Here is a 72,089-nt window from a genome sequence, read left to right on the forward strand (position 1 = left end):
CATGCTTGATGAGTGTCATTTATGGCACTCATTTGTTCTCTGTTATGGTGATTTTAGATTGCTTTTATAGCTCTTTTCATTCCTTTTTCCTTTAGTTTTGCTCTTTATTTCTTTAGTCTACACTTTCCTTAGTTGATTTTCCATTTTCGTGTATTTCTTGGTTTATTTTGTCTATTTCCCTTTTATTTGTTCGTTTACTTTCATTTTCAGGTTAAGATCATTGTCCAAGGATTTTCGAGGTTTCTTCTCGGGTTTTGCATTGATTAGGATGCATAGTGTTTTCCATTTATAGCCTAAGTATGGAGATATGCAAGTTTCAATTTTCCTTAGGCCGCGCATTCAAGTTGTGGGGGAACAAATTTTTGTGTTAAACCGACCGTCAAGGTGTTTAGAATCTGCCATGTTTCATGCGCTTCAAGCACACCAAGTGGAGCACACGAGGAGCGTCAAGTAGAAGGGGAAGAAAGCTGCCTTGCTCCCAGGCGCGAACGTGTGAGACAATGGCACGACCGCGAAGTATGGTGACGCGGGCGCGCAGTGCTCTTGCGCGGCCCCGTCCACTGCACCCCCTGTTCCGTAACCTTTTTTGCACGGCCGCACATCTTCTTAACGAATGGCGCGCGTGTACGGGTCTATTTTGGACGATCTAAACCAAATTATATTTGTTAGTTTTACTATATATATATATATATATATATATATATATATATATATATATATGTATATATTATCTTTCTATTTCATGAGAAATAATTTGAGAGAAAAATTATTAGGATATTTTTAGAGAATTTTCAAATTAGAGATTTTTAGAGAGTGAACTTCATTAGAGAATTTTTCATAGAGACAGAAACTCATGGTTGATGATTGATGGTTCTAAGCACATTTCCTTTGATTTAATCAAAGTTTGTAAGGATTTATTTTACTTTAATGCAATCTTTAGCTTTTGATTTCAATTATTTTGTTGATTGTTCAAGTTTAATGATTAGTTGATTGAATTTGTTTGATTGAAATGATGATGATGAATTTATTGAATTTCTTAGTTTCGATCTTGATTTCTTCCATGGATTTTGAGTAGTTTACTTTCTAGGGATGTGGTGAAGCATGTTTTAGCGATGGATCATAGCTAATTGGGGGTTTTTGATTTATTAAGCATTGTGATTAAATTGGTTGATTGATTTTGGTGCATGTTTGTGATTAGTTAAAGAGTAGCTAACTTTAATTGTCATATTAGATTGCATTGTGTTCCTACATTGATATGGACCATTGAGTTGTAGCTCGCATTTGTCGATTGAGCTTGGTTTGTGATGTTCCTCGTAGAGTCTTTCGTAGTTGGCGCTAGTTAGACCTCTAGGAGATAACTTGTAGAGCTCTTTTGATTGCATTGTCTATCTTCCCTTGCAATACTCGAATTAATCAATCTCCAACCTGATTAGTGTGTGTCCATTGCAAGTACATGTGGATCCTAAATCCCTAGTGTCTTGGTATTTTGATTTACATTGTTGATTAGTTAAATTTAGATAACCTACACTACCTTTTACACTTTGAATTAGCTTAACATTGACCGTAGCAAACTTCCCCCCATTCCTTGTGGTTCAACTCAAAATTTCCCTATTGCTAGGTGTAGGTTTGGTTATAATTTTAGTTTGATTGGAGGAATTTTAGTTTTAACGACCAAGAATCCACCCTCCATCAAAATGGCGCCGTTGCTGGGGAATAGCGTAGTTGTTTGTTATTGTTGTTGATTCTATTTCATTTCATTTATAAAATACAAAAATATTTTTCTCTTTAAGGTTATAATTGTATCTGTGCTACTAATTGTTTCTTTGTGATTGTATGCATAGGATAATAGGAAGGAATTTAGTACTTTTTTATCAAGAAATTGAGAGAACAATCGCAAGGATCAAAGTTGCTAGACGAACCTTGAGTTCTTGCTCTTCAAGCGAAGAAAAATTTCAAGAAAAAGATTAAGGAAGCATGAAAGAGGTACCAAGGGTTGCTTTGACCAAAATGGAAACTCCCGGTGCCTATAGATTTGAGAGTGGTATTGCTCCGCCAACATCACTGGCTAATGATTTTGAGATAAGGCTGGCGATGATAACGATGATTGAAAAAGGCAATTTAGTGGTGCCAAGCACAAATCCCACTAAATAATCTCAAAGAGTTTGAAAAATATTGCAAAACAATCAAGGTCAACGGGGTTTCTAAAGAATCCATAAGGCTCTAGCTATTCTCAATCTCTCTAATCGGACGAGATTTGGAGTGGCTAGATAAAGAAGTGAAGCCTAATTCCTTGAGAACATAGGATGAGGTCACTAAAGAGTTTCTTTCTCGCTTTTACCCTTAAAAGAAGACCGCTGAGGCAAGAACTTTAATCCAAAGTTTCAAGCAAAAGCTTAGTAAGAATTTGTATAAGGCATGGGAAAGATACAAGGAATATCAAAGAAAGTGTCCTCACCATGGAATCCTGACCTACAAATCATACAATTTTTTTATGGGGGATTGAGTCCCCAAGGAAAGTTATATCTCGATGCCAGAGTCGGAGGCCCGATAATGAACAAGACTGAGGAAGAAGTTGTTGATATCTAAAGGATGTAGTTCGTCCTACATAGATTGGTAAGAGGGAGATTGAGAGTCTACAAGAAAAAGTGGCTCAACGGTCTACTCGGTTGACCATCTCAATGCCATTAACAACGTGTCCTCTCAAATCTCAAACTTAAGGAAGGAGATGACATCAATTAAGGCTAAGCTAGAGAGTGCTTCTTCGAATGCACTGAGTCTTCCTTCCCACATTCAGGGGAGAGGTACATCTTTTAACTCTACTCTTCCTTCTACTTCAAATTGTTGGGTTTCGGTGAGTCCGACCCACTACGGAAAGAAAAACAAGCCAAAACAAAACTAAAAATAATTATAACCATAAAACATAATTAACATAAACACAAGACTAAGTAAGAGATTATTACCTTTGTAGTGTGCTTTTCTCACTTAATTGAGCTCTTACTTCGAAAGCTCCTTAGCCCAGCTCACACGCGGACCTCCTATAAAATCCACCTGCAACGCGAGCATCGAACTCGGTCTATTGCATTGGAGTGAGCAAGGCCCGACCTAAACCTGAGTAATTGTGTTCAAAGGTTTTCACATCGTGATGCCTTTTTCAACACTTACTTAAGTGAACAATTCCAAGGCTTGCCTTGGGTATTTATAAGGAAAGCGTCTTTATGAATTCCACTCATCTTTCAATGTGGGACTTTTTCACAAAATGATCCCACATGGAAAGATTGTTGAATTCAATTCTTAGTTAAATAAACAAAGGAATAACTAAGTAACAAGTGTCACCTGGTTTGGTGAGGACCATTTCCTCACTTGCTCCCCAAGGCAACTCATATGCATTGTGAGCTAACCATGTGTCACCCAACCTTGAGCCCTAAATTGGGTTCGGTAGGGGCACTCACTTTTTGGCTGGTTTTCATGACCCTTCACCCGGGTCCATGACCCATACCACACGGCGAGCTGCCAACGTGGAACGCTGCCACGTAGCGCGCTGTCAACATGGCACGCTCCTATTTGGCAAGCTGCCACGTAGCGCGCTACCAACATGGCACTACCACATGTGCTGCCACATGGCGTGCTTCCATGTGCGCTGCCGCATGGAACTCTCCTATTTAGTGCGCTTCCCTAGCCTTTCCGTTGGCTAAGGTTTTAATTGCTACTTGAAGCATTTTCCTGTCTCGTCAAGTCCTACATTTTGGCTTGACTTTCGACAATCGTATTTGATGCTCCGAGCTCAATTTCTGACGTCTAGAATATTAATCACTCGGGTGACTCATTAATTCTTTCCGAATTAATTTGTCGCGTCGGTTCGTTAGTTGCTTGGGTGTGACCCGAAGAGTTTAGTCAAGATTAAGCTGTAATATTAATTACTCATTAATATTACTAATAGGAAGCGGCCTCCACCCAGACACTCCGATCACTTGACCTCACTAAATAATTAGCTTTCAAATAATTTTGAACTCTCTATCAGAATAACACACTAGTTCGAAGGACTCCATTCCTTTCACAAGTAATATGCCAAATGGATGTATATTTTGTGATGTTTGTGGGTAATATGACTATGATTCTTCTACTTGTCCACTAACAAGGGAAAAACTAGGTCATTTTCTAATCTTCCCTCAGTCAAACTAAATTTATAAACACTTAACAAACTAATACGAGTATAGAGGTAAGTCAAGGGTCGAACCCAAAAGAATGGTGAGGTTTAAATGCTTTCGATTTGGGTGCCTAAGCTAGGTCAAAGCCAAAGATAAAGAGAGAATAATAACAACTAACAAAACAAGTAACCGAGGAAATAAAACACTAGGAATAGGGATCAACAAGTAATCATGTCAATTGCAACAACTTGGGAAGATCATGCCTATCAAAGGTTGTGATGACTAATGACTAGAGCAATCAATTAGAATCAAAGAGCTATCTCCTAATTATTAAGCTAGGGTTCACTATGAATAACAATCTAAGAGAATCACAATAAAAACCAATCGATAATTGCAATTCCTAAATAAATTGTTTGTGTAATTAGCAATTAAAATGCAATCTTGCATAATTCTCAAGTCCTAATCGAATTACACACATGCAAAATTTCACTAATCATTTTAATCTCAACAATCAATCAACACAATTCCCAAATTAATCACAATTAGTGAATCATACAAGTTTCACTAAATACCTAGCCAAACAACTACTCAAATATCATCATCTATTAACAAACAGCTAAAGAAATCAAGAATCAACAATATATCAAGAATAACTACACTAATCAAGCATCAAACATCAAAATTAAACAAAAGAAACATGAAATTAAACAAAACAATAAGGTGAGATAGAGTTAACAATGCTCATTGATAATAGAGAAGACCTTCAACACAATTGTCACTATTGTTTCTTCAATCTCTCAATCACCATTGAAATCCCTCTCTTTCTAAAACTATTCCTAATCTAGAGAGAGAGACTCCTAAACTAACCTAATTCACCTTAGAGGAGAGAGAAAACTATTCTAATCTAAAGAATTTCATGTATCTAGAATAAAGAACTTCGTTTTATAATCTATAAACAAACGTAGAAAAGAAACTAAAACGCGAATAAAACCCAGATAGTCGTGCCAATGGAGAAATAGGTCGCGCCCGCGAAGGAGAACAGAGCACGAGGGAAACCGCGCCCGTGGCCAAAGATCGCCCCCGCGAGGCTAGGGCCTGCGCCAGAAGGGTGCTTGCAGCCTGCCCACAAAGAGTTCCTGCTCGGATTTAGCTTCTTTTGATGCACAGCAACCCGCGCCCGCGGCTGTTTGCGTTGCTGGGTGGTGTAGTGCATAGCTGCTGGTCGGGGCTTGGCGGCTGCTGCTTCGCTGCTTTGGCACGGTTGCTTAGGGCGTCTTCAAGGCACTAATGCTTGCGAAGCTTCCTTGGTTGGCTTGACTTGCATGTTTAGCACCGTTAAATTCCCTGAATGCACTTGAGCTCCCTCCTTGATTATTAAATCCTGGGGAACTCGACATACCTATAAAACAAGTCAAAGAAACGGAGAAGCTAGAGAAATAGCCGAGAAATGAATAAAATAAAAAGAAAACCATTAAAAGCAAGCATTTCTCTAAACTAACACACAAACACGCGAATTAACCTTTATTACCTAAAAACAACATAAAAGACTAAACACGAGCATAAAAATATGAAGAAAACCTAGCCTAAGAGTGAAATAAATGGCACGCATCAAATTCCCCCCAAGCTAAACTTTTGCTCGTCCTCGAGCAAAACAAAATTAAACTCAAGGAAAAATGATGACATTATTCAAGTAAAGAAAAAAACAAGAACACTAGACATGATGGGAATATATACTAACTCACTTTCGTAGGAATCACGGTCAATTTTATCAACTAAAGACAAGCACTTTAAACCCCTTGATCGCCCTAGAGTACGAGTGATGCTCTCGTAAAGGTTTCCTAAGAGATTAACCTATAACTCTCATAATAATACAAACAAGGCAAAGCATGAGAAGGAAATCCAAAGAAAAGAATAGCAAATGCATGTTCATGAAAGGACTTTTCTAAAGATGTGGCTTGAAAAGAAGGGGAAAGGCTCAAATGGTTAGCAAGAAGGCAAATGTAAACCCAAAAGAACTAAAAATAAATAAGATTAACCTATAAAAGAAAAATTACCACCCCGAAAAGTTTCCTTTGTCCGTCCTAGTTGGTTCGGTCTCGTGTTTGAAAATTATGAGTCAAGATTCAAGATTAGGTATGCAAAGGCCAAGGATCCATACCGCTCAGGAAAATATATGTTGAAGGCTTGAAAAATAATCAACCTCACATGGATGTAGCAAAAACTCACTATTGGTGTCAATTCGACTATAGGAAGCAACTACCAACATGCCACAAACAAGTAGAATCCGGTTTCATGGTCCCACTATTTCTAACCAACTACCTTAGCATGCTTTATCCTAGAATCAACCAAGGATACTATCAAACTGTGCACACCATTACCATTTAAGAAGAAAATCATTCAACTATACAAGTCGAAAAGTATTATGTCCAAAGCAAGAACAAAACAAAGATACATTGCAAATTTGCCTTGATAAAAACAAAAATCTTTTGGGAGTTTTTCGAAATATAGAACGTGGAAATGCGTATACAAATGTGCATGACATATGTGAATCAAAATCCCACCAAACATGTTAGAATACCCTCCCCCTAGCTTGAATAAGACAACATGCTCAAACATAAATCAAATATTCCACGTGAGGGGAAAAAAAGAGATCAATCCAACAATACCAACACATGTCCAACAAGGCATCAAATATTAGAGAAGGAGCAAAGAAAGATATTACCGAATGTTAGGTGGGTGTAAATACCCGCAAATGACCCAATTCAACCTTTCAAAGCCAATTTCCTCAAGAATTGAAACTTGTTTTCCATATGCTAGCAAAATAGGAGTCAATCTTCCTTGATTCTTGATTCAAACCAATGCACCAAAGTATACCAAGTAATTTACCTAGTAAAAGACACAAAACATTTCCATGAGAGAAAATCTATTCTAAAAAGAAAAGAAAATGAAAGCAATAAAACACGGGTTACTTCCCAAGAAAGGCTTGCTTAAGGTCCAAGCTTGACCGGTCTAGGAAATAATAATTCAACGCACGCAAGAGCTTGTCAAATGCACTACTACACATTTCGTAAGATTATTGAACGCAAGTGAGAACGGAGATGCCAAAAGAAAGAAGAAAAGGGATCAAAAGGAAAAAGAAAAATATAAGAAGAAGGGGGAATAAGAGAATGGAAAGAAAAATAAAAAGAAAAAGGCAAATCCTCCTCACTAAAATATTTTTGGGTGGCAACATCACCCTTTTCCTCAACAATAGACGAATGAGGGACTTTAATATCATCATAGACAAGGGGGTCCCCAATAAGCTCATTAACAAATGAAGGGAGGGATATAGGAGTGTAAGTGATATGGTCAAACTTCCTTGAAAAAGGGACATGAGAAAAGGGAATAGGGGCTATGGTCTCACAAATTAATTCTTCCTCACCACCATGCCTCAAATCACTAATAAGAGCATGAAAATAAATTATAGAATCCTCAAAAGAAGAACACTCATGATCATCATCTCCCTCAAACATCCAACTTCCAAGAGGAACTACATAAATCCCCTTCACTACAATCATGAACAACAACTCCCTCAACTTCCTTAAAGCCTAAAGTCTCAAAGCCATGCATGAATGGATGTAAATTCATTTTAAAATCATCTCTCACCCATGAAGCATTCTCTATGAACTCACTCAAAAGGCTATGGGTTTTCATTTGACACTCAATAAACAAATTGGACATAACCTCAAATGAATCCAAATACTCATGTATAAAAGGATCACAATCATTCACTTGAGACTCATCGAGATGGGAAAGAGAGTTAGGATTTTCAAAATTAACAATCTCTTCATTCTCAACTTTTTCACCATCACTCAAATGCTCACTAATAGGATCCTCACAATAATCATCATCCTCAACACACACATTCAATTGGCATTTATCACAAACAAGCATCAAGGATGAAAATTGGCTTTCTAACTCTTCTCCTCTTCTCTTTTCCTCCACAATACGCTCCTCATTCTTTTTCATTATCTCTAATTGACCTCTCATAGAATTAAGAATCATCTCGTTACTAGGCCCAAGCTCATTATCAAGCTCAATGCACCGAATTTGAGACTCAAATATATCAACAAGAGATTCAAAAGATGTAGAAGGTTGAGGCTCAACAAGAGAAGAAGAAGTAAAACCAAGATTTGAAGAATCAAAATTAAGATCATGAGCATATACATAACATTGGGGAGTGGGGGCACAACCAAGCATATGAGAATTCATCATTAAGGGAACGAAGCACAGCACAAGAAGGCATGATAAATAATGAAGAATATTGACGAGGGGAAAACTAGGTCGTTATCTAATCTTCCCTCGGTCAAACTAAATTTATAAACACTTAACAAACCTAAATACGAGTATAGAGGCAAGTCAAGGGTCGAACCCAAAGGAACGGTAATGTTCAAGCACTTTCAATTATGCGCCTAAGTTAGGTCGAAGACGAAGGTAAGAGAGAATACTAACAACTAGAAAAACAAGTAACCAAGGAAATAAAACGCTAGGAACGGGGATCAACAAGAAATCATGTCAATAGCAACAACTTGGGAAGAGCATGCCAATCAAAGGTTGTGAGGACTAAATGATAAGAGCAATCAATAGGAATCAAAGAGCTATCTCCTAATTGTTAAGCTAGGGTTCACTATGAATAACGAACTAAGAGAATCACAATCAAAACCAATTGATAATTGCAATTCCTAAATCAATTGTTCATGTCATTAGCAATTACAATGCAATCTAGCATAATTCTCAAGGCCTAATTGAATTACACACATGCAAACCTTCATTAATCACTTTAATCTCAACAATTAATCAACACAATTCCAAAATTAATCACAATTAATCAATCATACAAGTTTCACCCAATTCCTAGCCAACAACTACTCAAACAACATCATCAAATCAACTATCAACTATAGAGAACAAGAATCAACATAATATCAAGAACAATTACTCTAATCAAACATCAAATATCAAAATCAAACCAAACAAACATCAAATTAAACAAAGCAATTGAATGGGATAGAGTTTAGAAATGCTCATTAATAATTTAGAAGATCTCCAACACAATTTTCACACTTGCATCTTCAATCTCTCAATCACCATTGAAATTCCTCACTTTCTCTCTCTAAAACTAGTCCTAATCTAGAGAGAGAAGCTCTCAACCTAAGAGAGAGAAAACTATTCTAAAACTAAAGAATTACATGAATGAAGGATAAAGGAAACAAAAAACTATATAAACAAAAGGAGAAAAGAAGCTTAAAATCGTAAAAGACACAGAAACCCGCGCCGGCGGAAAAATCAGCCGCGCCCGCAAAGGGGAACGGACACCTAGATAGCCGCGCCCGCAGCCCAAGCCCGCGCCCGCGGGGCCAAGGCCTGCGCCCTCGGGGAGCCCTCGGGACAACCGCGGGTGCTTACTGCCCAAATACGGCAATTTTGGAGCTGCAGCAACCCCCTGTTACTTCTGATCTAAGAACCATATGAAGGCGTTCAACTTATCATTAAAAAGCTCTTCAAGTCTAGTTTCCAACCCAACTTTAATCACCCAAATCCGATCTGTAGAACTTGAGATATGACTAAAACAATGCACAAAGGTCCTATTTGATACTTTGCAATCCTTCGTTTTCCTTTGTTTCAAACTCAAATTCAATTCCGAAAAGTGCATATTGATCCTAGTGGGTGCTATTTTCAATTCCCATGCATATAGCCAGCGACGTACCTACAAAAAAAGACAAAGAAACGGAGAAGCAAGAGAAATAGCCGAGAAATGAATAAAATGATAAGAAAGCCATTAAAAGCATGCATTTCTCTAAACTAACACAAAAACACGCGAATCGAGCATTATTCTCTAAAAAAACGACATAAACGACTACGAAGGAGCATAGAAATATAAAGAAAACATAGCCTAAAGGTGCCATAAATGGCACGGATCAAATACTGAAACACGCCATTAGCATCAACTTGAGCATGCACTTCATCATCATGAACAAAAGGGGAAATATAGTTGAAATCATGTGTTCTAGGTTCACTTAAGGGATCATGTAACAAATCATGGGAATTCATGCTAATAAAGAATCAACACATTGCATATCAATATTAGAATCATGATTAACTCTATTATAAATATCCCTAGTAAACCAAACATAAAAATCCCAAGCATCATCAATTGACAATGCTCTAAATTCACCATTATGCATGCATTCAACTTCATTCCTAGTTTGCTCATTCAAACCAAAATAACAAATCTCACAAGCCTCCAAAGACTATAACAATTATAGTCTAAAAATCCCTCAAGTCTAATGAAATATTCACAAAAAGGCTCAATGTCATATTGAGGAAATGATAAACATGCTATTATTTTTGTTAACAAAACAAACAAAATTCAAATAAAAGATAAGGATATACAAAGACCTAGACTCAAGCTATCAAAAACACTCAAACATAAACACCGTTCCCCGGCAAGGACGCCATTTTGACGAGGAGAAAACTAGGTCGCTAACTAATCTTCCCTCGATCAAACTAAATTTATAAACACCTAACAAACCTAAATATGAGCATAGAAGCAAGCCAAGGGTCGAACCCAAATGAACTGTAATGTTCAAATGCTTTCGATTTGGGTGCCTTAGCTAGGTAGAAGCCAAATATAAAGAAAGAATACTAATAACTAACAAAACAAGTAACCAAGGAAATAAAACACTAGGAAGGGGGATCAACTAGTAATCATGTCAATTGCAACAACTTAGAAAGATCATGACAATCAAACGTTGTGAAGACTAATGATAAGAGCAATCAATTGGAATCAAAGAGCTATCTCCTAATTGTTAATCTAGGGTTCACTATGAATAAAAAACATAGAGAATCACAATAAAAACCAATGGAGAATTGCAATTCCTAAATCAATTGTTCGTGTCATTAGCAATTACAATGCAATCTAGCATAATTCTCAAGGCCTAATTGAATTACACACACGCAAACTTTCACTAATCACTTTAATCTCAATAATCAATGAACAAAACTCCCAAATTAATCACAGTTAATCAATCATACAAGTTTCACCCAATTCCTAGCCAAACAACCACTCAAATATCATCATCTATCAACAAACAACTAAAGAAATCAAGAATTAATAATATATCAAGAATAACTACACTTATCAAGCATTAAACATCAAAATCAAACTAAACAAACATGAAATTAAACAAAACAATAAGGTGAGATAGAGTTAAGAATGCTCATTGATAATACAGAATATCTTCAACACAATTGTCACTCTTGTATCTTCAATCTCTCAATCACCATTGAAATCCATCATGTTCTCTCTCTAAAGCTACTCCTAATCTAGAGAGAGAGACTCCTAAACTAACCTAATCCTCCTTTGAGGAGAGAGAAAACTATTCTAATCTATTGAATTTCATGTATCTAGAATAAAGAAAACCGTACAATCTATAAACAAACGGAGAAAAGAAACTAAAACGCGAATAAAACCAAGAAAGTCGCGCCCGTGGAGAAATCGCCCGCGCCCGCGAAGGAGAACAGAGCACGAGGGAAACCGCGCCCGCGGCCGAAGCTCGCCCCCGCGAGGCTAGGGCCCGCCCCCGCAGGGTGCCCGCAGCCTGCCCGCAGAGAGTTCTTGCTTGAACGTGGCTGCTTTTGATGCACAGCAACCCGCGCCCGAGGCTAGCCCGCGGCTGTTTGCTAGGCTGTTGGGTGGTGCGGTGCATGGATGCTGGTCTTGGCTTTTCTGCTGCTGCTTCGCTGATTTTGTGCGATAGCTCTAAGCGGCTTCAAGGCACTAATGCTAGCGAAGCTTCCTTGGTTGGCTTGACTTGCATTTTTGGCTCCGTTAAACACCTTGAATGCACTTGAGCTCCCTCCTTGATTATTAAATCCCGGGGAACTCGACATACCTATAAAATAAGTCAAAGAAACAGAGAAAAGAAATTAAATGCAAATAAAACCCAGAAAGTTGCGCCCGCGGAGAAATCGGCCGCGCCTGCGGAGAAGAACAGAGCACGAGGGTAACCACGCCCGCGGCCAAAGCCTGCTCCTGCGAGGCTAGGGCCCATGCCTGTGGAGAATTCCTGCTCGGATTTGGCTGTTTTTGATGCACATCCACACGCACCCACGACCATCCCGTGACTGCTTACTTGTCTGCTTGGTAATGCGGTGCATGGCTGCTGGTAGGGGCTTGGCGGCTGCAGCTTCGCTACTTTGGTGCAGTTGCTCGGGGCGGCTTCAAGGCACCAATGCTTGCGAAGCTTCCTTGGTTGCCTTGACTTACATGCTTGGCTTCCCTAACTTGGCTTCATTAAATTCCTTGAATGCACTTGAGCTCCCCCTTCATTATTAAATCCTGGGGTACTCGACATACCTACAAAATAAGTCAAAGAAACGAAGAAGCGAGAGAAATAGCCGAGAAAGGAATAAAATAATAGGAAAACCATTAAAAGCACACATTTCTGTAAACCAACACACAAACACGCAAATCAAGCATTATTACCTAAAAACACGACATAAAAGACTAAACACGAGCATAAAAATATGAAGAAAACCTAGCCTAAGAGTGTCATAAATGGTACGCATCATCCACATAAATTTGAAAATTGTGATGATATTGAAAACAATGATTGTGAACAAGTGAATTTTTTTTCGAACAACATCAATGGTCAAAGATTTGAAGGTCTAAGGAATTTTGGGACTAGGAATGCTCACCAACATGGGAGTTTTGATAAATACAACAATGGTTGTTATGGGAACCAAGGAAATCAAGGTTTCTGAGGTAACTATAATAATCAAGGTTATAGTAATCAAAACCAAAGCCAATGGTATGGAAATCAATGCCAATCTCAAGGCTTTAGTGGCCAATACCAAAATTATGGCAACAATTAAGGAAAGGTAATTGGAGCAACCAGAATAGGGGAAATTTTCCAAAAAACTGTACCACCCCCAAATCTCCCTCTACAAAAATACTAGTATAATACGTATAATTATACCCTAGGGATAGAATTAGGCGTATCACCACCGCGTGATTACGCAAGGCTACTCAAAATACTTAACTCAACAACAAAACTTGCAGCGAAAACTCAACTTTCTTTTATTAATACTTTTAAAATAGTAACCTTGTTATGAGTGCTCAAAAATAAAGACAAGACCAACATTCCTAAACTAGGTGAAGCAAATCCAGGGACTCCCATATGCTCATTCATGACTCCACCTGAATAATGGTAAACAAGGCGAACCAAAAACAAATAAGAAATATGAATTAGCAAATTATGCTAAGTATGACAAGTGCAAGATAGTGTAAACTAAATTTCTTTGCAAACATGCTTTTAAAACCAATTCCAACAGTAATCCAATCAATTCAAAACTCATTATTCCAATACCGATTCCAATGATTCAAATTCAAAATAATAGTTAATAAAACCAATTCCTTTATTAAGAACCAATTATTTTTAATCCAATTCCTCACCCAAGTGTGCACACCCACCAAGCTAGTCTCCTTATGTTACAAGGCTATTATTGAGAGTCCAAGGCCTTATCAATAAACCAAATCCGCATAATGGGATTACTAACATGCTTATAAAGCATTAATAATAATAATTCAATGGTTCAATAAATCCTTTTTATATCCAATAGTTCCAATATTATTTAAAATTCTTTAATTAATTTCACATGCTTTTAAAATCAAACCTTGTAAATAAATACTTGAGAATAATATCTCATATTAATAACTTTTCAAAATCAACAACTCTTCCGTAAAAAACCTCTATTTAATTCAGCAAACCTTTTAAAATCATTTCCTTTATTTAAACACGATAAGTAATCCAAACCATACAAAACATGATTTTAAAATCAATCATTTCAAATACTTTTATTAAAATCAATACCTTCAAACATAATTTATTTCAAAATCATAATTCAAATCAATTTAAGTCAATCACCAATCAAATCATGTAAAACATGTTATTCAAACCAACCACTTTCAAAGGTATCTAGCCACCTAAACGTACCTTGATCATTGATAGAAAAACCACACAAAAAGAACCTCAAGAACCTTGATCTACACTTCGCACTTTCAAAGTTCAATCACGAATACACCTTGAAAATAACATAACCATAAGGTTATCACAACATAAACTAAAATCTAATGTACATGGACTATAAAACACTTTTAAAATAATACTTTTATATAAAATTATAGCTTTGAAATAGGTATTTGTATTTTGGAAAACTAACCATGAAAAAGATAAAGGAATAGGTTTAAAGAGAATTGAATTATCGTTGGAAAGAATAGGAAGAACTTGCAGAGGCCATAACTCCTTTAACACAACTTTGAATTGGGTGACTCTTGAGCCTAAACTCAAGTATCTTTCGAGAGGAACAATCTATTGGAAACTTCAATAACCCAAAAACTAAATAGAAGTGCCCAAAAATTAGCTTCAAAGATAAACGGGATGATTTGTGTTAAATTGAGGAGAAGAAAAGAAGAGAATTGGTGTAAAAAATGTGAGAGGTATGAAGTGGTCTTTATATGATAGCTCATGCAAGAATTATGGAAAGATAATGTGGGAAGAGTTATGGCAAGTATAGTTTATGAGATTACTTGGAGAAGTGAGTAAAAGAATTAGGGAAATTTGGATATTAAGGTGATTGTGCATACTTGAATATGGAAGGTATATATGTCATGAAAAATAATAAGGAAATTATAATTACTTGGGAATAATTAAGAAGAGTGATTGGCAAGAAAAAATGATGATTAGATATTAAAAAGATGGAGAATTAGAATTGAGGAAAATAAGAGATTTTGGGAGATAATTAAAAATAAAATTTACCAAAATAATTTCCCCCAAAATAATAAAGAGGGCCAAAAATCTTGAGCTTTCCATATCTTAGATTTTTGGATTCCCTTAATAGTATTTAGGAAGATTTTTCTTGGTTTTTAAGGAATAAAAATTGTGTAAATAATATAGAATAATTAATTAACTAAATACCAATTATTCGCCAACAAAATAACTAAGAAAAATCAGATTTCCTACACATAGGAAATCCGAAATTCCTAGCTAATTAATGGGAATTTTCGGACATATTAATAATACAATATAGTTGTTGCCTTAAATAAAATATCCGAAATATATAAATAATTTGGTTTTTTTTTTTAAATTGGATAAATGGATAATAAATCTTATCCAAATAAATGATTAATTTTCAAAATACTTTTGGTGCCAAAATTCAAATATTATTTTGGCACCAAAAAATAATTTTACTAAAATACCCTTTTTATAAAATAATTCCTAATTAATTAATTAGGAAAATACGTATGAAAATACGGGGTATTACAAAAACAATCAAAGGGGACCCCTACCCGGATTTGCTCTAAGACCTTAAGGAAATGGTGATAATTCCTATGCTCAACCCTCATCTTTTATAACTAACTTGGAGGAGATAATTGAAAACCAAACAAAAATTTTGAACACTTACATGGCTATGAATTTTAGAGCCTTGCTCTTCGAGAGGCCTTGTAAACAACAAAGACATCTTCCCTATTATTAGTAGTGGGACATTCCCATTCTTGTAATGTAGCTTCTCTTTCTTAGAGGACCTAGCTGCCCGAGTGTTTCCATTATAATCCCCTTTTATGGAAGACGTTTGACAACATCAAAGCAAACTAGTACTCAAACAAGAGAAATCACAACAATACTCATGGTCGAGGAAATAGGTTCCGATAGCCATAATGAGAAGTATACTTATGACGATTTTTAATCTCTTAAAGTATTCTCATAGGTCGATCCAGTACAGTTCTAAACCAATACCTGTGCAAATAATTTAAGATAATCATGTCCTTGTAGCACAAGAAACGGTGTTATAAATCAAACTACACACTAGTATAAAGAGGTCATTAATCGTCCATCTTTTAAATGACCTCGATTAGGGATAATTTTTTATTATAATATTCAACGTTCACTTAATAGGTGTTTCCTTATCAAGACTGGTCTTGATACCCTATTTTGAATATTCTCGTAATCGAACGGGCTCATTATTTAACCCTAAACTATAATGAACACTAGTAGAAATAGAGCATTTAGCAGCGGTTCAAACCCGGTCTAAGGCATCGGTTTGAACCGCTTTCTATGTGGGGGGTGCCAAATACCCCTTTTTTTAGCACTGATTCAAAACCTGTGCCCTAAACGAGTTTTGGCAACGGTTAACTGGTGCCTTCAATTATTTTGGCCACCGGTTAACCAGTGCCTAAAATAGTCTCCCGCGATAATTTTTTTTTTGTGGCAGCTAGGTTTGGCACCGGTTAACCATTGCCTTTTCACTCAATATTTTTTTTTCATTTTTCGTGCAATAATATTTACAAAAAAAACACCCTGTTTCCAGCTATAATAGTAACTTGTAATTCCAGCAATAATATTAGATAAATTTTTTAATAATATTATTGTTATAGTTACTAATAATAATAATATTAATAAATATTATAATAATATACAAATAATATTAAAAACAAGAATCCATATATATATATATATATATATATATATATATATATATATTCCCAAACGCAATACAATAAAAAAAGTGTTTTATATATACACAAATGATAGTAAGTAAATAATGAATAATAATATAGTTCAAAAGTTAACATAAATTTACAATTAAAGTGCCATTTACATGTTGAAGGTGATAAAAGACGCCAACATGTCACGAACTTCATTAAGCTCCTTGATTGTCAACGGACCATCCTTTTGGACCATGCAAAACTTGAAATACAAAAAAATTATGTTAGAATTAATTACTTAGGTAAAACAATATGTATTTTATCAAATATGACCTATATGACTTCTATTTAGTTCATTTCCTACATTTCTTATAAAATTTACTATTTCTTTCTCATAACATGTCAATGTCACCTAGTTTTATGTGTCTTAGCCCTAAAATTGAATAAAAAAACATTTTATCAAGGTTTAAGACGCTTTTTACTCAAAATGGCCCAAATATGGCCTATATGACTTTACTTTGCCTATTTCCTACATTTCTTATTAAATGAACTTTATTTATCTCATAACATGTCAATATTATCTAGTTATATGTGTATAAGGAAAGAAATCACATCAAAAGAGCATATTAACATAACATGGCCCAAATATGGCCCATATGACTTCTATTAAGCCCATTTTTTACCTTTCTTGTCAAATGACCTTTTTATTTCTCATAACATGTCAATGTTGGGTAATATTAGGTGTATAAGGCTAGAAATCACATCAATATAGCATTTCTTTAAGTTTAACAATGCATTTTACTCAAAATGGCCCAAATATGGCCTATTTGACTTATATTTAGCCCATTTCCAACATTTCTTTTCAAATGAACTATTTCTTTTATATAACATGTAGTTGTCACCTATTTTTAAGTGTATAATCCCTAAAATTGAATCAAAAAAACATTTTATTAAGGGTTAAGACGATTTTTACTCAAAATGGTCCAAATATGGCCTATGTGACTTGACTTTGCTCATTTCTAACATTTCTTATTAAATGAGCTTTATTTATCTCATAACATGTCAATATTATCTAGTTATAGGTGTATAAGGAAAGAAGTCACATCAAAAGAGCATATGAACACAAAATGGCCCAAATATGGCTCATATGACTTCTATTCAGCCCATTTTCTACCTTTTTTTTGTCAAATGGCCTTTTTATATCTCATAACATGTCAATGTTGGGTAATATTAGGTTTCTAAGGCTAGAAATCACATCAATATAGCATTTCATTAAATTTAACAACGCATTTTACCCAAAATGGCCCAAATATGGCATATATGACTTATATGTAGCCCATTTCATACATTACTTATTAAATGAACTATTTGTTTCATTACTTATCAAATGAACTATTTTTTTCTCATAACATTTCAATGTCACCTAGGTTTATGTGTCTAAGCCCTAAAATTGAATCAAAAGAGCTTTTTATTAAGGTTTAAGACGCTTTTTACTCAAAATGACCCGAATATGGCCTATATGACTTTACTTTGCCCATTTCCTACATTTCTTATTAAATTTACTTTATTTATCACATAACATGTCAATATTATCTAGTTATAGGTGTGTAAGAAAAGAAATCACATCAAAATAGCATGTTAACACAAAGTGGCTCAAATATAGCCCATATGACTTCTATTCAGCCCATTTTCTACCTTTCTTATCAAATGACCTTTTTATTTCTCAAAACATGTCAATGTCGGGTAATATTAGGTGTCTAAAGTAGAAATCATATCAATATAGCATTTCATTAAGTTTTAGGACTTACCTCATCAAGCTGTTGAGTGTCCGTACAATGAATCACAATGTCAAGCATGAATCTCATCACATACAAAGCACAATCAAGTCCATTTTCTTGTTGTGCGCACTAGCATATGACAAACATATCACATCAGTGAAACATGCAAAGGAAATTAGCAAATATTTACTAACATAGATTTTGAAGATTATCACAATATCATGTAAATTACCAACGGGGACTTCCCTTTGGAATACGACAATGTAAATTCCTCATCCACATAAATCTCATTGCTTCTAACACGCACATCATTCCTATCAAGATCCCCACTGTACTCTCCACTTTCTCCGTGCCAAATCCACACATGGTATAAATGCCTAAACCCACGACATAATACATGATCTCTAATGATTTCAACACTATCGACCACAATCACATTATTACAATCAACACAAGGACAATAAAGGCCTTTGCCACCTAGTTTGCGTTGATAAGCTTATTCCCTCTCGCAAAACTCTTGAACCCCATTCCGAAATTCCAATCTATCGCGTCTACCATACATCCAACCACGATCCTTCTCCATTTAGTAAATTGTCTCTAAATATATATAGCAACATATAATGAATAATGCGTAATTGCTACATATTTTATGTAAATCAAATTCAAGTACAAAACGTGAATATACCATTCATATGGTGAAAAAATACATGTTTCCAAAGGGTCCTTATCAGTCCAACCTAACCCATCCTTGAATGTCTACTCTCACTAGTGAATGTATATCAACTTTCCAATTTTAAGGAAAATCCGGCAGCATTTCCCCATAGTTCTCCAAGTACACGATGTAGATAATTAATTATCCACATATGTACCTAGAGAACATAGTGAGGAAATGGTAAGCCAAGATGTTCCTTAAAATCGAAAAGAAAACATACATTCACCACCTAAGTGAGAGTTCACATTCAAGAACAGTCCCAACCGGGGACTATTCAAGACTTTCTCCTAATGAGAAAGCCTTGAACGGGTATCTAGGCATATGATGATGCAAGTATTCTAAATATTGTTGTATTTATTTGCAATTAAACAATACATAAGTTGCAATTTCATGAACAAAATTTTATTAAATGAATAAATAGAAATAAATATAGCTTAGTAAAGTTTATAAGTCATACCAATATAGAAACTACCCACTTGATCTCAATATGTAGTCCTCAAGCTAAACTCGTGCTTCAATTCACAAATCTATTTTAAAAAAAAACAATAAACAAAAATTAGGTTAAATATTATGTATGTAATATTTCTTTCTCATAGCATGTCAATTCACTAATTTATTTATAAGCTAAAACACATCATTCATCGAACAAACAATTGCTAAACTATGTATTCACTACTTTAATTCATCTAATTTACGAAATTGCTAAACTAACAAGGTTACTAATCACTAAGTTTTTCAAAATTACCCATCAAAACAACTTAAAAGTAACCATTAAAACATTCCAAAATTCATCTACTTTAGTAACAAGGTTACTAATCTCTAATTTATTCAAATATACCCATCAAAACAACTTAATATTAACCATTTAAACATTCCAAAATTCAACTAATTTAATAACAAGGTTTTAATCTCTAACTTATTCAAAATAACCCATCAAAACAACTTCAAATTAACCATTAAAAGTAACATACCAAATTTCAACTCTTTAAGTACCAAGGTTAATATATATTCTATAATTAATTCAAAATTATCCACCAAAACAAATTAAATTAACCATTAAAATATAAAAAAATCCAACTAATTGATAAAAATCACTAATATTTTCACAAATTCCAAATAAAACAACCTAAAATTGAGAAAAATTGGAGCATAATTATATTAAAACCTAAATTTTAATTTGCAAACAATGATTCAACATGCAAAACACATTAATATAAGTACATAATTGGAAATTAATTGTGAAATAAAAAAAAAAGGAAAAACCTTGAGAACATGGAGGGCAGCAGTAGCTCGGTGGTGGAGGATGGCAGCAGCAGCAGGTGGCGCGACGACCTTATGGGCAGTAGAAGCATGGTGGCACGGCGAGGCTTCAACACCTTCATGGTGAGTGATGGGAAGGGGAGAAAAGAAAGGGAGGGACAATTGACCTGCTTGTGTTGGCGGGGCAGGGGAGAAACAGAAGGTGGTGGCGGGGCTGGTGGCCGGCTTCGGTGGCGGCTCTAGTGGTGGGAAAATGGAGAGAGTGCAGTGAGGGTTTCGGCTCTCGAATGCAACAGTGAAGCAAGCTTGAATGAAAATGAAAGAGACAAGGAAGAAGAAAAAAGCAGTAGGGCGCTTCTTTTTTTTTTTTTTTAATACACCGGTTCAGTGGCACCGGTTCAAACTGGTGCCCTTTTGATTTTTGGCACTGGTTTAAGCTGAACCGCTGGCTTTTCTCTTTGTATAAAATGGCGCCCAATTTTAGGCCGGTTTATGACACCGGTTTTGCCTGAACCGGTGCCTTTAGGGGGATGCCTTTTTGTATTTTTCTACTAGTGTAAATAGCAAACGAAGTGATAAAATTGCATGAAATTATAAATTACTCCAAAACCTGAATGGTTCATCTTATTATAAATGGTTTTTCCGGATGTTTTAAGAGTAACACTCTTTATAAAACATTTATAGAAATCACACCCATATCTAATACGCTTGATTTCTTTTATGCAATTGTGAATGTTGTCGTTCACTTATTGCACAGGTTTAGTTATAATTACTTTGCTAATCTTAGCATCTTCATTACTGAACACTTTCATAATAAGATGATAAAATTTGAGAGTGTCGTGGATTATATGTGATTTAGGATTCATTGTCCAAGTGATGGCTCCCACTAATTTTCATGACTGAGATCTTTAACTTGACACCCTACAATCATTAATGTTCAACAACGAACTTTCCATGGAACATTTTCTTTATTATCTCCTTTAAGGATATAATATTCTCAACATATATTTTAGTAGACTTCCTTATGATTCTTTGCTTAGGTTTCACTCCAAACAGCTCACAATTATTTGGGATACCCTAATCACTTGTGATCATGGAAATTTACCTTAAATTCCCGCACATTACACATGAATGCACGTCCATGTTACTATTCTCAAGTTACGACTCATTGTTATCTCGTGCTTATAAACGAGTTCCTTGGTAAGGAACTAATCCTTGTTAATGTTTGTGCTTGCAACATCAATTCTCAAATTGCATTTGTTTCTACAAGTCAAGAACTCATCCTGTTACTTATTCAAGTACTTTGGATGTTCTTGGCCATAATCTAACAATCTATTACATAGATTCAGGTTGATTCGTACTATATACATACTACACATGCTCTAAGCAAGTAAGTCATGTGACGACTCCATATCGTAGCGTACATGATGGATTAAATTGTACAATGATTCTCAATCTTTTTCCACCCATGTTACATTTTAGCTCATCCAGTTTCACTAAGTCTTGCTAAACTGTTTGCTATGTGATATGGTTGAAAGTCTCTACTATAGTCTTTCTTGTTTGACTTAGTATTTATCCCAGCTCACACTTAGTTCAAACATTTACTTAGTTTTGTACATACGGGTTGAAAGTCTTTCAAAGTCCTTCAACTCATGTTTAACACGGTAAATTCCTTTACACGTTCAAACATTTTATTTAGTCTATACAATAGAACTTACTATCCAATATGTACTAAGTATCGTCTTTTGCGTGGTCCATTGTTGAAAATACTTTCAAATCATTTAGCATTTTATAGTTAATTTACAACAAAGTTTGTAAACTTCTTTTTTGACCTTACAAGATTGACTCTTGCTCCCACTAAACTTCTTATCCACAAGAATTTCACTGTTTCTCCATAAGTCAATCCTTTTATTAAATTTATGAGAAAACACGTTCCAATTCCTTTATGCAATGCTTCCTTTAATCCCATAATGGATTTCTTGAGCTTGTTTTCAAATCTAGCATTATTAGATTTTCAAAACCCTTTTACTATTTTCATAGTCACTTCCAAAATCCTATTTTAGGAAGGTGGTTTTGGTATCTATTTTTCCATATTTTATGTGTGCAATTTTTCTAGAATAACACCGAAAAGACTTGAGAATTTTGATTGGGGAATAGCTATGTATGCATATACATTTACACATTTGTTAGTTTTCTCCTTGAAAATGTATTTGCGATCGATAGGTCTTTCAACCCTCATGTAATTAATCAAGTTTTAAACATGATTTTTAAACATGGAATCTATTTTTGATCTTATTGCCTCTAACCATTATTTGGAATTTGGATTTGTCGTAGCTATCTTACAAGACATTATTCCCTTACTATCAAATACTTATTCCTCCGTTTCTTTTTAGTTGACACGTTTTTTTAGTCACGCTTGCCAATGCACAAGTTAAATTATTAACATATTTAAGTATCAATAAGAAAAATTTATGAAAATTTGATATTTTTAAAATATACATTGTGACGAATCTAACAAGATCCCACTTGACTATATTTTTCCATACATATAGATCACAAAACATGGTCAAAGGGAGGTGTGTGAATAGTGTTAAAGTCAAACGTGTTAACTAATAAAAAACGGAGGTAGTAGTAAATAGTATGCTTGTAAGTCTTATGTTTATTTCTAACTTAATTGAAATTTTATAGGATTCAATCCAAAACTTTGGTTAATTCTATACCTATACGGGGTTATTGCATTCTTGATCTTACTCCAACTTTTCAAAAGTTTTGTGAGTAATGAATTCTCTTTTAAGACACTTGTAAAGTCCTTTAAAGCATTCTTGATCAAGTATTCTTACGAAGCACTTTTAAGGTCTTTCAAGATTCTCAGTTCTAGTTTGTTGCTAATCTCGATGGTCATTGAGTTCATTTTCCCCCCCACTTGTCGTTTTTGAAAGTGTTATTTTTTCCAGAAAGACACCACTTAGAGCAACACACATTATGTTCTCATTTAGGTTGTGGAGGTAGTGCCTATAGTTTCACTTGAAAGCTTACAAAGAGACATGTATATTGTCTTTGGGTAAAAGTTCGTTGGGAAACAAATAGTTAGCTTCCACTTGAGCTATCTTAGCCTTTACGGAGCCATTAATCTCCCACTGAACCCCCTAGTTCTTGCTAAACCGGTGAGTACCCAGTGAGTCACTTAGCTCCCACTGAGCCAGTGAACTTCCACTCTGGCTAAGAGTTTTAGACATAAACTTGAAAAGACGTTTAGAATTTAATTCTATCCATAACTTAATATGGTTTCCTTTCTTAGCTCCAACATTTTGTTTAGTGTAACATTAGTCCTTTTTGCAAATATTTAAGAGCTTTATAGAAAGGGATGTGATCCATCATTGTTCGAGTCATTTTTAAATGGCATCGAGGTCTCCGTGAAGACATACTATGATCTTTATGAAGTAATTTATGAAAATTTTAATTTCACAACTTTGTGATGGTCATGCTTTGCTCAAGCAAACATCGCTCATCTTATCGAGACGTTTTAATACCTTGCAAAGTCGATTATGTACTTCATTGAACTCTTGAACTATTCAAGGTCAAGTTTGTTCACATTTGATGAAAATAGACATATTCTTTCCAATTTCTCGTGAAGAGTTGAAGTAATTGAATCTTTTTTAGCTTTCAGAGTCAATTGTCTATACCAAGAACAATAGCTTTTTACTTTGTCGGTTTTTAACAAGTAAGACTTGCTTGTCTTACAATGATTCCGAATCGATCAACTGTCAACAGCCTATATAGTGTTGAGTACGTTCTTGTTAATGTGACATTGCTAAAGATTTTAGGAACACAAATCATGCCTATGATTTGAACTTTTATGAGTTTTCATGTTAGGGAAATGATTGTTTATAATCAAGCATTCTTGACTCATGGAACATAATATTCTTTCGCAATTTTTGCTCTTTTACATTGAATGTGAGTCTTTCCGTTTGTTAACGGATTGTTTGTTGATTATGGAACATAATAATAATTTATTTGTTCCATCCTTAGCTTAAAAGGTCTTTAAACAAAGCATACGACCTTACAACTGATGTAGCACCACTTGCGTCATTCTAAGCTTGTAAGTCAATAACTTAGCTTATCTTCAATAGTTTGAGGTCACTTTCAAAGTGGAACACTCAAACAGTATCTGATACTTGTGAAGATCATAAATTTCTAAGTTAATTAGAATAACATGAACTTTTTAGCAGAAATGGAATCTTATTCCTTTTCTTTGTTCCTCGTTTCCTATGATTCTTATCATACTTTATCTCATATTCTTTCGGAATCATTTCTCTAAGAGTCTTTGACTTTAATTATTTGTTAGGCATAATTAAGCATCTAATGCACCATATAACAAAGTTCAATATTTTCCATTAATTCGTACTTTAATTAATACATCAATGAGTTGTACTCACCAGCATATAAAGCGAAAAGATAGGTTGGTTGTCATGCATTGACAATTTTAAGTTTCCAACTCAATACATCGTGTTTATCAAAACTACCTAGTATTTTGAATACATGATGTCTAACCGTCCTTTTGGAGTTTTAAAAGTCATTTATGAGAATTGTATTTTAGAATTTCTTTTCCTATCTTTAAGAAACATTATCAAAGATTTCCTTTACTAATAATGGAAAACAATATAGATTGATTTGGAATTCTACAAATATAAGTGCAAAGTATAACCATTTATCAAATAAATAATATAATAAGTTTGAAATTTAAAATCATTCATGCAAATTTCAATCTTATTAAGCGTCTTATCCACGCATTAAATTTGTCCCCATTTGGCGAGAATAAGGCGATTCCAAGATCCAAATAAACGAAGAGTAGTTAAGCATGCTTTAGCTTGTCTTAACACTTAATCTCCTAAGGTAAGCAACTCTTTGCTAATGGCCCAAGCCACTCTTGGTTGGATAAATCGTCGCATATAATGCTCTCTCAACAACTTATCAACTTTGCAACGACATTTTAGGACTCCATTACTCATATTGTTGAGTATAAACGAAACAACCTTGTATGTGATGTCTTGCTTTGGCAAACCCATCAACATACCATACGTATCCTAGGGATTAATAGTGCTTTGGCAAATGTCGCTCAAGACCGAGGCCTAGTGTAAGGAGGGTATTCCCATCGTAAGGGGTCCTCTCCTTAAATGTCCATAGACATTTAAAAGCCTAGGACTTTACACTTGTTAGGGTGTAGCAGGATTTGAATTCCTGACTGTTTAGGGGACCTTGAATTAGAAATGATTCAATCATTATGCTTTTTTGTAAGAAACAAGTAGGGAATTGCCGACAAGTTTTAGGAAAACTCATAAACCTTGTTCATGCCTTTCTTCCATGTGGAGTTCATGGAAAAATTAGCACAAATGATAAGTTAACCCATTCCCAAATTGGTCTATAAACCAGAAATGAGTTCGGGAGCGAGGGTACTAAAATAACGTTCCTTCTAGAGGGGTTTCGTTTTCCTAGCCCTAGTGCGGCCTCTACTAGCTCTTCCTTTTTTACAATTTCATCACCAAACAATATATGCAACACCTTACCTAAAACTATGTTAGTTGATTTTTTTTACACATACCAATTCACGTAGGAATTATATCGTAATGTCGTTATTCTTTATTTAATCAAATTCGTGAAAAGGACAAGAAAATAAACAATATTCGCCTTAGGTTAAGTGATCAACCAACAATTTTTTAATTCAATTCTAATCTTTATTTAACGCAAGATGCGATGTGGAATTGATTAATTAATTATTTTATAGGTGATCAAACAACATAATTAATTAATTAGGGTTTTTTTAGACAATAAAAGAAATTTGATCTAACTAAGGGCTCGGGAATATACCACTTCTCTTTGCTAGATCTCCATTTAGAACACTTATGGACTCCTTCTTGTTGGGGAACCTCCACCATAGTAAAACAAATATCAAAGGGGTGAGTGTTTGGGACAAGAGGGGCTAGGTTACACAAGTTAACAAGTATTTTGCCAAAGTTTTTAGGTTAATTTATGTGTGTTTAAGCCTCGGTTTAAGAATTTTTTTTTATAGGGAATGATTAGGATTAGGGGGTTACGAGCATTCTGCCGCTGCAGGTGTCGCGCGCAATAGGATAAGTTGCGCGCGACACCCTAGCGCAAGTGATTAGGTTGCACTGCTAGGGCAACACAACTAATTGTTTTGCGCGAGGCTTTATGGAAAGATTCGATTTTATATTTTTCGTATAATTCTGAATCTTCCGCAGCGACACTCTCAAGGTTGCGCTGGGTGTCGCGTGCAAATGAATTAGTTGCGCGCGACATCCTAGTGCGACTATTTGAGATATGCGCGGCTTTTTCTGCGGCAGCATTAAAATTTAACCTAGGCGCTTCTAAATCCGTCATTATTGTGTTTTAAGCACAAGCTTAAGCCTAATTATGATCGGGTTTAGTTAATTGTACCTTTGTTTTGGCTTTATTCTTTAATTCGGGCTAGTCTTTTGTGTTTTGTGGCTTAACTAGTTCTCCATAAGTATTCTTCACTTCGATCCAACACGAAGATGATTTTATTTATCGTCATTGCACTTCCTGTCGGGACAGAAGACCAAAAGTAGATGTCTATAATTAGCCCCCACTATGATTAAGTCTAGATTAGATGATGATCAAAATAGTCAAGGAAATAAATCCGAGACTCATTCTGCGAAGTTCTCTAAGGATAGAGAATCTTTCAGTATTGTTTAAGGATGTCGAAACAGTCTTTGGTTCGCTAAGTGTTTGAAACAAGCAGCTATTAAGGCTAGAAAAAAGTTTGTCCTAGTCTTAACGCGCTAAAGAATTTAGATTGATCCTTTGCAATTGTAGAACCCTTTTACAATTAAAGGTGTTCTTGGTGATGTGAAGTTATGAGAAGAGATTGGTTTTAAAAGGATAAAAGGGGATGATTTCCTCTCAATCGTGTCATCATTGGTCTAAAGTCCCTCGATATGTCATTGAAACTTTAGCCTAACTTTAACAAAGTAAAAAAAGATGAAAAGGGGTTTTTGGTTTTCGAGCCAAAATGGTTCGATATTCGAGCTGGGTCCGCTATTCGAGCCAGGTCTGCTATTCGAGCCGGATGTCCACAAGATAAAAGTACATGTCTCACGAGTGGAGGCATATATCCAAATCCAGTGAGAGGGAAGAAAGTCAGCAACTCTCTCATCAGTTTTGTCCACAAGATGAGTACACGTATCTCATGACTGGGGGCACGTGACTACATAGGCGCGACATCTTCTCGTCGCTTCTTTATATAGGGGGTGGTCGAACACCCTAACTGTCCGGTAAGTTAGTAAGCGCACTAACTGCCGTATTTTCTTCCATTCAAGAAGTAATTGTTCCTGATGGTTCGGCGCGCCTTTCGACTTGTGAGCAAATGCCTACAGTAATTCTCTACCTTTAAGTTCCAAGAGGTAGATCTCGCAAAGCTTGGGCTAAAGTGAAATTTTACGCAACACCTACGTCGTACGATACGTCATTTGCATTTTTACGCTGCATGAAAACGCCTCCCTTTTTTCTTTGGACGTGAAAAAAGAAGAAAACCCGGACATTTGTAACGTCAGTACAGTAAAATGAAAAACCTGTCTATGGGTGCTTTTACGTAAACCACCATCATGGAACGTTTTAAGGCACTCTTACAAAAAACGTTCAAAACGTATGCTTGGGGAAGGCACAAAGCACGATGTGCGTGCAATATGATGCAAAAAACTAACAAAGAAGGAAATAAACTACATAATGGAAAGCAATTTAAAATATTTTGATAATTTGCGTGCCATTATGTCGAATGACGAGCAAAAACCAATGAAAAATGATCAAACGGATCAAAATCCAGATACCGGTCATTTTAGTGACCAGTATCCGCGCGCAACTCAGTAGGTCGCGTTGGCCAGGCGCGCGCATTTTTCTGCATTGCGCTGGTCTGTCACGCGCAACTGATTTGGTTGCGCGCGACACTTAGTTCAGCAAAAAGAAAATCGCAAAACGCAATTTTTCATTTCGCTTTCTATCTCCTTCCTTCTTCTATTTTCGCCTCTTTTCTCTCTAAAGAGCTCGATTTCTTGCAATTTTCGAAGCTAAAGGAAGCAAAATTCGTCCTTAATTCATATTTGCCATATTCGAATGTAAGTTTTTTTTGCTAAAACTTGTTCTTTTCTTAATGAATTTGAAAGAATTTCGAATCGTTAAACCCCAAATTTCGAATTTGGGGGTTTTCGATTCAGTCCTTTATTCTTAACATTGTTTGCTCTATGTTGTCATGCTATGTTTAAGGAGTGTTTTGCAACAAATTTCATGAAAAATGGTTAAGTATTGAACCTTGTATTCTAGGAACAGGTTCCGCGGAAAACCGTGAACGGCATGGTGAGGACTATATGTGCTTTCCCAGTTTCTTATCGGAGAGCCCTCGTGACTTTGTCACGTTGTGACCATCGGATGATCGCGATAAGTTTTATTTCTTTTTCTTTTTAACGAAGTTATTACATTTCATGTATTAATCTTCGTTTTGGATTTTGCAGGATGTGCAGCAACCGTCTAGTAGTCGCCGAGCACCCTGATTCCTTTTGTACATATATTATTATTTATTTTAGGAAACAGATGTACATTTTTTTTTGGCATTGTTGTACATATGACACATTTGTATATATGTCATCATTATTATGATTATTTTTTTTGTTTCCATATGTACTTATTTATTATTATTTTTATTTTAAAAAAAAAAGCAAAAAAATTTTTGAGGGAGGGAAAGGGTTCCTGACTTACCCCCTCGAAAAATAACCAAAACTCGAAAAAGGTAGGAGAAAAGAAAGAAAAAAGGAAGAAAAAGAGAAATAAGAAAATAAGAAAATAATAATAATAAAAAAAAGAAAATAAGGAAGTTAGAAAATAATAATAAAAAATAAGAAAATAAGAAAGTAGGAATGAAAAGGGACACAAAGGCTTAAAAGGCAAGCATATGATTTGTCTTAAGATTTCGTGAAGATTCCGTCATTATGTGAGCCAAAATACGGAAATAAATCTAATTCACATGCTGCAACGGGTGAGACGCGCGCAACTGAATGAGCTGAGCGCGGCTGTCGCGCACATGTGAATTTGTTGCGCGCCACCTGTTGGTGAACTTTCCTTTGAGCCAAATTTGCTGAAAATTTGCCCCTCTTGGGTCTATTTAAATGTGGTTTTGTGTAGGCTTTTGATCATCTCGCATTCATTCGCTTAGTAATATCATAAGAAACTAAATAGAATTAATCTCTCTAAATTGTCACTCTTTTTTTTTTTTTAAACAATGGTGAAGATATTTGAACAACGTTTGAAGCAATGGGTCACTTCCCTTTCAACCGATGACAAACAAGCTTTCAAAATTTATCACCTAGACCTTCTATTGAATTATATGCAACTAGTGATTAATTTTAATTTTCTTCATGCCGCAGTCAACCATTGGGACTCTAACCACCATCTTTTCTTATTTAAAGGGACGAAGTTGTCCCCCTACCCAGTGAGTTCTAGACCTTGCTAGGCTTCCCTACAAATACTCTCCCTGTGACTTATTCGCCTACCTTGTCCGATCCCAAACCTATATTCCAAAGATTTTTCGACTTGTGCGACAATGATATGACCAATATTGGAACTGAAGAAGGTATGAACTTGATTTAATTTATTGAACATTTCGTTGCCCTTCGTGACAACATGACTAAACAACGCTTTAAAATTCGTGCTTTATGTTATTGTCTTGTTGTTAATTGTTAAATTAGGACAGACAAAGAATATGGAGATTATTCCACAGTGTACATAGAAGAGCAAACAGAGGGATGTCATTCACCCGCTCCTTTGTCTTTGGCGGAAACCGTTCTATGTTTGAATCGCCTTAGAGGAGACACTAACGAAAAGGGTTTCACGGGAAGTCTATTCCTATATAGGGTACCTTTTTTTTTCGTCGTTCATCAGTGCAAGTTACGAAGTTGCGCTGCGTGCGGATGGTGCGCGCAACTGGTTTTGATGTGCACGTCACCTGCTTGTGTAAAAATCGCAGACTATTTTTTTTAGATTTGGCTCATGGAGCGTTTGCGAATTGTTGATCAGCCACAAAACCTTGAGGCTAATGGAGTAAGGACATTCCCTAGACGTCGTATCCTTTATAAGAACAAGAATGAAGAGGAATGGACCTCTTTTTTCTGTCATGGGGTTCCTAACATACGCTTTGTGATTCCGTGGTGGAACATAAATAGTATGGTTGGGAATAGTCTCAATTGCCCTTACATTAGGCTTTTAGGCTTATCTAGTACAACTTATACTTTTCTTGCACGGTAATGAGACAATATGGGATGAAACAAATTATTCCCCCGTAAGATTGTGATGCCCCTAAAGATGTGATTTTAAAACCCGAGCGAGTTTTTCGTTGGATGGAGTATTGGTCAAGTCTTCCTAGATGGATAGTACAAAATCCTACTGCGAGTATTGTATTATTTCCTTTTACAAAGCTTGGATGAATGCGGCGGATAAGGGCGAATTAAACAAGGCTCGATCTCAATATCAAGGTGCCACAGCGTGCAATCCACCTAAGCCTTTGATGCATTTGGCCACCAGTACTCCTCCTAGTGGCCAAAACAAAGGAGTTATAAAAAATTAGACTTCTCATCTCCTAAGGCGCGTTCAAAGAAAAAAAAAAGGAAAGCTCCCTCAAAACCCGCACAACAAGGTGTGATAATCAAGGAACCTTCGCAACAAACTCGAAAAAGGACTCTAACGAAAGCTTCGGAAAAGGTAAAAAAGTTTGAAAAGACCCTAATTCCCAAATTCAAGAACAATGTATGGGTTAAGAAGAAGAGCATAGGAGAAAGCTCTAAGGTTTTTGAAAATACTGCGATGGAAACTACTCCTCCATCGTCCCTTACAATTGAGAACATAGTAAAATCTTAGAGTGTTACACAGTTTCGCTATCAGTTTTAAATTGAATAAAGTGTAATCACTACTATGTTTTTTTTCGTTTACAATATAGTTCAACAATGTCTCTCTTTTCTTTGAAATTTGAATGAAATAAAATGAGCTTTATATTTATATATTTTGATATGACCGAATCATAAAGATTGCATATGCATTCGCATTTCAAAATTAGGTCTTTGCGTAGTTCTAATGTTTTTTTTTTTTATATTTATTTTTTTATTTTTCTTTAATCTCTTAGGTAGAAATTAAATGAAAAATTAATCAAACCGTGTTTAAAATGAATTAAATAAAAGTTTAATTTTATTTTCCAAGTATATGTTATATTTAAGAAACACCCTCTTTTTGCTGCAAGTAGAAGTCGCAACTTCGTTCAAATGTAAAAATTCGGGTTCGCAGTTCGTCATCAGGTGGCGTGCGCAACATCTATAGTTGCGCGAGCTTGTTCGTGCGAGCTTGTGACATCCGCGCGCAACTATTCTAGTTGCGTGCGAAACCTGTGCTACGAATGTCTCAAAATTTTTTTAATTCTGTATTATTACCCCCCAAGTGTGAAGATTTTTTCGTGATGTTCGAAAAAAATCAGAACACTCAGAACGGTTAATTATTTCTAAATTCCCCCACCCAAGTGTTATTTATTTTACCATGTTATTCGGTAAAATCCATAACACTTAGAATCTTTCAATTGAATGCTAATTAAAATTGGTTGTATGAGTGAACGAGTTTATCCGGATTTCATATGTAATATTTCTTAAGTTGATCAATGTTTATTAATTGGCGAATTTCATCTCCTCCGATATTCATTAATTTGACAGTTCCTCCTGATAGGATTTCAATTACGACGCGGTAGGGACCTATCCAATTAGGTTTTATTTTCCCTCTTGGATCAGTTGGTGGACCCGTAACCTTCTTTAGTACAAAGTAACCTTCTTTTATATTTTTGGGTTTTACTCTTTTATTGAAATGAAGCGCAATGCGCCTTTAGTAGACTTGTACATGATGCAAAGCTCTTAATCGTCGTTCATTGTGGAATAAAAGCTCTTCATACCTCGATCTTACTCATTCAGCTTCTGGTAGCTTACTTTCAAGTACGATGTGTAGGGATAGTATTCCAGTTCGACTGGTTGAACTGCGTCCATTCCAAAAACTAAGGTGTATGGAGTTACTCGTATTGATGTTCGTATAGACATTCTACAACCTCATAATGTGAAGTGTAGTTTATTCGGCCAATCTTTATAATTTTCTGCCATTTTCTTAATGATGACTGTTATATTTTTATTTGCCGACTCTACAGCTCCATTCCTTTGAGATCTGTATGGGGATGAGTGATGATGTTTTACTTTATAACAAGTTAAGAGGGTCTCGACTTCAGCTTTGAACTGAGATCCCTGATCACTAACTAGTTCATGTGTAACTCCATATCTACAAAATATGTTTCATTCGGAAACTTTGCGACATGTTTAGAATGATATTCACGTAAGAAGCAACCTCAATCCACTTGGTGACCTAATCGATGGCTACTAATACGTACTTGTGCCCTCCTAATCCTGTTGGAGAGATTTTTCAAATTATGTCAAATCCCTAAGTTGAAAAAGGCCAAGGGGAAGTGAGATTGTATAGTTCGGATGGTGGAAGGTGTTGTAAATTAGCGAACATTTGTCACTCTGAACCTTTTTTAACATATTGTATGCAATCACGTTCCATAGTGGACCAATAGTACCCTTGTCGTGAAATTATTTTTAAAAGCATTTTACCATTCATGTGAGGTCCACATACACCTTTATAAGTATTTTCCATAAGGCGTTGGTGAAGGATAATTAGGTCGTTGGACTAACTACCCTCAAGCAAACAATATTTATAAACCTACACCTACACTAAACAAGTTTAGTGGTAAGTAGAGGGTCGAACCACGGAGACGACATAAACACTATCAACACCACCACCAATTAAGCTAGGTCAAAGAGATAGGATGGATAGAACAATAAACAAAAATGAGATTTATATTAAGTTAAACTAACACCAAGGGAGAGGGTCAAACATGACAATGATCTTCAATAAAGTTAGGCAATGGAAATGAGTTTACATGCAAACCAAATATCTCATATAAGGCAATACCAACAATACCATCTAACCACCTATCGGGGTCAAAGGCTTTCCCAACTTAACACATGCTCATACTATCGTCATAAGCTGTGAAAGTTAAGGTTTTTGCATAGAATCGATCACCTAATGGATATCCCTAAGTTACACTATCGTCATAACTTAGTTCAATCCACCCAATTACAACACATGATTGGCCATTCACATGGAGTAATTAGTAAAACATGGTTACAAGGTATATTTAATCACATATAACCAACATTTGTCTAGCCTAATACATTCAAGATTCACCACATGCTATCACCAATCCCTTAGTAAAGGGAATTACTCACTAATCATGAACAACTAACACAAAACCCAACAAGAAGAACAAAGAGAAGCAATTAAACTAAACAACTACTCTAATCAAGCAAGAAATTAAGAAAGAACAATAAATGAGATAGAGTTTAGAATGCTCATTGAAGTATTGAAAAGGAATCCAAAACAATGTCACTTTGCATCTTCATCTTCTTCAATCCACCATTGAAGCTCTTCACTTTCTCTCTCTAAAATACCCTAAATTACTCTTAATCTACATTGTAAAGTATAAAAACAAAGATTAAAACTAAATCTAAGCCTAATTTATGTGAAGATTGATGGAGAGATGTTAGGGTTTAACCCCTCAAAGAGGAGAGAGAAAACCCCAAAGAAACCCACCACCAAAACTTGGCCAAAAAGAGGAGAGGAAGAAGCATTTAAAAGACCCGTAGCTGCTCGTGCGCGCCCGCGATAGAGGCCTGCGCGGCCGCGCACTGGGATCTGACAGCAACATTCTTTTTCAAACGGCAATAACTTCTGTTCTAGGAGGCTTCTGGGGGCGTGCGACCTACCTTTGGAAAGAACTTCAAGTCTAGTTTTCAATGCAATTTGAATCGCCTCAATCCATTTTGTAGATAAAAAGTTATGGCTAAAAGAGTGAACAAAGGTTAGTTTCGGAGTTCAGGCCCTTGAGCGCCCGCGCCTATCTTAGGAGCGCCCGCGCCTATCTTAGGCGCGCCCGCGCCTAAGCCGCGCCCAAATCGCGCCTACATTCTGCCTCCTTCAATATTTTCAACCCCAATGTTAGGCACGCCCGCGCTTGGTTTGGCGCGCCCGCGCCATTCTGAAAGCACGACCCGCGCTGTCCGTATGGCCTTGCTTGCTTGCTCCTTAACTTCCTTTGTAGCTCTTCAAATGAACTCCAATTCTCCAAGCTCTTCATTCTATTAAAATCAACTCCAAAAGCCTACAAAACACGAGGAAAAGCACAAAAACATAATAAAGGGAGAAACGGAGCAAAAGGGGTACAAACAAGGGACAAACGTAGAAAAATACCGCAATTAGAGGATCTAAATAGTGGCATAAATGCCACTTATCAAATTCCCCCACACTTGCCTCTTGCTTGTCCTCAAGCAAGAACAAAAGCAGAAACAAAAAGAAAGAAAAAGGATCTAATAACACTAAAAGGAGAGGGGTGAAAAAGAATATACACTAACTCACTTTCGTAGGAATCACGGTTGTTTTTAGCGTAAACAACAAGCCATTTAAACCTCAAAGTCGCCTTTGAGGACGAGTGTGCTCTCGTAAGGGTTTCCAAAGAGTTTAACCCATAACTCTACACATAAAGCAACACAAACAAGGCAATGCACAGACAAATAAAATAAACACAAAAACAAGACGTTCTTGGTGGACTTTTTGGAACGAAACAAGCACCAATGAATGCACAACTTTCTAAACAAATAAGGGTATGCACGTTCCAAGATGTTTAGGGTTGAAAGAAACATAGACTAAGCTAAGCATAGAGAACTAAGAGCCGTACAATTCACCTTTCATCCCAAACTAGCTAGCCGCGTTCTCTCCACTAGCTTCAAGTCAACCATTAGGTGGGCTTCTCATGGTTCCTCGAAGGAACCGGAAAAAGATAAAGAAATGAAAACGATGAGAAGGTTATCCCGACGTCTTGGCTATGCACTCTCTCTCTATAAGCTTGACAACTATCTTCCTCCATCGATAAAGACTAAACTCTATAGGGTCTAAAGGTCTTTTATTGGTTGTAAGGGTATGCTTGGGGTGTAAGGTGGGAAAAATTTTAAAAAAATTTAAAAATTTGGTGGTATTCCCCCACACTTATTCAATAAACACACACTAACAAGACTAAGAAACAGGACTCCCCCACACTGGAACGGAGCATTGTCCTCAATGCTCAAACACGAGGGATATGAAGTTTTTTTTTTTTTTTTTTTTTTTTTTTTTTTTTTTTTTTTGGTCCTTACCTTATTTGAGTAAGGACGGCTTTTCATAAGCATTTTCTCTTATTTCACTGAATAGAAACACAGTTTACTCACTTGCTTGACCAAAGAACTAAAACTTTCTCATTTGCGTTCAAAATCAACACAAAACAATTCTCAAACCAACATGCTTCACATAAACAAAAGGTTTAGGGGAACAAAAGGTCATTCGGTTTGTAATGTGGCTCAAAATCAAGAAAGGGAAATAGGCTCAAAGGGTTAGAAAGAGGGGCAAATTTAAAAGAAAACCAATTTTGTAACAAAACAAAAAGAAGGATAAGAAAATGAAAAATGCCTATTTCCTCCCTTAAAGTGTTCGGTCACGATCTCGGGTAGATAGAAGTCAAACTCTGGATTGAAAAATGCATAACCAAGGATCCAAATATGCCACTCAACAAAGTTGATGAAGGCTAGAACAAATAAACCTCACGCGGGATTTGTATAGCAATTACCGACCTAAGGGGTTCATATCCACCATGGAGAGCGACACCGTCTTACCACAACCATGGATTAAGGCTACAAGTATCCCAAAGTTCTTAAAACCGCTACCTTAGCATTAAAATATGTTTAACTCAACCCAAAACACTCTCAAACCGTGCATACCATTACCAATTAGGAAGGAAAACATTCAAGGACACAAGTTCAAAGTAGTAAGACCAAAACAAGAACGGATCAAAACACATATGCAAACTTGCCTTGTTTTCAAAGGAAAAGACGCTATACAAACAAATATTCACAAAACGAGAACAACTTGAGAATGTATATACAAATTGCGCTAGAAGAGAGCATGATCAACGACAAAGCCATGCATACCAAAAGTCAAGTCAATAAGGCACTCATGGCCATCCAAATATAGAATAACCAAAGTCAAAAATAAACCTTGGTATGTATGGGGGGTAAATCAAGCAATCAAGAGACCAAGAAAGGGAAGAAGGAAACAACAAAACCACAAACATTTATCTTTCAAACCATATGAAAATAAAAGGGTAAAGCAACAAAAGAGAGGAGATGGAAAGAGTGAACCAAAATGTTAGGTGGGTGTAGAAACCCGCAAATTAAGTCATTTTCCTCATTTCCATTAAATTGCTCTTCTTTGATGCTTCAACTTCCATTTACAAATATTCCTTGGTTTGCTACTTCTTATGGTTCTCGGTCAAAGGTCATGCGCAAAAGTATAGACATCAAGTACCTATATACAAAGATAAACAAGAGGAAAACAAAATTAAAAGATATAAAAGAAAAGTAAAAGCAATATAAACACGGGTTACTTCCCGAGAAAGTCTTGTTTAAGGTCCAAGATTGACCTTATTAGTAAATAACCGGACAAAGAACGCAAAAGCTTGTCATATGCATCGGAAAATATTTCATGAAAAAGAGCATAAGTGATGCTCATATGACAAGCAAGCACAAAGTTGAAAGAAACTCTATGCTTGAGGGGAGGGGGAAAAGAAAAATAAAAAGAATTAAAAGAAAAATCAAAAGAAAAATTAAAATAAGAAAAAGAAAAAGAGGGAACAAACTCATTTAGTTGCATTTTGGAAGGTGAAAGCTCATCATTGAAATCAAAAGTAAGGTCATGGTGGTATAGAGAGGCAAGGGGGTCCTCAATTGGTTTATTTTTAAGAAAATATGGTAGTGAGATGGGAAAAGAAGGAATATTGCTAAACTTCCTTGAAAAAGGGATGTAAGTTGAAGGGGTTTGAATTGGGATCGCACTCACCACCTCAATTACACCACCTAGCATTGAATCACAAGCTTTCTCTTCCAACTCATCTTCAATACCCTCAAAGATTTTCGATGTATTCTCAATCACCAATTGGGATATTTCACTCTCAACAAGAGCATGATCATCATTTTTAACATTCCCCAAGTCACCATGAATGAACATTGGTATCTCATCATCACCTAAACCAAACTTTTCTCTAAGCAACCTCAAATCAATTTTTAATTGCATCAATTTTGTATCGTCAATGGGTTGCGAAGAGTTTTGAGGCTCAAATTGGGTGGAGGGGTTGGTATTCACGAAGTCATGAAAAATCTCACCATCCATACTCCCTCCATCACTTTCAAAATCATCATCCTCAATCACATTCTCAAATTCCAAATGAGTTGTCTCACTCTCTTGATTACCCTTAGGCTCACTCAAATGTGAGGAGGGAGAAGAAGGAAAGGCATCCTCTTGGGATGAGGCTAGTTGGGAAATTTTACTTTCCATCATTTTAATCCAAGCTTCCCTTTCATTCCTCTCTTCATCTTGTTTTCTCATAAACTCCTTAAGCATCTCCATACACTCTTCTTCCTTCGATCTCCCCACTGAATTACCCTCACAAAAAGGCTCATTAGACACATAGGGGAACTCATTAGGAATCGTGTATGAAAAAGGAAAGGAAGATGAAGAATTATGCATTTGAGAATTTTGGGTGTGTGAAGCATCATTGGAATTCATGCACATAATTGATGAACATTGAAAAATATCATGAACATTATCAACATTGGGATGCATCTCATTACAATTAGCATACAAAAGGGAAGGGTTACCATCATTCATCAAGGGATCATCATGGGGAACATAAGAATCATCATTAGAGTTTATGCAAGAGTTAGAAAAATCATGACAATTATCATAACTATCTTGCTCATTGCTATCCCGAGCAAACCACAAATAGAAATCCCAAGCCTCATCCGAAGATGTGGCTCGAAATTCACCATTAAATATGTTTTCAACCACCCCCCTAGTGTACTCATTCAAACCCCAATAAATTATCTCACAAGACTCCCATAAAGTACAACCAAGGTAATTAGAGAAGTCTTCAAACCTATTAAAGTATACCCAAAAGGGCTCATATTCAAATTGAGGCAAAGAAGGACATGACATTTCATTTTGGACAAATTGATCCATGACTCAATGAGGCAAAACAAATAGCAACCAAATAAGAAAGCTCAAATATTTTTGGAATTTCCCCTTTTTTTTCCTTTTTTTTAAACAAAAAATAAACAAAAAGAAAAGAAAATATTCGCAAAGACCTAGACTCAATAAGGTAATACAACAATAATGGAAGCCGTCCCCGGCAACGGCGCCATTTTGGTGAAGGATAATTAGGTCGTTGGACTAACTACCCTCAACCAAACAATATTTATAAACCTACACCTACACTAAACAAGTTTAGTGGTAAGTAGAGGGTCGAACCACGGAGACGACATAAACACTATCAACACCACCACCAATTAAGCTAGGTCAAAGAGATAGGATGGATAGAACAATAAACAAAAATGAGATTTATATTAAGTTAAACTAACACCAAGGGAGAGGGTCAAACATGACAATGATCTTCAATAAAGTTAGGCAATGGAAATGAGTTTACATGCAAACCAAATATCTCATATAAGGCAATACCAACAATACCATCTAACCACCTATCGGGGTCAAAGGCTTTCCCAACTTAACACATGCTCATACTATCGTCATAAGCTGTGAAAGTTAAGGTTTTTGCATAGAATCGATCACCTAATGGATATCCCTAAGTTACACTATCGTCATAACTTAGTTCAATCCACCCAATTACAACACATGATTGGCCATTCACATGGAGTAATTAGTAAAACATGGTTACAAGGTATATTTAATCACATATAACCAACATTTGTCTAGCCTAATACATTCAAGATTCACCACATGCTATCACCAATCCCTTAGTAAAGGGAATTACTCACTAATCATGAACAACTAACACAAAACCCAACAAGAAGAACAAAGAGAAGCAATTAAACTAAACAACTACTCTAATCAAGCAAGAAATTAAGAAAGAACAATAAATGAGATAGAGTTTAGAATGCTCATTGAAGTATTGAAAAGGAATCAAAAACAATGTCACTTTGCATCTTCATCTTCTTCAATCCACCATTGAAGCTCTTCACTTTCTCTCTCTAAAATACCCTAAATTACTCTTAATCTACATTGTAAAGTATAAAAACAAAGATTAAAACTAAATCTAAGCCTAATTTATGTGAAGATTGATGGAGAGATGTTAGGGTTTAACCCCTCAAAGAGGAGAGAGAAAACCCCAAAGAAACCCACCACCAAAACTTGGCCAAAAAGAGGAGAGGAAGAAGCATTTAAAAGACCCGTAGCTGCTCGTGCGCGCCCGCGATAGAGGCCTGCGCGGCCGCGCACTGGGATCTGACAGCAACATTCTTTTTCAAACGGCAATAACTTCTGTTCTAAGAGGCTTATGGGGGCGTGCGACCTACCTTTGGAAAGAACTTCAAGTCTAGTTTTCAATGCAATTTGAATCACCTCAATCCAATTTGTAGATAAAAAGTTATGGCTAAAAGAGTGAACAAAGGTTAGTTTCGGAGTTCAGGCCCTTGAGCGCCCGCGCCTATCTTAGGAGCGCCCGCGCCTATCTTAGGCGCGCCCGCGCCTAAGCCGCGCCCAAATCGCGCCTACATTCTGCCTCCTTCAATATTTTCAACCCCAATGTTAGGCACGCCCGCGCTTGGTTTGGCGCGCCCGCGCCATTCTGAAAGCACGACCCGCGCTGTCCGTATGGCCTTGCTTGCTTGCTCCTTAACTTCCTTTGTAGATCTTCAAATGAACTCCAATTCTCCAAGCTCTTCATTCTATTAAAATCAACTCCAAAAGCCTACAAAACACGAGGAAAAGCACAAAAACATAATAAAGGGAGAAACGGAGCAAAAGGGGTACAAACAAGGGACAAACGTAGAAAAATACCGCAATTAGAGGATCTAAATAGTGGCATAAATGCCACTTATCAGGCGTGTGGCTTCAGGTTGGTCTACACACAATAAACTTTGACCATTAGGTCCTTTTTGCATAATTGACTATTTAATAGACCGTATTGGGCCGCAAGTGTTCATAAGGCTCGATGGTCTTTCGATGAAGTATTTTCGGGATATGTGCCATGGGTAATATGTTGGAGGATATGATCATACCAAGGACTTTCTCCTTCGATGTCATTTATTTCCTCTATTACGTTGCAATATGCTGGTTCTTATCTTCTATCAACGCATAATGGCATCATATTTGAGTGATCTAGAATGTTGATCATTAAGGTTAATTTTGCTAGCGCATTGGCAAATTTATTGTCATCCCTTGGGAGATATTTAAAATCAATATGATCAAAATGCTCGATGAGTTGCTCTAGGTGTGCTTGGTATAATATCATTGTGGAGTTCTTTATTTTCCTTTTTTAAGTATATGATTATAATCAAACTGGAACCTCCGTACACCTCTAGTTTTTGCACACCTATGCTAGCTGCTTATTCTAATTCAATAATGCACGCTTCACATTATACGGCATTATTGGTAACCTCAAAGTCTAGTTTAATAGAGATTGGAGTATGTGCTCCCTCTGGACTTATGAGTAACACTCCTACGCCACATCCTTTTATGATTGGACGCACCGTCGAAGTACATTACCCGTTTGTCATCTTGCGTCATGAGAATCTCTTCATCCGAAAGATGAGTAGTTTTTGCACGACTTGTTTGGATTGGATGTTGGGCCAGAAAGTCAGAAATTACTTTATTGGATTGATTTTTTAGGAATATATTTTAACTCAAATTCGGCCAACATCACCAACCACTTAGATATTCTTCCTTGTATAGGTGGTTGCTCAAACAAATACTTTATTGGGTTTTGTTGAGAAATCACATGAGTAGTGTGTGGTAGCATATAATGTTGTAATTTTTTAGTTTCCCGCACTAATGCTAGACTTGTCTTTTCCAAAGTGTTATATTTTGTTTCATATTTAATGAATTATTTACTTATGTAATATATTGCACACTCGACTTTTTCTACCTCTGGTGCTAACATGATGCCTGTTGTCGTGTCTGTAACTGTAGATACCGATTTGTGTCTCCCTAAAACCAAACCCAGTGATGAGTACCTTTCACGTTGAATCATAATCGAATGAAGTGAAAGTGTGGAAAGTCAAGTGTTGTGGTTAGCTTTATTTCTTTTCTTTCTCTTTGTTTTTGAAAACCTATTTTATGAAAACATTCAATCCAGTTTGGTTTGGCCATGGCAAGGGTCCAATGATAGTGTAGTTGGGTTGGGTTCGAAAAGAACTTCCAACGATATATTATAAGCCCAATTCCGATGAATAATGATGAAGTTATGGCTAAATTACTAAACTAGGCCTGGTTTGATCCTTATATGCGACCTAATGATCTAGAGGAGGGCATATTATTGATTTATCATTCCTAATGCAATTAGAATTTATTTTAGTCTTCTAGAATCTTCTAGAAAGTTCTTTTCATTCCTAATTTAATTAACATTGATAAATTTACTTTAGTTGACTTTTAAGAGTTTTAATCGAAATAAAGGAAGTGTTTTTAAGGAAAATACGATTGTACCCTCTCATACGCTTAAAATTTATCAATATAAGTAAACGAATGGAAAACTATTTCTAGCGCCATACGACAGCTCTGTCGCCTGGCGACACGCGCAGCGTTTGGCGACAGGCGTGTATTTGGCGCTGCAGTCGTGTTTTATTCTTTTCAAAACTCTGATTCGTTTTCCATCGTATCCGGCTGATTTTCTCTATAAATAGCCTCCTAAAACCTCCACTAACAATCACCAATTCTCATCAAGAATCTCTTGATTACTCTCTCTCTCTCTCTCTCTTTTCTAAACTAGCCTTTTGAACACAAAATTCCGCATTCACAAGATCTAGACACATCTAGCCAAGTTCGAAGTTGCCTTCACCCTAGACGTGAAAGGTTTTAATTTCTAAGGGTTTGGTCCGAAATCTCTATTTCAATTATTTAATTAAATTGTTTTTATTTTACTTGAAGTTACTAACGCGTGTATTTTGTTATTAGAACGAGGTATGAGGCATCCAAGTAAGTGCTTTAATTGTTTGCATTGTTATTATGATATAGAAATCATGTCTAGGTTGTTATTATGATTCCTAGTGTCATGTCTAGGGTGTTTTGATCTTCCTAGTATCATGTTTAGGTAAAATTTATAATACCAAGTATGACAATTGTGATTTCTATGATGCCTTTTAGTGTCTTTCTTAATATCATGTTAGTATCATGTTAGGGCTAAAGCTTTGATTTTTATTGTTTAGTGACGTGCTAGGGTTTGTTATTAATCTTGTTAGTATCATGTCTAGGATCTTGATGTTTATTTTGTTTTAACATGATTATTTTTATTATGATTATTATTATTATGATTATTATGTTGCTTGATATTTTTATTGTTATTGCTTGATCACACCTTTTATGCATGTTTAAAGGGAATTCATACATGTAATAACGCTTAAGAAAAAAATTAAAAATCTTGTTTAGGGTTAATTTGATTATAATTCAAGTGATCGCCAATAATAGTTTTGTTTGTGCATTAATATTCAACCAACATACATTAACCAAGTTTAGGGTAACCTATTGATTGCATGTTAGTCTGAAAGCGCACATGAATACGATCAGAATAAAGTAGAGGCCTATTATTAGGGCAGGTTCAATCTCTTTTAGATTGTATTTGTACGTTCATCCCCGAACTACTATTCATGGTTCCAGACCTATTGGAGTTGACGATCTCCTGGATCGTTAAGGGGTGTAACCTTCACCTCGTGAATGGTTTACAAGTTCCTAAAACTTTTTGGCGACTCTTTTGCTCTATCTTCTTTCCCTTTGGACACCACCATGCTTAAGTGTATGATCACAGTGGGGTTCAAGCTAGGGATAATGCTTAAAATATTCCATATAATTTTTGGCAACTTCACTGGGGAGGATTTCTATTTTAATTCCTGAAATTTATTTCGGCAATGATTTAGAATGAGTGGATGAGACTCGAAAAGTTCTAAGTATTTCATGTGAGTAATTTTGATTAACATTATTGTCATATGCATAAAAAAGATCTCATTGGAAAGACCATCCGTAATGAGTTAAAAACATAGGATTTTTACACGTAGGAAATTTGAGGAATATCTTTCACAACTAGGATCGAAATAATGCTGCGCAAAACTGGAAGATTTTAACGAGCATAGAATGTTGATGAGGCATGTAGGAACTGGCGTCCAGAAAACAAAGTATGTCGCCAGGTGAGAAGATCAAATTGCGACAACGACCTCTGTTCGCTGGCGCAAATTTCTTCCCATATCGAGCCAGAACTATGCGTTCTGATTTTGACAAGTTTTTAGCACTGTTTGCTCAATCCTACTTCCCGATTGAGTTTTTCTCACTTTTCTGAAACCCATATGTGTTCGACATATGGACATAACCCTTTAGGAATTCATGCTCCATCTACCATATTGAACGCTCTATTCAACAAAGGGTGCATCCGAAAATGTTGGATTCACCAAACCATGGAAGAAAGTTTTTAAATCACGGTGTCCCATCCACTCGCGCCAACCCTTCAAAAGGTAAGGCTTCCGCGCGGTGCATCCGAACAAGTAACCATGGACCCTCTTTGACTTACCCATATCTCGAACTTTAGAGAACTAGAGCCATAGTTAGGTTGCGAACTCATTGCATCATATTGTGCCTACTTGCCTAATTGTGCATTACTTGTTGTGCATACTCTATGTGTTTTTCCTAACCGTATTTTTGACTTGTGTTTGAGACTAAATAAACTGATTAAAGACTAAAAGGAATTTGTCTAATTAATTAATTAATTAATTAGAGTAATTAAAGTCTAATAATATAATTGGAATTGACTTAGTACGACTTTAGGCATGTCCCGTAGAGTTATAATACTGACAGCAGTCCCAAATTAATGCTCCAGCAATGGCACCACAATTTTGACTGCAGCGCCACACTTTGTAATGCAACGCCTGGCGACAACTCTGTCGTCCGGCGCTGCACTGCAAAGTGCGGGGACAATCCTGTTTCCTCGGCGACAGTTCGATATTTTGCTCGAGTCATCACTATCTATGAGTCTAATTAAACAGTTTGCTAATCAAATAACAGTACCTTTGTTAATTCCTTAATCGAGTTTAGACACTATGTCCCACAGTCTTACACAAGAGTCAAAGCATGTCACTTGCACTCACATATAAAGCACACACTAATATGTATGTACACTTTGACCATGTATAAGAGAGTCTTGTATGCGCGTGTTTTCTGTCATTTTTTTAGGGGGGGGGGGGGGGTAAGTCGGATATTAATCCTCCAATAAAAACACTTGTTTGAACCCTATACTTGATTCCCAAAAATATACAACTTATTTTTTCTTTTTCTTTTTTATGAACCCATAAAGTCAAAGTCAATTTGAGTCAAGTCAATAAAATAAAATGGTTTAATTTACAGCGCATGGTCAAGAAAGGAAGGGTGTCTGATCAAAGGAAACCTTTTCCTTCAAGTACAACTTTTTGACAAACAAATCGCTCGAAAAAGGAAAGCTAAGAAGATAATGGCAACTCAGAAAGAACTCAATGAACTTAGGAATGAATTAACTAACATAACTAAAGTATTCAAGCTTAAACCCATCAAATTAATCACCTAAAAAGCAACAACAAATGGACCTTATGCAAGAAATCTTGAGCCAGCTATCTACTGACTAGAAGTTTAAAGGCATTAGTTCACAAAGGGTCTCGGTGGACAAGGAGCTTCTATCGCAGAAGTTAAATGCCAACAACATCCCAAACTTCAAGGCAACTGACAACCCTTATTTCCATTTAAGAGCTTTTGAAACAATAATGAGTATTAAGGGTATTGATAAAAAAGTATTTCCTTCTCTATTTTCCTTATCCCTTGAAACCGTGTGCCAAAAATGGTTTTTCTCCCTTGACCAAGAGAAAACCTCTACTTGGGAGATAATAGTAAACGCTTTCATTGATAGGTACAAGTGAAATATTCAAGTTGAAACTGACAATAGGGAACTTGAAATACTAAAGCAGAAAGAGAATGAAGGTTTCACTTCTTTCTTCAACAAATGGAGAGAAACCTGTGCTAGGATGATTGAAGTACCAAGCGAAAAAGAATATTTGAGGTTGTTCATCAAGAACCTTCAAGAAAAGTACTCCAAGCATCTGAAGTATCAAAACAATCTACACACTTTCAAGGCCGTCTACGATATTGGGATTCACATTGAGGACGACCTTGCTAAACTAAAATATACTAATAATAACTCCAACAGTGGCTAGAAAGGCAAGAAGAACAATTATCCCTCTTTTTTCAAAACCACCCACTCAAACAATGTCAGCACCATTAATTTGATTGAAGTCCTTGCTATGAACAACTAAGGACAAAAGAAACCATTTAGGAGAAACTCTACTCCTATTTGTATGAGTTATGACACTGCATTTGACCGACTAAATGAAAAAGGTCTTATAACTCCTATTGGACCATTTGGGGACCCACTAGTTGAAAAGAGGACAGCTAATTGGAACCCCAATGCACACTGCAAATATCACCAAGATAGGGGTCATCTCACCGAAAATTGTTGGAAGCTTAAGGAAGCTATCTAAGATTTAATTGATAACAACAAATTACCATTGCCCCTTGCCAGTAAGTAGCCAAGCATTGACAATCCACCTCTCTCCCATGCCTTGGCCATCTCTGATGAGGAAAACGATGCTGATCCCTCATCCCTCATCAAACCTTTTGAGGAAATTCATTCTATCGAAGAAGAGGAGGATATCTTTTTCGATGCCATGGATGATTTTCCAGAACCAGCAAGCAAGGAAGATGTGCGAATGCTTATATGGTCCATGTGGAAAGGAATAGACTTACTAGGCGAGGCTATTGAATTTGCAAAGAAATAAGTGGAGGATCTTTAGAAAAAGAATAATAAAATTCCACCCATGAAAAAGAAAACATCCCCTCTATAAGTAATTGACAGACCAAAGAAGAGTAATAAACTCTATACTCCAATTGGGACTTCATATGCTAAAATGTCCCAAATTCTCTCCGAGAATGGTAAGGTCAAACATCTCAAACTGAGAACATTTGAATCTCTAAAGAGGACAGATAGATTCTACTGTCCATACCATCAATCAAGGGGACATACCATTGAAAGTTGTTTTAAATTTAAAGATTTAATTCAGAAGATGATTGATGATAAGATAGATAGTTCAAATCCAACAAGAAGAAGACATAAGCATCAATGGGGTTTGGGACAGCGATGATGAAGACGTCTATCTTAAGGATATAGAAGAACCTCCACTTTCAACCATATATCCAATAAGCAAAATTTGGGATGAAGAAGATTAACCCATACACGTCCTCACAAGATCTGGGAGAATGCAACCTCCCGTCTCTACACAACCTATTCTCCAACTGTGCAACAAGTTCTCGTACCTATCATAGAAGACAATGACATAGTCAAACAATTCAAAAAGACCAAGGTCAAGATGAATGTATGGCAACTTCTAGCTACATCTCGAGAACATAGGTTGACAGTGATGAATGCTTTGGACAAGACATGGATAGATTTCGACACCACTCCTGAGGGGTTAGCTAACTTCTTTATGATTGATCTCCCTAGTCCTACTAACTTGATCACCTTTTCTGATAAAGATTTACCTCCAGAAGGTGACAAGCATTACAAGGCATTAAACATCACAATAGTCTGCAAGAGAATGAACGTCCCAATGACTCTTGTAGACAATGGATCGGCAATTAATGTTTGTCCACTCAGAACTGCGAGGAAGTTGGGCATAAGGGATGAAGACTTAACCCCGTCAACACAAGGAATAAGAGCTTATGACAATACTCGTCGCCAAGCTCTTGGTAAGATTACTATGAATGTAACGACAGGCGTAATAGAACATGCCACTACCTTCCAAGTGGTAGATATTAAAGCTTTGTTCAACTTATTATTGGGACGCCCTTGGCTCCATGACCTCAAGGCCATCCCTTCATCTCTTCACCAACAGGTAAAATCCATAGTTGGAGGAATCTCTATCACATTTGATGCTTCACCCATGAGTATTAAAGCTGTGGAAAATCCGATCATTAATGTGGAGCATGATGAAGATGATGAAGACTTGTGGGGATTTAATGAAGAGGTCTCCTTAATCGAGGAGGATGAAAGGACCCCTCTCTGTCACGACCCCAACTCCAATATGACGGTAAACGCTATTTTTAAGAGACAAGGGCACTTTCTTGGAATGAATCTAGGAAAGAACAAGGGAATAGTAAAACAACTGGAATTACCTGGCCTCCCTAAATTAGATACATTCGGAATTAGGTTCGAACCCACTCGCGAAGATCTTAAGCGAGCCCAGGAAATATCTAAGGCCCGTAGGAACACTTGCATCCAAAAGAAAGTAATCCCAATGGATCAGTATCCTCTTACTCTCAATGGAAAGTTCATAAAAGAAGCAGAGGACTGTCCATGCTATGAATTTCCCGAACCCTTTGTTGTAAGTGGCATAAGGAAAATGGGATTTGAAATCTTCTTGGATTGCTACTTTCTAGATGAAGTCCTAACTCCTATTCACAAGGAGAAAGCACCCCCATGCTTCGACTTTAATGTCATGGGATTATTATTTGGGCGAGAAAAAGATGAGACAAGATACATAGAGGATAACTCCTCGCTCATCCAAATGGTCCTACAAAGTGAGAACTTTGACCATTTAAAGCTCATCACTCCAGTAGAAGGATTTGTACAAGGGTGGTGCAAGACATTCAAGGTGACTACTCTAAGTGGAAGAAAAATCTCCATGACGACAGGGCAAGGACCGATGTTTGAAGAGTTGTCTGAGTCAGAGTCTGAGTCAGAGTCCTTTCCTGTAGAGTCGTCCAAGTCTTTAGTTGTAGCACCCCCTCCTTCTTCTATTTCTACTCCTAGGATAGTTAGCAATCAAGTCCCTGAGGACATTCCCTTTTTGATGTAATGATTTAAGAGTTCAATAATATGTCTTCTTCTGCTTACTCCTCGTGTTTTTCTTTAACCTAAGATGACGAGCGTTGCTTAACTAACAGTGAAAATGAAAAGAAATTGTTAAAGCAATGGAAACACTTGAAAAGAAAACACCGATAATTGATGAAACTAAGACGGTTGATATCTCAAATGAATCAACCATTAAAAGAGAACTTAAAATCGGATTAACACTTAATCAACAAGAAAGAACCAACTTAATTATTCTACTTAAAGAATTCATTGATGTATTTGCTTGGTCATATGAAGATATGCCAGGCATTAATAGAGAAATAGCTCAACACAATATACCATTAATTCCAGGAATGAAGAGCCTGGGCCCTCCACCGCCGCGGTCCGGGCTGCGTAAGATCGACCACCCTGATCGCCAGAACTAGTGCGGCGACGCCTCGAGCTAAACCTCACCGGCTCTCTTCGAACCTCTCGTCTCGTTCGAGTACAAAAGGAATGGGCTGACCCTGCAAGGAGAAACCAAGTTAGAAACAATCAAAATAGAAATATAACAATGCAGAAATAAAAAGAAAAGCTACCTCCTGATCCGCGTCGTCGCGACGACACGTAGTAACATTCCTCAACTGTACAAACTGGCTACGGAAGACATCTATGCATCTCGCCATCGGCGTTACCACCTCGCGCGAGAACTATCAAAGAAATAAAGTAAAACAACTCACCCGACTCTGGTGGCGAGGAATCGATCGTTCCATAAAGCGCTGATCCTCGGGAGCTAGAGGAATCATCTCCTTGATAGGCCCGTATGTCCCTAGTAGTGGATGGAAATACGAGGGGGTACAAACTCAATAGGCCCAGCCTGACAAAAATCAAATCAAAGTGAATAACATATCACTCTGGGGGCTTCTTAGCTAAAGGTAAAAGAATAATATCATACCATCAAGTCTTCATCTTGAAATTCATTGTCGTATATTGGCGTTGAATCTTCTATTGGAAAATCCGCTAGGAAATCCGAGACCACATATCCTTTGATAGCCTTTTGAGGCGTGAATCTCACATTGAACTGGGCTAAGTTGACTATCCATCTTGATATGTGCCCATTGAGTGTAGATTTCTCGAATAGATACTTAAGTGGATCAATTCGGGATACTACAAAGATTGTATGCACGAGCATGTAATGTCTTAGCGTGGTTGTTGCCCACACCAATGCGAGGCATAATTTTTCAAGCGGTGTGTAGCGTACTTCATAATTGAGGATCTTTTTGCTTAGATAGTAGATTACATTTTCTTTACCTTCTACTTCTTGTGCAAGCATAGCTCCCATTGTCTATTTGGTGACTGTTAAGTACAACCTAAAAGGTATTCCTAGAAGTGCTAGTGCTAATATGGGAGGATTTGCATGATAGGCATTGATCTTTTCAAAGGCTTTTTGACACTCATCGTCCCATATTACAGGTACATTCTTTTTGAGCTTCTTGAATATTCATTAGCATATTGTTGTTAATTTCGATATGAACCTACTTATATATTGCAACAGGACAATAACCCCTCGAATTTGTTTCTTGGTTTTGGGTGGTGGCATTGACATGATCGCCTTGATCTTGGTTGGGTCTATTTCTAATCATCTAGAACTTATGACATATCCGAAAAGCTTGCCTGAGGTGACTCCAAAATCACACTTGGATAGATTCAACCTCTTGTTATATTTTCTTAGCCTTTCGAAGAATTTTCTCAAGGCTACTTGGTGTCTTGGACGATCTTTTGACTTCACAATCATGTCGTCCACATATACTTCAACCTCTTTATGCATCATGTCATGGAGTAAGGCAGTCACTGCTCTTTGGTAAGTAGCATCCGCCTTTTTCAACCCGAATGGCATTACCGTGTAACAATAAGTACCCCATGGTGTTATGAATGTTATTTTTTCCATATCTTCTTCTTCCATGAGAATTTGATTGTATCCCGCGTATCCATCCATAAACGAGAGAAGTGCATGATTTGCTGTATTATCTACCAAAATATCGATGTGTGGTAAAGGGATGTCGTCCTTTGGACTTGCCTTATTTAAATCTCAATAGTCAACACACATTCTTACCCTTCTTTTTCGGATCTGGGACCACGTTGGCTACCCATTTGGGGTATTTGGATACTATGATAAAACCTGCAGTTATTTGTTTTTGAACTTCTTCTTTTATTTTAAGAGCTAAGTTGGGTTTCATTCGACGCAACTTTTGTTTTACAGGTTTCATTCCTGGAATTAGTGGTATAGTGTATTGATCTATTTCTCTATTAATGCCTGGCATATCTTTTTATGACCAAGCAAATACATCAATGAATTCTTTAAGTAGATTCATTAAGTTGGTTCTTTCTTGTTCATTAAGTGTTAATCCGACTTTAACTTCTCTTTTAATGGTTGAATCATTAGAGATATCAACCATCTCATTTTCCTCAATTATCAGTGTTTTCTTCTTAAGTGTTTCCATTGCTTTAATAATTTCTTTGTCATTTTCACCGTTAGTTAAGCAATGCTCGTCATCTTGGGTTAAAGGAAAACATGAGGAGTAAGCAGAAGAAGACATATTATTGAACTCTGAAATCATTACATACAAAAGGGAAATATCCTAAGGTACTTGATTGCTAACTATCCTACGAGTAGAAATAGAAGGAGGGGGTGCTACGACTAAAGACTTGGACGACTCTACAAGAAAGGACTCTGACTCTGACTCAGACGACTCTTCAAACATCGGTCCTTGCCCTGTCGGGAACTCATTCATGGCATCGTAAGGGATTTCCTTTTCCTCTTTGATGGCATAAATTTCTAAAATTGGCTTGATGAGAGATGAGGGATCAACATCGTTTTTCCTCATTAGAGATGGCCAAGGCGTGGGATAGAGGTGCATTGTCGAAGATTGGCTTCTTACTAGAAGGGGGCAATGGTAATTTATTGTTATCAATTAAATCTTGAATATCTTCTTTAAGCTTCCAACAATTCTCAGTGAGATGCCCCTTACCTTGGTGATATTTGCAGTGTGCATTGGGATTCCAATTTGCTGTCCTCTTTTCAATTAGTTGGTCCCCAAATGGTCCAATAGGAGTTATAAGACCTTTGGCATTTAGTTGGTCAAATGTGGTGTCATAACTCATACCAATAGGAGTAAAGTTTCTCTTAAATGGTTTCTTTTGATCTTGGTTATTCATAGCAAGGACCTAACTCAAATAAAAGGTTCTAACATTATTTGAGTGGGTGGTTTTGGAAGAATAAGGATTTTCATTCTTCTTGCATTTCCAACCATTGTTGGAGTTATTATTAGCACCTTTAGTTTAGCAAGGTCGTCCTCAATGTTAATCCCAATATCATAGACGGCCTTGAAGGTGTGTAGATTGTTTTGATACTTCAGATGCTTGGAGTACTATTCTTCAAGATTCTTGATGAACAACCTCACATATTCTTTTTCGATTGTAACTTTAATCATCCTAGAAGAGGTATCTCTCCATTTGTTGAAGAAAGAAGTGAAACCTTCATTCTCTTTCTGCTTCATTATTTCAAGTTTCCTATGATAAGTTTAAACTTGAATATTGCATTTGTAACTATCAATGAAAGTGTTTACTATTGTCTCCCAAGTAGATGTTTTCTTTTTTTCCAGGGAGAAAAAACATTGTTGGCAAACAGTTTCAAGAGATAAGAAAAATAAAGGAGGAAATACTTTTTTATCAATACCCTTAATACCCATTATTGTTTCATAAGCTCTTAAATGGAAATAAAGGTTGTCAGTTGCCTTGTATTATGGGATGTCGTTGGCATTGAACTTTTGCGGAAGAAGCTCCTTGTCCACCGAGACCCCCTGTGAACTAATGCTTTTAAACATGTAGTGACTAGATAGCTTGCTCAAGATTTCTTGCATAAGGTCCATTTGTTGTTGCTTTTTAGGTGATTAATTTGATGGGTTTAAGCTTCAATACTTTAGTTATGTTAGTTAATTGAATCCTAAGTTCATTGACTTCTTCCTGAGTTGCCATTATCCTCTTAGCTTTCCTTTTTCGAGAAATTGGTTTTTCAAAAATTGTACCTGAACGAAAAGGTTGTCTTTGATCAAACGCCCTTCCTTTCTTGGCAACGCGCTGTAAATTAAACCATTTTATTTTAATGACTTGACTCAAATTGACTTCGACTTTATGGGTTCATAAAAAAAAAGAAAAAGCAAAAATAAGATGTATATTTTTAGAATCAAGTATAGGGTTCAAACAAGTTGTTTAGTTGGAGGTTTAATATCTGACTTACCCCCTAAAAAAATGACGGAAAACACGTGTATACAAGACTTTCTTAGACATGGTCAAAGTGTGCATACTTATTAGTGTGTGCTTTATATGTGAGTGCAAGTGACATGCTTTGACTCTTGTGTAAGACCATCGGACATAGTGTCTAAACTCGATTAAGGACTTGACAAAGGTACCGTTATTTGATTAGCAAACTATTAATTGGACTTATAGTGATGACTCGAGCAAAATACCGAACTGTCGCCAAGGTAACAGGACTGTCGTCGCACTTTGGAGTGCAGTGCCAGACGACAGAGTTGTCGCCAGGCGTTGCACAACAAAGTGTGGCGCTGCAGTCAAAATTGTGGAGCCATTGCTGGAGCGTTAATCTGGGACTGTTGTCGGTTTTATTACTCTACGGGACATGCCTAAAGTCGTACTAAGTCAATTCCGATTAAATTATTAGACTTTAATTACTCAAATTAATTAATTAATTAATTAGACAAAGTCCTTTTAGTCTTTAATCAATTTATTTAGTCTTAAACACAAGTAAAAAAAACGGTTAGGAAAAACGCATAGGGTATGCACAACAAATAATGCACAATTAGGCAAGTAGGCACAATATGATGCAATGAGTTCGCAACCTAACCATGGCTCTAGTTCTCTAAAGTTCGAGATATGGGTTAGTCAAAGAGGGTCCATGGTTACTTATCCGGATGCACCGCGCGGAAGCCTTACCTTTTGAAGGGTAGGCGCGAGTGGATGGGACACCGCGAGTTAAAAACTTGCTTCCATGGTTTGGTGAATTCAACATTCTCGGATGCACCCTTTGTTGCATAGAGCGTTCAATCTGGTAGATGTAGCATGAAATCCTAGAGGGTTATGTCCATATGTAGAAAACATATGGGTTTCAGAAAAGTGAGAAAAACTCAAACAAGAAGTAGGATCGAGCAAACAGTGCTAAAAACTGGTCAAAATTAGAACGCATAGTTCTGGCTCGGTATTGGAAGAACTTGGCGCCGGCGAACAGATACCGTCACCGCAATTTGATCATGGTGCCTAGCCACATGAGTGTCGCCTGGTGACAGAGTAAAATCATCGGCAACAGACTTTTTGTGCAGCTTTTTGTGCTCAATAAAATCTTCCAGTTTCGCGCAGCATTATTTCGATCTTAGTTGTGAAAGATATTCCTCGACTTTTCTACGTGTAAAAATCCTTTGTTTTAACACATTACATATGGTATTTCTAATGAGATCTTTTTATGCATATGACAATAATGTTAATAAAAAATGACATACAAGAAATACTTAGAACTTTTCGAGTCTCATCCACTCACTCTAAATAATTGCAAAATAAATTTTAGGAATTGAAAAAGAATTCCTCCCCAGTTGAGTCGCCAAAAATTGTAGGGAATTTTTCAAGCATTATCCCTATATTGAACCCCACTTTGATCATACACTTAAGCATTGTGGCGTCCAAAGGGAAAGAAGATAGAGCAAAAGAGTCGCCAACAAGTTTTAGGAACTTGTAAATCGTTCACGAGGTGAAGGTTACACCCCTTAACGATCCAGAAGATCGTCAACTCCAATAGGTATGGAACCATGACTAGTAGTTCGGGAATGAAGGTACAAATCCAACCTAAAAGAGATTGAACCTGCCCTAATAATAGGCCTCTACTTTATTCTAATCGTATTTATGTGCGCTTTCTGACTAACATGCAATCAATAGGTTACTCTAATCCTGTTTAATCAATGTTGGTTAAATATTAATGCATAAACAAAACTATTATTGGCGGTCACCTGAATTATAGTCAAATTAACCCTAAACAAGATTATTAATTATCTTATTAAACGTGATTACAAGTACAAATTCCCTTTAAACATTCATAAAAGGTGTGATCATGCAATAACAATAGAAATATCATGCAACATACTTCCTCTGTTCTTTTTTACTTGACCTGTTTCTTTTATCACGCTTTCCAATGCAGAACTTTAACGATCAATAACTTAAATTCTCCATAAGCAAAAATTATAAAAGTTATATATTAAGATAGTACTTATTGAGACGAATCCAAAAAGATCATACATGAATATATTTTTCCTTACATATTATTCAAAAAAGACGGTCAAAGGAGGGGTGGTGAATAGTATAAAAGTCAAAGCGGGTCAAGTAATAAAGAACGGAGGAAGTAATAATCATAATTAAAGTAATCATAATCATGTTAAAGCATAATAATGGAAAGATCCAAGGCACGATACTAACAAGATTATTAACAAATCCTAGCATGTCACTAAGCAATAAAAATCAAAGCTTTAACCCTAACATGACTAACATGCTATTATGGAAGACAATAAAAGGCATCATAGAAATCACAATTGTCATACTTGATATTATAACTTTTACCCTAAACATGATACTAGCAAGATCAAAACACCCTAAACATGACACTAGGAATCATAATAACAACCTATACATGATTTCTATATCATTATAACAATACAAACAATTAAAGCACTTACATGGATGCCTCGTACCTCTTTCTAATAACAAAATACACGCGTTAGTAACTTCAAGGAAAATATAACATCAAACAATTAAATTAAATAATTGAGATAGAAATTTGGGACCAAACCCACAGAAATTAAAACCTTTCACGTCTAGGGCGAAGGCAACTTCGAACTTGGCTAGGTGTGTCTAGATCTTGTGAATGCGGAATTTTATGTGCAAAAGGCTAGTTTTCAAAAGAGAGAGATAGAGAGAGAGTAATCAAGAGATTCTTGATGATAATTGGTAAAAGTTGATTATTGAAAACGGAGGTTTTAAAAGGCTATTTATAGAGAAAATCAGCCGAATACGATAAAAAACGAATTAGAGGTTCGAAAAGAATAAAACACGACTGCAGCGCCAAGCACGTGCCTGACGCCAGGCGATAAAGTTGTCTTATGGCGCTGGAAATAATTTTCCACGCGTTTTCTTATTTTGATAAAATTTAAGCGTACGATAGAACAAAATTGTATTTTCCTCAAAGGGGTCGTTAGGGTACTGGTGGTGCTTAAATTGGTGGATTTTTGAGATAATCTTTCATTTTCTCAAAGGCCTTTTCGCATTGATCGTCCCATTCATGTTTCTTTTCTTTTTTTAATTTTTTAAATATTGGCTCACAAGTCATAGCCAATTTATTGATAAATTGACTAATGTATTGTAGTTTGCCAAGGAATCCCCTAATTTCTTTTTCTGTTTGAGGGGGAGGCATGTAAACAATTGTCTTTATTTTAGAGGGATCAATCTCGATGCCACGTGTGCTTACTATGTAACCGATTATTTTGCCAGAAGTTACTCTGAAGGCGCATTTTTGTGGATTCAATCGCATTTTGTATTCTTTTATGCGAGTAAAAAATATGCATAAAGCTTTTATATGTCTAATTCTATCTTTGGAATTTACGATCATACCATCCATATACACTTCTATTTCTTTATGCATCATATCATGCAAGAGAGTCGTAGCCGTTCTTTGGTACGTAGCTCCTGCATTTTTTAAACCAAATGGCATGACTGTGTAGCAATACGTACCCCAAGGGGTAATAAAGCATATCTTTTCTTCGTCTTCTTTTGCCATTAAAATTTAATTGTAACCTGCGTATCCATCCATAAAGGATAACATTGCATGTTCAGCCGTGTTATCTACCAATTTATCAATATGTGGTAGAGGAAAATCGTCTTTAGGGCTAGCTTTATTAAGGTCCCCAAAGTCGACACACTTGCAAACTCGTCCATCCTTTTTAGGGATTTGGACGATGTTCGCTACCCATTATGTGTAATTACATACGCGAATAAAACCTGCGTCCAACTATTTTTGTACTTCCTCTTTTATTTTTAATGCGACATCAGGTTTCATTCGTCGAAGTTTTTGTTTTACTTGTTTAGAGGTAGGGTTCAAGGGAATGGTATGTTCCGCGATTTCCCTATCTATTCCAGGCATGTCGTTGTATAACCGAGCAAACAAGTCTTCGAATTCTTTGAGCGTCGGTATGAGGGCCGATCGCTCTTCCGAATTTAAAGTTAAGCCAATTTTGACTTCTCTTTTATTTTTTTTTATTTCCTATAAAAAACTATTTCAGTTTCTTCAATGATAGGGTTCTGTTGTTCTCGTTCATTCATTAGTTCAACCAATTTATTAATGTTATCATCTTCATTAGATTAATTGTTATAGGATTCTAAAGATTCAAGAGAAGTCATATACTCGGAAATAAAGCTCATAAATTAAAATCAAAAGAGAATACATCAAGAGAAGAATCCTTTTTGGGATCTATGTCCTTAGAGTTAGAAAATAAAGACTCAGTAATGGCCACAAGGCCTAGATTTTCAGCTTCCCTTGAGTCTATAATCGATTCATCCTCCAATTCTTCAGATATCTTCCCTTCGCATGTGACGATTTTCAGCTTATCACCTTTGTGATTGGTCCATTTGAAAGATTCCCTTCATCCATGCTCAAAAGTTTCATTTGAAGGGGTGATAAACAAGGTTGGGTCAAAAGCTTCATCTTGAATGCCGTTTTGATTGGTCATTGTTCGACATGATTTTGCTCTAGTCCTAATAGCAAGTTAAATGCTTGCCCATCATAGCACCCTGGAGTTGGGTGTTTTGATTTAACGATACTAAGATCGACATCCAAGAAGTAGCCATCATGAAATATTTCAAATCCAGGCTTCTTGATTCCTTCCAGAACTAAGGGTTCTGGAAAGTCGTAGCATGGGTAATCTTCTCCCTCCCTAATGAATTGTCCATTAAGAGTTTTTGGTAGGATGGGAGTAAAGTGATTATCCCTTTCTTATTATTGTCTCTACGTGCTTTGTTTTTTGCATCATGAGACTCCAATTCTTCTTTGGTTGGTTTATATCCCAATCCAAAGGGGAAGATTTTCTTTGGTATAGGAAGTAAGAGAGATTTCTTCATTCCTATTCCCAAAGGCGTCCCAGTAAAGTAACTACTCTCGAGTAAGATGTTGTTTACTATCTGGGTGGAATATGGATCAAGCTTGAATGGTTCTTCAAAGTCTTCTTCTATTTCAATTGTGCAGATTGGCTCCGCAACGAATCCCCACATGTCCTCTTCATCATTATCATGGTTTACTTCTAAGAGTGATTGATCATTTATTGCTATTTTGAGTGGAGAAGCATGTATACTTATAGGAAGCCCTTGATAGTTTAACCTAATCATTTTATGAAGTGATGATGGTATTGCACGAAGCTCATGTATCCATGGACGTCCAAGTAGAAAGTTAAATGTAGGTTTTATGTCCATATGGAATTCAACCATCTTTTGAATTGGGCCTGTTGAAATTGGTAGCTTAAATGTTTCATACACCAATCTTCTCGAATTGTCATAGGCCCTAATGCTTTGTGTTGTTGATTAAAAGTCTTTTTCTGGATTAAGGTGAAGTATTTTGCAGTTCACAATGGGTATACATTTACAACTGACCCATTGTCTACCAAAGTTAGAGGGATATTGTATCCCTTGCACCCCACGGTTAAGTATAATGCGTTGTTGTGGGTAGTGTCTTTTGAAGGTAAATCATCATTAATGAAAATGATTGATTGTCGGATTTCTCGCTAGTAAGCAAGAGAAAGAGATCCTGAGGGGTTGTGTCTTTGCTTATGGACAAAGCCGTTAGAGCATTCATGAGAGAATTCCTATGTTCTTTAGAAGTACTTAGGAGTTCCCAAATGCTAACATTTGGCTTGGATTAGCAAAGTTGTTTGACCAATGGATCTTCCACCTCAAGTGGAGGTGGTATTGGATTTTGTACTTGACCTTGAGTTTAATTTTGCGTGGTCGAGGATCCATTTTGTGGTGGTGCTTGGTAGTCTCGCCCAGAACGAGTTAAATGATCTATCTCGTTTGTGTTAGTTGTAGGACTCACAAACCATCTTTCTTCTAGATGCTTTGGATGTGCCTCCATTTTAAGATGTTCCATGAGTTTTTCTTGATATTATTGTTCATCCAAGGAGAGATTGGATAAATCTTGCGACTTCCCCAAGAAATGATCCCAATCAAGCGCTCCATTTGTTTCATTTTTTAAAAAAGATGGAGGTGGGACGACGGCATACTTAGAGACATATAAGTCTTAAAAGTCATCGTCCCATAGTCCACATACTTCATTAGTTGCCCCTATGAGTATGTGGATAGAGGTTCTCCTATAGGTGTGATATAGTCTAAAGGATTGAACATATCACTTCCCATATGGTCCTCATTGATGTGAAACAGCCCTAAGGGGGATGCATTATTGTTAGGTTTAGGCGTGGGAATTCTCCCATCGTCTACTAAATCTAGTATTTTGTTCTTTAAGACATAGCAACGTTAACTATCATGTCCAACGCCTCTATGATAAGCTCAATAAGAATTACCATCCCATTGAGGAAATCTTCTTTCCGGTGGAGTGGGTGGTGTCGGCCCTATTGGCGCAAGTAAGCCTTTTTCATTTAATTTTTCTAACAATTCTTTATAGCTTACAGGAAATGGAGTAAATTTTCTTTCTTTTGTCCATCTCTTTCTAGGATCATCATATCGATTTGTGTTATTGTATTGCGTGGATTATTGGTCACCTTAAATATTGGCAAGTCCGTAGGTACGAACTTTTCCGGTAAAGCAAGTCTTGCGGGAGGAGCAAATTTTTCTGCGTCGAAGTATTTATTCCCCATTGTAGAACGAAGAACTAACTTCTCCAACGACTTTTCTTTGATAGATAATTGTTCTGTCTTTTCTTGCAAGGCAAAGGTTTCATCATTTTTCTTTTCAGCCTTTTCCATTTTCTTAATTCTTCTCTCCTCGACCTTTAGAGCCTTTTCCTCTCTCAAACGAAGAATCTCTTGTTAAAGTTCTTTGATGGATGTCATTATTGTTGGACTAGGATTTGTTGTCGAAGAAAAAGTGGTTTGAAAGGGGTTGATCATTGGGTGGTAAACGTAGACGCCATTGCCCGGGAGTCTTCTTTCCCAATCTTGGAAACCGACCCTAAAAGGAGTACGAAAGGATAAGTAAATCGATACGCTTGTTTAAAAAGGGAAAAAAAAGGACGCAAAATATATACAAACAGATAACATCACCCTTACCAATTCTTCGATGAAGATATCGTTCGGATGAGTCAATTTGTTTTTTGAGAAATCAAAGTTGACTCGTTCAGTAGGTACGCGCAAGTGATTCAGTTGCACGCGGCTATCGCGCGCAACATAATCTATTGCGCTGGGAGGGGTCACCTAATTGTTTGATTTTTTTTAATTCGAGCTTTTGTTTTTTTTCATCGTTTTTTGTTTGTTTGATTTTTTTATGCTATCCTTTGAATATGACTCCAAATCACAAAGAGACAACTTCGTAATTGGTAACCTAGACCAAACTAAAAAGAAAAAAGAAGACTATCCTAACACGTTTCATATAATAACATAATTACACAAACATGCCATGAGTCAAGAGTCACGCAATGCCATTCTTAGGTAAAATAAGAGGCTTGGGTGTCCAAAGGTACCATATCTTAAGAAATGACGCACAAATCAATCACTCAACGTGTTGACTTATGGAATCGCCTTCCCAAATTTTTTTGGCGATATGGGTGGGATGATTGTTATTGATTTCGTGATAGAAGCCTAGTGTTGGCGACCCCTAATCAATGAGCCAATCCCCAATGGTTTAAGTGCGCTATGCTTATGCATGATTCAATGCTGCTTGTTTGGTTTTTACTATTGTGCAAAAGGAAGATATTATGCGCTCAAGTCTCGCTCTCTAACTAGAGATTATCCAAGTTAATTCTCGTTACAACCTATAGGCAACCTAGTGTTGGAAACCTTGGATCATAACTTTGAACTAATCATGTAACCTTTAAGTCCCTAGTGGAGTCGCCACTGTAAGGAGGGTGTTCCCATCGTAAGGGGTCTTCTCCTTAAATGCCCATGGCCCTTTAAAATCCTAGGACTTTACACTTGTTAGGGTGTAGTAGGATTTGAATTCGTGACTATTTGGAGGACCTTGAATTTTTATAAGAAACAAGTAGGGAGTCGCCAATGGGTTTTAGAAAAACTCATAAACCTCGTAAATGCCTTTCTTCCATGTGGATTTCATGGAATAACTAGCACAAATTATGAGTTAACCCATGCCCAAATTAGTCTATAAACCAGAAAGGAGTTCGGGAGCGAGGGTACTAAAATAACGTTCCCTTTAGAGGGTAATCGTTATCCTAGCCCTAGTGCGGCCTCTACTAGCACTTCAATTTTTACAATTTAATCACCAATCATTATATGCAACGTGATACCTAAAACTGTGTTAGTTTATTTTTATTTACACATACCAATTCACGTAGGAATTACATCGTAATGTCATTATACTTTATTTTATCAAATTCGTGAAAAGGACAAGAAAATAAACAATATTCGCCTTAGCTTAAGTGTTCAACCAACTATTATTTAATTCAATTCTAATATTTATTTAACCCAAGATGCTATGTGGAATTGATTAATAAATTTTTTTTAAAGGTGATCAAACAACACTAATTAATTAATTTAGGTTCTTTTAGAAAAGAAAATAAATGTGATTTAACTAAGTGCTCGGGAATTTACCACTTCTCTTTGTTGGATCTTTGTTTAGAACACTTATGGACTCCTTCTTGCTGGGGAACTTCAACTATAATAAAAAAAAAATCAAAGGGGTGAGTGTTTAGGACAAGAGGGGCTAGGTTGCACAACTTCACAAGTATTTTTCCGGAGTTTTAAGGTTATTTTCTGTGTGTTTAAGCCTCAGTTTAACCTCTTCTTTAAAGGGAATGACTAGGTTTAGGGTTACGAGCATTCTACCACAGCAGGTGTCGCGCGCAACAGGATGAGTTGTGCGCGGCACCCCAGCGCAAGTAATGAGGTTGCGCTGCTACGGGTAGCGCAACTAATTGTGTTGCGCGCGGCTTTATGGGAAGATTCGATTTATATTTGTCATATAATTCTGAATCTTCCGCAGCGTAACTCTCGAGGTTGCGCTGGGTGTCACGCGCAAGTGAATTAGTTGCGCACGACAGCCTAGCGCGACTGTTTGAGATGCGCGCGCCATTTTCTACGGCAACATTAAAATTTAAACTTGGCGCTCCTAAATCCATCTTTATTAGGTTTTAACCACGAGTTTAAGAATAAATATAATAGGGTTTAGTTGATTGGACCTTTGTTTTGGCTTTATTCTTTAATTCGGGCTAGTCTTTTGTGTTTTGTGGGTTAACCAGTTCTCCATAAGTATTCTTCACTTCGATCCAACACGAAGATGATTTTATTTATCGTTGTAGACACCCATTTGTGTCTCCCCAAAACTAAACCCAGTGATGAGTACCTTACACGCCGAATCATAATCAAATGAAGTGAAAGTGTGGAAAGTCTAGTGTTGCGGTTAGTTTTAATTATTTTCTTTCTCTCTGTTTTTTAAAACCTATTTTAAGAAAACAGCCAATCCAGTTTGGTTTGGTCCATGGCAAAATTCCAATAATAGTCTAGTTAGGCCAGGTTGAAAACGAGCTTTCCAACGATATATTGTAAGCCCAATTCGGATGAATAATGAGGAAGTTATGGCCAAATTATTATACTGGGCCCGATTTGATCTTTATATGCCGCACCAATGATCTAGAGGAGGGCTTATTATTGATTTATCATTCCGAATACGATTAGTATTGATTATAGTCTTCTAAAATCTTCTAGAGGGTTCTTTTGAATCCTAATTTGATTATCATTGATAAATTGACTTTAATTGACTTTTAAGAGTTTTATTTATAATAAAAGAAGTGTTATTAAGGAAAATACATTCTTGCCCTCTCGTGCGCTTAAATTTTATCAAAATAAAGAATACGTGTGGAAAACTATTTCTAGCGCCATACAACATGTCTGTCACCTGGCGACATGCGCATGTTTGGCGCTGCAGTCGTGTTTTATTCTTTTCGAAACTCTGATTTGTTTTTTATCAGGTCAGACTGATTTTCTCTATAAATAGCCTCCTAAAACTCCATTTTAAATCATCAACTCTCATCAAGAATTTCTTGATTCTCTCTCCCTCTTTCTAGCCAGGCCTTTTACAATTCCCAACTCATTAGCACTAGTAACACCTAGCATAATTCGAAGTTGCCTTCACCCTAGACATGAAAGGTTTGATGTTTTTGAGGGTTTGTTCCTAAATCTCTATTTCAATTATTTAGCTTAATTGTTTTGATTTATTATTTTCCTTGAAGTTACTAATGTGTGTATTTTGTTATTAGAAAGAGGTACGAGGCATCCAAGTAAGTAATTTAATTGTTTTATTGATCTTTTGATATCGAAATCATGTTTAGATTATTATTTTGATTCCTAGTATCATTTTAGGATGTTTTATTACTTCCTAGTATTATGTTTAGGTAAAGAATAAGTTTCTTATAGCAATTATGTTTTCTGTAATACTTATTATTTTCTTTCCTAATAGCATGTTAGTATCATTGTTAGGGTTAAAGAAGTTATCTTTGATGTTTAGTGACATGCTAGGGTTTGTTATTAATCTTGTAGTTAGTATCAAGCCTAGGATCTTGATATTATTATGATTTAGCGCTGATATGATTAATTTAAGTATGATTATAATTGTTATAATTTATGATTATTATTATTATTATTATTATTATTATTATTATTATGATTATTAATAATAATATTATTATTATTATTATTATTATTATTATTATTATTATTATTATTATTATCTCAAAAACAAAAGCCATACAACCTACAATAAATTAGTGGGAAGCCGAGATACATTCTGGGCCCCCACTCCTCTAGCTATTGCAAATCCTACCCTAGTGAAGATATGAGCTGCAGCACGAGCCCCAATGTCTTGCGTCGTCGAGAACCTTTGAATCCGCTTCAGTAACGCAACAACCTCTTTCTCTAATTCCCCAAGCGAAGAAAAGGAGAAGGGAATGAAACCATATCCAATCGCCTGGCATCGAGCTTTATACTTAACCCGCTTCCGATGAGCTGCATTAGCCACAACCCGCCCAGGAATGAAGTCAGATAGCCCTGATTGTGTCAAAGGAGAAGACCCTGTCAAATCAACACAGACATTGCGACCACAATCCCATGAATAAAGTAACACATCCGCGGGTCTGAGGGCCTCGTCGTTCCCTCCGGCCAACCCAATGTCAACCTCTTTTCTCGCTGAAATCCCAGAACGAAAGCAAACATCAACAAGGGTATCCCGAACAACATTATGCCGATGTTTAATACCCACAATACCAGCACAAGACACTGCGTGATCACCGAAAATATCTCCAGCAAAAACCCTCGAACAAGCAGAGCACAACGTCCAAATAGAGAACAATGGTACACCCAACCGATAGGACAACACACAACGATAAGTCTTGGCGTTCATCGTCTGACCCAACCCTGAAATAGGAACCGCCCGAAGCCAAGCAGAGGTGTGGTCACCTTGCTGTGATTTCCATAATGCTGATTGTCGAGGAGTTAAAGAATAAGCAGATTCTGCAGAAGCGGTAACCTTTGTGAAATATATATCTGCCAATTTCTTCATGAGTTTAGGGGCAGCGACCTCACTAGGATTACTCAAAATGTCAGACTCCACTGTTCCATTAAACAGACTCAACGCATCCTCAAAGGCTCGTCCAAGACCAACAATGCCAGCATGCCGAAGAAGTTGTGTCTGCAACCCACCAGACTGTAACCGAGAAGCAAGAAAAGCATAGTGACGAACATCACCTGCAGAATAAACACCAAGCCCTCCAAACGCAAATGGTAAGCTGGCAAGTCGCCACTGCCAATCACCAAACCCCGGCCCCGAAGCAGTAACAATACGCTCCATGGAAGATCGAAGAGTTGCATCAAAAGTGCGCTGAGCCACCTCAAAAATACTAGGAGGACATGTACGCAATGCAAAGTAGAGTTTTGAAACTCCAATACATGCCCTAAGTAACAACAGCTCACACTAAGGATCATCGAGCATAGCAACCTTATTCATAAGGGCAATGGTCTTGGTCACCCTCTGCATCACAAGCTCACCACTAAAACCAGAATCGAAACTAGCGGGACCTCCAAGAAACCTAACACCACGCAAAGGTCGAGCAATATTAGGTGGAAAGACACCCACCAGCCTGCTTCGAGGGTCTTCTGTAGGCCAGAAAACTTCAGTTTTTTCCACATTAAGACATAACCCAGAACGAGGTCCTTCCTCCATAATCAACTGCAAAACTTGCCCCACCACCAAAGTGTCACCAATAATTGTGCCGTCATCTAAATACCAAGCCTGAAGACATACATCAAAAGTCTCTCTGATTTTACACACCAGGGGTTGTAAAACCAAAGAAAAAAGCAAAGGACCAAGGGGATCACCCTGCTGCACCCCTTGAGATGACCATAAGGTTTGGTCCCCATAGTACAACCTGGCTGGATTAGAATAGCAGAATTCTACCCATTGCGAAATGCCTGGACAACGATGACGTACCTCACGTAACATGATGTAACGATCAACCAGATTGAAGGCATTTTGAAAATCCACCAACAACATAGATAAACCAACATCAGAACCACGGTCCTCAATCAACCGATTCACCGCATGAAGAATTGCCTCACCACCTGAAGAAACCCCAACACCAAATTGAAGGCCATCAAAGTAACTCCCTAAAGACTGACCAACCATAACAGCACCCACCTTCGAAACGAGACGCCGCCAAACCGTACCCACAGCAATAGGACGGATACCACCACCGGGCTTGACAAGTGGCGTAAGAGGAGCACTAGCAATGTACTCTCCTAATTCCATAGGACATCTCCCAGCTAGAAAGAGATTACCCACCTCAGTAATAGAGTCAACCAACTCATCTGATACTGCCACAGCCGCACCACTCAAGCAATCCATAAGATGTTGAGCACGCAAACAATCCCTACCACATGATGTGCCACGAGGGAAACTCCTAATCCGATCCAAAACAACAACAGAAGTCGTAACGAGATGAAGGTGATCAATAGGTATATCAGGCAAGGATGGAGATGGAGATGAAGGGTGCTTTGACTATAAATCTGCAAGAGTGGCGTCATTATAAGGTGCAACGCCTGCTGAAGAAAGAACCCGAACCGCAGCAGTGTAATGGCCATCGCAAATCTTCCTACGACACTGCTTAATATTACGCTCTTCCAAATCAATGTCCTCATCATCAACCATCGACAAAGTAGGAGAATCCTCTGCCAAAATTTCCCTCGCAAGCTGCAAATTACAACCCGCTACACTCCAAGAACAAATAGCACGGGAAATACTCTCTTCTTGATGCCGACGTCTTACCGAAGACCGAGACTCACGACTACTCCGCGGGCGAAAGATTTTAAGGATGCAAAGAGGTAACACCAACAAAGAGACCCAATTAGAAATGTCATCAGGCTTAGAGATCACCTTATCAAGAGCACCTTTCAGAACCCGTGAAAACCCCAAACGACATTTGGGAGGGATAGACTTAACAGAGCGAAACCCCTTAGAGAACAAACAATCAAGGAGGGCCACATCAAAACCACCGTTATGATCTTGCACCAATCCATCCATACGATCAACTCGAGCAGGAGAAGAAGGAGATTGTGGCTTGGTGAAATTATGAAGCACAAAACGAACAACACCATCTCCTTCATCAGGGGGTGACACATCCTCATCCCCACAATGACGACACTTAATACGTACCGTGTGCGTTTTATAGCAAACTCCACATAACCAAATCCCCATACGCCTAAAAGTAACTTCTGCCTCATTATAAACAGCCAAATTAGAAGTAAGAGAATGTCGGGTGATATCTCGCGCACCGATACAACAATGACGATCAGTAAGATGTTTTATTAGAGAACGTCGAGTAAGGCCATTTCCACTCCCATCTTGACAACCACTAAGACCCACAAAGGGACAATGAAACTTCATAACGGCAGCCGACATAGCTGACTTGCACCACCCAAAACTGAAATAAGCCCGAAAGAGCACCAGAAACTGCCGCAAAACAGCTCCAAAACAGCACCCAAGAGCTACCAAAAATGCACCAGAAACTGCACCCAAAACTGCTCCAAAACAGCACACAAAACTGCTTCAAAACAGCACCCAAAACTGCACCAAAACAACATACAAAACTGCTCCAAAACAGCACCCAAAACTGCTCCAAAGCAGCACCCAAAAACTGCTCCAAAACAGCCCCTAATATCGAAAATCGCTGGAAATATTGATCACCGAAACCCAAAATAGAAACCAACAAAAAACCTCCTCTAACTGACCAAAAACAACACCAATATTCGCGAGAAAAGATGCCCTCAAAATGACAATAACAGCTTGTAATTGCACCCAAAACGCACCCAAAAACAGAGCAAAACCACGCTTGAAAACACAGCAGAATTGCACCCAAAACCGCAGCCTGAAAACTGACCAAAACAACCCAAAAAATACCAAAAATAAACACACCCTAAAGACGCTTGAAGCAGTTCGAAAACCCAAGGAAAACAGCGTGATAATTTGCCAGAAAATTGATTAAGAAACCACCCACAAAAGCCGCCTGAAATCCGCCCAAAAGCTGCCTGAAAACCACCCGAGAAACCACCTGAAATCCACCCAAAAGCCGCCTGAAATACCCCTGACTTAAAACCGCCCACCTGATCACACCTTATGCCAGATATGATGCCAGAAAAAGGACTCGGAACTGCACCCAAACAGCCTGGAAAATCGCCTGAATTTCTGCCTGAAACCGCCTGAAAACAGAGCCACCACCGAGAATCTTCGCCGGACCTGCTAGGAAGATGAAACCACCGCCACAAGCTGCCTGAATTGCTACCGGAAAACCGCTGGAAAATGAACGTGGAACCCCCCTAATCGCCCTAATTATTATTATTATTATTATTATTATTATTATTATTATTATTATTATTATTATTATTATTATTATTATTATTATTATTATTATTATTATTATTATTATTATTATTATTATTATTATTATTATTATTATTATTATTATTATTATTATTATTATTATTATTATTATTATTATTACTATTATTATTATTATTATTATGTTGCTTGATTATATAATTTATTGTTATTGCTTGATCACACCTTTTATGCATGTTTAAAGGTAACAAGTACTTGTAATCACGCTGGATACGATAATTTATTATCTTGTTTAGGGTTAATATGATTATAATTCAAGTGATCTCCAATAATAGATTTATTTGTGCATTAATATTCAACCAACATGGATAAACAGGTTAAGGGTAAACCTAATGATTGCATGTTAGTCAGAAGCGCACATGAATACGAGAAGAATAAAGTAGAGGCCTATTATTAGGGCAGGTTATTTCTCTTTTAGATTGAATTTGTACCTTCATCCCCAAACACCAGTCTTGGTTCCAGACCTATTGGAGTTGACAATCTCTTGGCTCGTTAAGGGGTGTAACCTTCACCCTATGAACGGTTTACAAGTTCCTAAAACTTATTGGCGACTCTTTTGCTCTAGCTTCCTTCCCTTTGGACGCCACCATGCTTTAGTGTATGATCACAGTGGGGTTTAAGTTTGGGGTAATGCTTGAAATATTCCCTACAATTTTTAACGACTCCACTGGGGAGGAATTCTATTTTTTTCCTGAAATTTTTTTCGGCAATGATTTAGAATGAGTAGATGAGACTCGAAAAGTTCTAAGTATTTCATGTGCGTAATTTTGATAACATTATTGTTATACGCATAAAAAAGGTACTCTTTGGAAAGACCATCCGTAATGAGTAAAAAACATAAGATATTTTACACGTAAGAGATTTGAGAAATATCTTTCACAACTAGAATTAAAATAATGCTGCGAAAAGCTGAAAAATTTAAGAATACAGAAAGCTGCTGAGGCATGTAGGAACTTGCGTCTAGAAAACAGAGCCTGTCGCCAAGTGACAATTATTTCTCCAGGCAACAGGGCTTTATTGCGGCGACAGTCCCTGTCGTTAGCTGGCGATGTGTTCTTCCAGTAACGTGCTAGAAATATGAGTTCTTTTTTTCGATCAGTTCTAGCAGTGTTGGCTTGATTCTACTTCCTGATTGAGTTTTTTTCATTTTTCTTAAACCCATATGTGTTCTACATATGGACATAACCCTCTGGGAATTCATGCTCCATCTACCTGATTGAAAGCTCTGAGCAACAAAGGGTATATCCAAGGATGTTGAATTCACAAAATCATGGAAGCGAGTTTAACTCGCGGGGTCCCATCCACACGCGCCAACCCTTCCAAAGGTCAGGCTTCCGCGCGGTGCATCTTGACTCATAACCATGGACTCTCTTTTACTAACCCATATCCCAAACTTTAGAAAACTAGAGCCATGGTTTGGTTACAAACTCATTGCATCATATTGTGCTTACTTGACTAAATTGTGCATTCTTTATTTGTGCATAACCTATATATGTTTTTCCTAACTGTTTATTTGACTTATGTTTAACCCTAAAAAAACTAACCAATGACTAGAAGGTCTTTGCTTAATTAATTAATTAATTAATTTGAGCTAAGAAATATACCTTAAATCGAGTCATAGTTCCTTCAAGTCAACCCGGATTTTGATTCACGTATACTGCACAAGCGTCGACTTGTTTTGGTCATAGCCGGAGTTCTAGGAATAGTAACGAGTAGTAGAACTATGGATCTGTAGCCCCGAGTTTTATCTTTAAATTGGCGTTGGTTTCATCCCAATCAGAGTCACAGATCAAAAGTTATGACTAAATTACCAAAGCATGTCTAGTGTAATGCATATACATGAAGTCTTAACCTAGTCTTTGCTTGAGTCTAGTCACATAGTCTAGCCACATGGTCATGACACAAGTCTTAACATGTCACCTACACTCACTAGTCTTAGCACACACTTTGTGTAATATATCACCATAAACATGTCTTAGGTTCATGCATGAGTCGGTTTTTTCCGTCATTTGAGTTGGGGGTACATTCTATTCCTAATTTTTTCAGATCTCCCCATCTACATCATCTTTCCATTCTCTACATGCTTTCTCCATATCACAACCTTCATTCTTACTACCTTCTTCCATCCATGCATGTTGAATCGAGTATGAGTCATGTGATTGACAAAAAAAAAATGAGGGTAATGATGAAACAAATGCACAAGGCAAGCTTCTCACCAAGATTTCATGCTTTCTTCTTCTTTTTTCAAACCCTTAGGTTTATTTCTTAGGGTTTGATTTTTTTTACCCTTCACTTTGTAAATAAGATGAGAATTTATTTCCTTACATATGATTATTGCATTGCATTGCAAAAAAAAAATTAAAAAATAAAAAATCATGTCGAACAAAACCACTTTTTTGATAAAAATAAAAAAAAAATAAAAAAAAAGTGGTGACCCCTTGTAGCCACATCATTTCACCTTTCACCCTTCAAATATGCAATCCTTTTTTGTTAAACAACTTTGAGCCTCGTCTAACAATAGACCTTTCATTTTTCAACCCACATCTGCCTAACCTTACCTAACCTTGAAATGGGATGGTGTGCAACTTATGCAATTTTCAATTTCATAAAAAGCATAAGTGACTTCAAAAGATTAAAATAGTAAAAATATTAAGCAAAAAAAATAAATAAAAGTGTACAAAAGGGCAAGTGTTCCAATGTCTTTGATATGAAAAGAAATATCTCTGATATGAACACGTCTCAGATTGCGTCTCATATCAAGTGCTTCGTACCGTGCCTGAGAAACATGAATGCCAAGTGAGTGATTGACCGCATGATCGGGATTGTCCACACTTATTAAAAGAAAATGCTAAAGCAAAAAAATAAAAATAAAAAAAAAAGAAGAGAGCTAAAAAAAAAAAGGGTGAGAAACCTCAAGCATGAAAATACAAATATTCAAAAGCAAAGTTTCACACCTTGGGGGCTTATCTAGGATATTGAGCTTTTATCCCTTTCTTCTTCGACCTTTAGCCTAAACATGTTACAACCCTTAAAAAGACCTTTTTTCGTTAAACACATACTTGAGCAAGGTTCGGCTAGAGGTACGTTCGGCCTGATTCCTAACGTATACGTAGGAAACCTCACAAAGGGGTACGGCCGTAATAAACATGCATTCATATTCACATTCACACACTTAAAATTGATCATATCAAGGAATTTCCAACGCTCATCCCTATTGACTTAGAGATAGACTTGGGGGCTTGATCCTTACATTATTAGCATACCAAGTCTAACAGTCACCACCATTTGACTCTTTTCAATATATTTTTCCACACACTTAGCCCTTGCGGCCTAACTTTAGTGTCACTATCACACACATCACAGATACATGACCAAATATACTTCCCTTAGGAACCCTGTGTCATGAAATCTTAACACAACGCTGAAGTCTGCCGTATCATATCAACATCAATCATCATTGAATAACGAAGTATGAAGTTCTTAGCCTCCGTGTCTAAATTACCTAAATATTTTCATCAACGATAGCCTAGGATGAATTAATCCTTGCACCTTGAGAGATAGTATCAAACAACAGTTGACTAAGCTCATTCAACATGCACCCTCAAACACTTCTTCTTTTTGCGTCTTTCTTTTTCGGGAGAAAGTCGGTACCCTCCACAAAAATGAAATGATGAATTTTTTTTTTTTTTTTTTTTTTTTTTTTTTGCATTTCAAGTCATGTACATATCGAGCTTCATGAGTCAACAATATGCACACACGAGTCACACAAAGTGAGTCATCATTAAGTCAAGTTTATACTTTGAGTCATGTCAATTCAATGAGTCAAGTAACACAAAATCATAGGTCAACCAGAAAGAAAGATAAGTAAAGTCCTATAGTCTAAAATATAAATGCAAGTACATTCCAGTGAGCAAGAACTTTCTTAGATTTTTTTGAAAAGCCGCAAATGAAAACCTGACTACAGCGTCAGACAACAAGGTTGTTACTTGGATACATAGCGAGAACGCAGCGACAGAGTCTTCCAGCAAACGCCGGTGCGGCGATGAGATACATGGCCCCATATTGGATTATGGGGACCTCTTACAGCAATTTCGGGTTCCATGGTACGCCAGTTAGCCCCTATAAGCAAATTGACATGATTATTTGTCGGCTCGATTACAATCGCAGTAAGTGATTGACCTGACGACGATCGTCTCACTTAGCTTAAGCGCCTAAGCATTGGCTCATTACAAGCACCAACGCATTGGTTAAAAATTAAGAACTTATACGACAATTTTTCCAAGATTAAATTATC

This window comes from Chenopodium quinoa, unplaced genomic scaffold (genome assembly GCF_001683475.1).
Source record: "Chenopodium quinoa cultivar QQ74 unplaced genomic scaffold, ASM168347v1, whole genome shotgun sequence".
NCBI lineage: Eukaryota > Viridiplantae > Streptophyta > Magnoliopsida > Caryophyllales > Amaranthaceae > Chenopodium > Chenopodium quinoa.